The sequence below is a fragment of the Manihot esculenta genome, chromosome 5 (genome assembly GCF_001659605.2).
Source record: "Manihot esculenta cultivar AM560-2 chromosome 5, M.esculenta_v8, whole genome shotgun sequence".
NCBI lineage: Eukaryota > Viridiplantae > Streptophyta > Magnoliopsida > Malpighiales > Euphorbiaceae > Manihot > Manihot esculenta.
Window position 1 is genome coordinate 25,303,570 of NC_035165.2, and position 61,471 is coordinate 25,365,040.

The 61,471-nt window shown below is 30.3% G+C and overlaps 8 protein-coding genes and 2 pseudogenes across 12 annotated transcripts; 5 read left to right on the plus strand and 5 right to left on the minus strand.

The window, feature by feature from the left end:
• Positions 1-5,560: 5,560 nt before the first annotated feature.
• On the minus strand, positions 5,561-6,691 carry LOC110616029 (auxin-induced protein 6B). The gene has a single exon (XM_021758327.2). The coding sequence runs from the start codon at positions 6,596-6,598 to the stop codon at positions 6,146-6,148; it is 453 nt and encodes a 150-aa protein (XP_021614019.1). The 5' UTR covers positions 6,599-6,691; the 3' UTR covers positions 5,561-6,145.
• A 10,838-nt stretch (positions 6,692-17,529) lies between these two features.
• LOC110614743 (probable DNA-directed RNA polymerase I subunit RPA43) lies at positions 17,530-20,199 on the minus strand. 2 transcript variants are annotated; one of them, XM_021756387.2, is made up of 7 exons: positions 19,936-20,199; positions 19,336-19,487; positions 18,958-19,067; positions 18,760-18,845; positions 18,017-18,118; positions 17,744-17,912; positions 17,530-17,706 (listed from the first exon to the last, which is right to left on the minus strand). In XM_021756387.2, exons 1-6 carry the CDS (start codon positions 20,043-20,045, stop codon positions 17,786-17,788), a joined length of 687 nt encoding a protein of 228 aa, XP_021612079.1. In that variant the 5' UTR covers positions 20,046-20,199; the 3' UTR covers positions 17,530-17,706; positions 17,744-17,785. The 2 variants fall into 2 exon arrangements, with proteins under 2 accessions (XP_021612079.1, XP_021612077.1); XM_021756385.2 differs by having other exon boundaries at positions 17,744-17,915.
• Positions 20,200-21,841: 1,642 nt separating this feature from the next.
• On the plus strand, positions 21,842-24,156 carry LOC110615407 (auxin efflux carrier component 3-like). The gene is made up of 5 exons (XM_021757249.1): positions 21,842-21,931; positions 22,109-22,419; positions 23,668-23,747; positions 23,830-23,956; positions 24,057-24,156. The coding sequence occupies exons 1-5, from the start codon at positions 21,842-21,844 to the stop codon at positions 24,154-24,156; spliced, it is 708 nt and encodes a 235-aa protein (XP_021612941.1).
• On the minus strand, positions 23,439-27,753 carry LOC110614749 (probable methyltransferase At1g29790). 4 transcript variants are annotated; one of them, XR_006350596.1, is made up of 3 exons: positions 26,161-27,753; positions 24,842-25,196; positions 24,443-24,736 (listed from the first exon to the last, which is right to left on the minus strand). XR_006350596.1 is itself a non-coding variant. In XM_021756402.2 (2 exons), exon 1 carries the CDS (start codon positions 27,632-27,634, stop codon positions 26,192-26,194), a length of 1,443 nt encoding a protein of 480 aa, XP_021612094.1. In that variant the 5' UTR covers positions 27,635-27,753; the 3' UTR covers positions 23,439-23,577; positions 26,161-26,191. The 4 variants fall into 4 exon arrangements, 2 of the variants coding, with proteins under 2 accessions (XP_021612094.1, XP_021612093.1); XR_006350597.1 differs by having other exon boundaries at positions 24,842-25,207; XM_021756402.2 differs by lacking the exons at positions 24,443-24,736; positions 24,842-25,196 and adding an exon at positions 23,439-23,577.
• Positions 24,492-25,897, plus strand: LOC110615408 (annotated as a pseudogene).
• A 93-nt stretch (positions 27,754-27,846) lies between the features above and the next one.
• Positions 27,847-28,737, minus strand: LOC110615409 (annotated as a pseudogene).
• A 6,215-nt stretch (positions 28,738-34,952) lies between these two features.
• On the plus strand, positions 34,953-35,829 carry LOC110615410 (cytochrome P450 83B1-like). The gene is made up of 2 exons (XM_021757251.1): positions 34,953-35,285; positions 35,476-35,829. The coding sequence occupies exons 1-2, from the start codon at positions 34,953-34,955 to the stop codon at positions 35,827-35,829; spliced, it is 687 nt and encodes a 228-aa protein (XP_021612943.1).
• Positions 35,830-37,806: 1,977 nt separating this feature from the next.
• Positions 37,807-39,646, plus strand: LOC110614526 (cytochrome P450 83B1). Its single transcript, XM_021756080.2, has 2 exons — positions 37,807-38,722; positions 38,924-39,646. Exons 1-2 carry the CDS (start codon positions 37,838-37,840, stop codon positions 39,530-39,532), a joined length of 1,494 nt encoding a protein of 497 aa, XP_021611772.1. The 5' UTR covers positions 37,807-37,837; the 3' UTR covers positions 39,533-39,646.
• A 5,372-nt stretch (positions 39,647-45,018) lies between these two features.
• Positions 45,019-46,877, minus strand: LOC110614527 (cytochrome P450 83B1). The gene is made up of 2 exons (XM_021756083.2): positions 45,920-46,877; positions 45,019-45,720 (listed from the first exon to the last, which is right to left on the minus strand). The coding sequence occupies exons 1-2, from the start codon at positions 46,796-46,798 to the stop codon at positions 45,109-45,111; spliced, it is 1,491 nt and encodes a 496-aa protein (XP_021611775.1). The 5' UTR covers positions 46,799-46,877; the 3' UTR covers positions 45,019-45,108.
• A 5,665-nt stretch (positions 46,878-52,542) lies between these two features.
• On the plus strand, positions 52,543-53,634 carry LOC122721243 (cytochrome P450 71A1-like; the record flags this gene model as incomplete). The annotated part of the gene is made up of 2 exons (XM_043956809.1): positions 52,543-52,629; positions 52,833-53,634. Coding segments are annotated over 2 exons (696 nt in total), but the record flags the coding sequence as incomplete, so codon positions are not given.
• Positions 53,635-61,471: the final 7,837 nt, after the last annotated feature.

Genomic DNA, 61,471 nt, shown 5'->3' on the forward strand with positions numbered 1-61,471 from the left:
CTTTCAGTTCTCATCCAATTCACTAGTCTCGGCATCCTCATTTTTACCATACTCCTCGTTTAAAAACTCAGGATTTGACCCAAGAGCTGAATATCTATGACATTCTACTTTTGTAGACCCTTATTGCTTTTTGGTCCTTCTGCAATTACGTAAATAACCCTTACAGGTTCATTTTCATCAAAATTGGTTGTTGCTCTTACCTCAGGTCCTGACTTCTTTTCTTCTATGTCTTTGATAGCAAACTTGCAGAATGTGATGTCTCTTATCAGTCTTTCAATTTCATCTTTTAGTTGTCAGTATTCTTCTGTAGTGTGCCCATGATCCTCACGAAATCGGCAATACTTTATTCTGTCTCGCAAGCTGGATTTGTCTAGGTTAAGGTTGGTGGGCCATTTGACCTCTTTGTCGTTATAAGTATGTGTGTTTGTGAGTCATTCAGTAGAATATAGTTTCTGAACTTACCTCGGTTACTCCTATGTGACACTGGATAATTCCTTTTACTTTCATAGCTTTGCTTATTTGGCTTCTTAGTCTTACTCTAGCCCAACTTCTTGTCCTCTTTCAACGCTTAAACTTCATCATCCAACCGTAGGTATTTTTGAGCCTTATCCATCAACTGTTGGTGGGTGGTGACTGGATTCTTAATCAAAGAATCCATAAACTTGATGTTGCGAGTTTCCTTTTTCAAAGCCTCGCATGTTATCTTATGATTTAGTTCTTCTACCTGTATCGCTTCAGCATTGAAACGTGAGATAAAACTTCTTAAAGACTAGCCCTCTCCTTGGCGGATCTTTCACAAGTCAGAGGAGAGCTTTTTAGGAGATATGCATGTGATAAATCTACATTTAAACATGGAATATTGAGTAAAATTTTAAATAGAACCTAGGTTCAGATGTTGGTATCGTTTCTGAGCCAAACCTGTGAGTGTGGACGGAAACACTTGGCACAACACAAAGTCGTTGATATTTAGAAACTGCATCATTGTTCTGAAGATCGCTAAGTGACTTGTGGGATTTGTTGTTCCATTATACTTATCCAAGCTAGGCAGCTTGAACTTGGTAGGAAAAGTTTCTGCTAGGATCTCTTTTGACAGGAGTGAGGCATCATTCAGGCCACAGTCCTCCTCCTGCTCCTTCTAGTATCTTTGCATGACTCGAATTAGCTTCCAGTTAATGTCCTTTGGAGCCTCGTATAATGACCCCTTATCCTCCAGCTTGGCCTTCCCTTTGGATTGTATTTAGATTGCTTCTGTCTGAGTCCTTGGGGTATCAATGGAAACTTCCTCCCTTATCCTAGGAGCCATAAATGAGACTTCCTGCTGAGTCTTATACTGCTCAAGAGTAGCCTGCAGCCTTTTGATGTACTAGAGCATTTGCTCGTTATTCATATTGTTGAGATCTACCTCATTGATCATAGAGGTGTGTTTTGTCCAATTCCAGTGGTGGAAGAAATTATGGCCCCTTTGTTGGTAGTAGTCTTAGCAGCAGCTCATGAATTGTCAGTCATATAGAGAATGGAAGAAAAGAAAGATTTATTTCTAAGAGAAGATAAATAAGGGACTGATTTTAATCCAAATGAATAGAGAGAATTCAATAGATCTCTTGACAGTGGAACTAAATGATGTAACTGAGCTGTGATTGATCAATCTACAAGGAAGAAAATGTGAGATGGTTGGTGCCTACAGCAAGTCAGTAAACTGATAAAATAGGCAAATATAATGAATTGCTTAGAATTCAAGAGTAGTTGTATAAGAATACACACCTTGATCTCTATGTTCATTAGTTTTTATACTGTAAGAGGGTAGAGTTGGGAATCAAATCTCCTAGAAATTCGACTGGTACTGGCTAATGGATAAGGAATTCCGTGATTATAAGTGTAGTAGGGATCCATTGGATTGTATCCGCTAATGGTAACTTTTCGGGGAGTCTCTCCTGCTCAAGAGGGTGAGTCTTGGTGAATAATCAAGTGCTACGGTGTCCGGGTCTTCCTTTCTATGGGTGGGACAGCATATCAGTTTATTAAACCCTTACCACGTGACGCTGTCATATGAAGACAGCTTATGGCCTGTTTTGGACGGTTGTTATATCACATCACTACTTAAAAGTTAGTTGGTATCACTTAAAAATAAGTGAAATTGTATATATTTTTTTGAAAGTTTTAAAATTATAAATATTGAAGTATTTTAATGAGTAGAAATTGAAAAATAAAAAGCGTTAAAAATTAGTTAAATGAGATATTATAGATAAAAATTTACGCGGACTAAAGTAGATGAGAACGGATTGGTTATAGAGGAATTGAAGTATACGATTTTAAAAATATAAAAATTGATCCATTAATTATACTAAAATTACTTAAGTGTATTATATCCATTTAAAAAGAATAACAAAAATATTTCTATATTTTTAACGATAAAAATAGTTAAACTCAAATTTAAACGGACTTTATTGAAGAATTTAAATATTTAATTTTAAAAATATAAAAATTAATCAGTTAATTATATTAAAATTTAAAAATTAAAAACTAAATATCTTTTTATTTATATCACTTTTATATAAAAATTTCTTACCTACACTAATGTGCATGTACATCCATATAATAGAATTTTATTTTTTAGATTTTAATTGTACCACTTACTTTAATTTTAATTAATATATTATTCTTTTTATTTCGGGTGTGTGCAAGAATTATTTTATTTATATTAGTTTTACACAGCTTAACAAGTGTGACTTTTTTTGTATATATTGAAATAGTTTATATATACTTATACGTTGAACCCTCTAATGAAAAGTTTATGATTATTTCAAGAGTGATTCATGTTACATAGTGCAAATGATATTTCTTGAGAAAATCTATAAATATTTGCATATCAAATTTTTATTAATGCCTATTCTCTTAATTGATTTTTTTTTCAAAAATGTACTTTTTATTAAATAAAAGGCTCTGGCCCAATATAAATATTTATATATGAGAAATAAAAAATAACAAGTTTAAATACATAAGCCCAAGACCCAGAACAACCAGAAATCCTAAACTCCTAGGTTGGGATTGTTGAATCTGCTGCGGTTAGGGGTGAGCCGTATTCGGTTCAAATCGAAAAAATCGATCGAATCGAATCAATCTGAAAATTTGATTCAGTTTTTTATATATTTCAGTTCGATTCGGTTTTTAATTTCAGAAATTTCAGTTATTTCGATTCGGTTCGGTTTTGATCAGAAAAAAATCAAAAAAATCAAACCGAACCGATTAGTAATAATAATATATTTTTTCAATAATATAGAGAAATTAAATCATATTAAAATTAAAATATTTTAATTAAATTTTAAAATATTAAAAATAAAGTGTAAAAAATAAAAAATTTATTAAAAATCGAAACCGATCAAACAGAATCGAATCGAACCGAATCAGACCGGTTCGGTTCGGTTCGATTTCTGATCAAAATCGGTTCGGTTTTTATAAACACTAAAATTTCGGTTTTCGGTTTATTCGGTTCGGTTCGGTTCGACCGAATGCTGACCCCTAGCTGCGGCTACTATTGCCGTGGCGAAACTTAGAAATTGGATTTTTGTGATTCAGTTATATAAATTCACCAAAATAGGTAATTCCATGTAGTCTAAAATCAGACAATCCAATAGATTCGAATTGCCAAACCAATAAATAAATAGCCAGAAATTGAAATATGAGAAAAGTGGTCCAAATAAGAGCTTTCTCTCAGCAGCCATACATAAGCCAAACTCGTCCTCTTCAGTGTGTCCTAAAGAGGCATGCTTCATAATTGTAAGCTTGTGAATTGTGGTTTATGCCACTGCAAAACCTCCTGGATATTGAACTCCCACGTTTGTGGTTCACATCATCTGCCATCCATAGAAGATTCAACTTGAATTTTCTCTTGTGAGTGCTATAGATTTTATCTGTGTACCCAACACTTACTACTGGTCCAACCCACTAGTCCAGGCTCATGGGCTTAATAGTCAAAATCTATTTGATGTAACCCTACCAACTTAGGTCTTAAATTCTATAAGGTTGAGAAAATTGCTAACCAAATAAGCACAAGTTTTGTACTTTCTGAAAAATTGGTTTTCTCAGACAAACAATGCCTTATATACAGAAATGTAATGAAAGCAAAATCTACCAAAATCTCATACAACCTTAATCATAATATACTGCAACAGGAAACTTGATTCCAATTGGTCCACCACAAGATAATACTGCAATGAAAGTGAAAGTTGTCTTCCTCCACTACTTCTCACTATAATATTCTCAAAAAATGCTAAGAAAGATAGAGACAGCCATTTCACATTGGAGTGGGGAATTTCAAGTCAAAAACTCCCCCTTATCACTCTGCAAATTCCCCAAGTCCCTTTCAACAAATTACATTATAGATTTAGATTTTGTCCTTTGCATGTGCTGGATTCATGTATTCTTAATATTTTATATCGGCTAAAAAGTCAAATTTACTTCTAAATATATATAATAAAGATTAAAAATATTAAATCTGAAATTAAAATCACTAGTTTCGGCTCTAAGCCGGCGGCCGACGGCGTGAAGGGGAACAAGTTTTTTTCTTGGAATTGGAAAACGAGCCGACGTAGTGGTTTCTGCGTGCAACGGCCACTAGAAAAGGAGGCACTACTCCGATAAAAAGAAAAGGAGGCCGTACGTCAAAGTCAATGAGAATACACAATTATGGATTTTTTAAAAAAAATATATATATAATATATTATTGAATTTTTAATAATTATTCTTTTAATAGAGAATTAGAAGAATAAATCCTCGAATTTAGAGATTAATAAGTGTAAAATATAAGTTTAAGAATACAATTTAGTAAATTTTATTTTTGAAAACATAATAACTTATACCTGTTTTTTTTTTAAATAATGAGTTATTTAATCCATTTTATTAATTATTATATTAAACAATTGAGGTTTTAGAAACTGAGTAGTTATTATTTTAAAATTATAAAAATAAATAATTATAATTTAAAATTACATGACTAACTAAAAATAAATGAGTAAAATTTTTTTAAAAAATTATTTTTTCAACAATCAATTATATATGAGAATAGATGAAAATATTTTTTTATTAAACATATATAATTAATAGTCGAAAAAGTAAGTAATTTGTTTATAACTGTAAACAAATTAAATAATTAACTTCATTAAACTAAAAATTAAATAATAATTTTCTCCATCTTTAGCTGCTTAACATGTTAAGCTTTTAATAATTGTTTTTAGGACAATGATGAAGGAATGAAATATATTTTTAAAAAAAATTAATTATTATGTTATTTTTTTAAGGGATGATAGAAAAATCTTTAATTAATAGCTGGATGGCTAATTGTTTAAGCAATTAAACAGCTGAAAACTGTGATTTTCTGAAATGCACATTTAATGTAAAACTCAATTTTATATAAAAATAAATCTTAAACTACTAAAACATAGTAATAATAATAATAATAATAAATTATATCATAAATATTTAATTTATTAATTATTAAATTTATTTTCACGTAAAAGGAAATTTATGTAAGGCATAATTGTCATATTTAATTTGTGCTATAAAAAAAAAAAGGAAGTTATTGCAAGAAGATAGGTTCCATGCTGGAATTTCTCTACAAATTTGTTCAATTCATCAATAAATAACATAATTTACAAAAGTGGTTAGGTTAAATTTTCTCGTCAATCCTTCCTCACCTCTGCTTTCTTTTCAAATTTCAGGTACTACCTCAAACTTTCAAACATTTTCCCTTTTCCCACCACTCCGATTCGAACCCGGGACGACACGGTGGATAACTCAGCCACCTCCTCTTGCCATCTCCATGCAGTCGCCAGAGTTGTCAATATACACTGACTCGCCTCACTAACTCACAACCGAATTGAACCAATAATAACAATATTCGAAGAAAATAAGAAGAAAAAGGTAGAAGTTCGTCTTTGGATCAAAACCCATAAAAAAAATCAGGGAAATTCAGCCGAGTTAACTCTAGAAATTCAACTCGGATAATGTACTTGATATATTTTCTGGATTCGCTGTGATGTGGTTTACTAACTCGGCCTGAGTCAATCCTGGGTGAGAATCAGAGTGTTCCTGTTTCTCTCTTTTATTCTCAAGAAACAAACACCAAGCAAATCCCAGTTGGTATTTTCGCTTACCATATGGTTTTATCATCAAATCCATGAAGCAAAGGTCGAGATTCAGTCCAAAAATTAAGCGTACTCCTAACTCCGACATGGCAATGCCTCTGAAAATCTTCCAGATTCAAGAAACGGGTGGAGTTCCCCGATTCTGATCTCGAAATGTATCGAATCACTTCCTCAAATACTGTTTCATCACAAGGAATCGCTAATGGACCTTGGTTAGTGAAGCCGTATTCTTCCTCAGCTTGGACTAAGAGTTTCTTGAAGACAGGATGGTTCAAGTATGTAGCGCGCACCACAAATCTCCTGCAACTGCTACCGACGCAGATCGCCACGTGTCCAGCCGGTACATCTGAAGGAATGCGATTAGCTGAAATACGGGCCTTATTGCGCCACCGGCGTAGCAATTGTCTAAGCCTGACGATGTGGCGGATTTTGCTGCATTTTCCCATGCCAGCTGCCATAGTTCTTCTTTTTCCAGGAATAAATTGACTCCAAAGGAAACGGAGAGAAAAGGAATGAACAATGGAGAGAGGAAAGGAGGGGATTGAGACAGTCGGAGGAAGGAGGCTTTTATAAAGATGGAGATGAGCAAATGCCCCTTGGTTTTGAAGATAATTACAAGAAAGTGTCTGCTGTTGCTGAAGCCTGTGCTTTGTCGTTTTTGTAAAATTTTCACATAAATCATACAACAGAACATATGATATGTGGATAAAACTATATAAAAAAAAATCCAATATTTTTTTATTTTTTAATTTTTAATGTAAGATTTTGATTTCCATACATTGGATTAAGCAAATGATATAAAAACTGTGTCATGTGATGATGTGAAATCTCAAAGATAATATGTTTTCTGATGAAATTATTTAATTGGGATTTTGTATTTATTTTATTGTGAAATTAATTTTAAAAGTTGGTTAATTCCCATTTTAGATATAGCATAATTTTAGAAAGATAATTGCTTTTTATTTTTGTATTTTTTAAAAATTATGCTGTTTGTTTAGTTATTTTATTTTACATTTTGTGGTAATATAAAAGTAAAGTCCACAAAAGCAGGCAAAGGCTGAAAAGTGACTTCTTTTGGTTGGGCGTACGTGTGGGATTCTGGCGCACGAAGTGGAAGTGTGAGACTGGAAACCCACCATACCCACATGTTACCTAGTTCTTTTAAGTCTTTTTATTTAGTAGTGTTCGGCCTTTTGTGATAATATTTATTTTTTAAATTAAATTTATTATTATTTTAATATGAAAATAATTTTAAATTTAATTATATTTTGTCATAAAAATATGAAATTCATTGTAAGTAGTGGAATTTATTAAAACTTGACAAATTGCTCCCTACTACTAAAACTTAACAAAGGTGGTTGAGCATCTTCACTTCAACCCATTGCCATGAAGATTCTTTCTCTGATATATAAATATTAATTAATTTCTTTTCAATACCCATTTTTCTATTCTCCATATCTTACCTTTCACCATGTGCAAGGATACCCCATCTTCTCTTTTCTTTATACCTCCAAAAAATTAGCTAAAAAAAAAAAATTATTATTCTTCCATTCTAAATTCTGATCCCTATTTTGCCCTTATTTCAGCATCCAGCTGCTAGCCAGCCTCATCAAAATTCACTTCCTTTTCATTTTCTAAAATCCAATATTTAATAATCTCAAAAATCATGACCTCCCATACCTTTGAGCCACCATCATCATCAATCATTTTCATTATTGATCATTTATTCCCTCCCCTTTAATTAGCCACCTTTCTTTCTTATTTTATTTTATCAATTAATTTAATTACCCATTAATTATATTCCATAGTTTATAAAAGACAAACTATTCACAATGAAAAATTAAATTTTTTTATCAATGGAGAGTCAACATCTCATTTTAAAGGAAATCAACTCCTACTACTTTTTATTAACTCTCATTAGCTTCATTAGTCAAAATAAGAGGGAAAAAAAAAAAAGAGAAAGAAAAGTAGTCTTTGAATGGTCAAGATGGGTCCACGTGCATGTCATGAGGTGCTGGGTTCATCCCCCCACTGTCACACTAGCAGACTAAAAGCTCCACTTGCGAAGATTTAAAGATCGTACAATTTATTTCCTATGTTCAATGTTTTAATCAAAATGCATATATCTCCAAAAACCCATTATTAATATGAAATAAATTAACAATCTGCTTTAATTTTATAATATCAAAAAATCTTCTTCAGAATTTAGATTTATTATGAGATTTGATTTTTAATTTAAATTATAATTGAAAATTTAAAAAATATTAAGAAAATTAATAGCATTTGTTTTACATGCATGGATTATTTTGCTAAAGAAATATTTAATTTTTTTTCCTTTATTGTTTTCTTCATTTAAAATTTCGTTTCGTTGTTTTGCTTTCCAGACAAAAATATGGGAAAGATTTGGGGAATATTTGCAGGATTCAGGTAAGGATAATTTCGAAATTAAGTCAGAAAGACAAGGTCCTTTATCAGTTCTGCGACAAATGGCTTTTATCTACTGGAGCTCGATACGATTCTCAAGGGCGCGGGAAGGGGCCACAGGTGTCTACGTGGCGCTTATATATAAAATCATATGTTGGAGTGTGAACACTAGCTCAGGAATACCGTTAGCCCACGTCATTGTCAGTGGCTGACTTGGCACCTCCTTCTGTCCGCAAAACAGTTAATTATAGATATAATTGAATTTTGCAAGGCCAATTTTTACTATTTATTTATCATTTTTATTATTTTATATAAAAAAATTTACATAAATTCATTGAAAGCATGTCATAGGAGAGATAATTATACTGTGAAATGAAGTTGTTATTTCAAGTTATTAATTATTTCTATGAAAAAAAGTCAGATGGTTATAGTTTTATAAATGTAATATACATACGAATTTATTATTTATTTTATATTTTTTAAATAATACTTTTTTCATAATTATTGTCCATTTCATTTTTTATACATATTAAAAAAATATAATTTTTATTAATTTTTCATTATAATCATTTTAAAAATATTAAATTTCATTAAATATTAAAATATATTTTAAGAGTTTCTATTGAAATAAAATAAAATTATAATAGTTAATTTATATATTATTATAGTATAAAAATAAATAATAATTTTAAATAATAAAAATATAATAAAAATTATGAGACGAAAAAATATGAATTATAAAAAATATGTTATTTAATTTATATAATATAGAAAAAATAGCTAATTTGACTCTTCACCAATATATAATTTATAATATATATAAAAAGTGAAAAAACTAGTAATTTACAAAACTAGTAATTAAAGTATAAAAATTATAATTTAATTACTTATTTAATTAATTAATTTATAATATGATATTTTAATTTATATATAAAATTTATAACATGCTAACATCTATTTTAATGGACTAAAAATAACATTATATATTTGATAATTATTGGTTTAAAAAAATAATTAATAAATTAATTTTTAAAAAATAAATGCTAGCAACAGTTATTCAAAGCCTTGCAACTTTAGGGATAGTCCCTATTACGGGTTAATTTAATAACACAGATTATTTTTAAAAAAATATTTTTATTATATTCATTTAAATTTATTTTTATTAATGATTCAGTATTTATAACTTTAATATTTGTAACTTTTAATCACTAATTTAAATTAAATTTTTTAATTTATGATTGAAAAATTAATGAATTTAATAGAAAAATAATTTTAGTAATAATATGAAATTCAAAAATAAATTATTTATCATTACCCATCCATTAATAGAACTTAATGAAGTTTTGATATTAATATTTAATAAAATTAGTTTTTTATAAAATCAAGTTTTTATGTGATATAGCCATGTCAGTGATGCAAAAATGTCAAATATAGGTGCGGAGCTTTTGTAAAAAGAGCGTCTAGGTTCGCAGCGGCTGAGTTGTGCTGGCCTGGTCACGGACCCCACTCTCCTCGTCTCCTTCTTGTACGACCAGTTACTTTAACTCCACTAAACAGAAAAAGAACCGGAGAGAGAAAGGGTAATTAAGGGAATGATTATTATTTAATTAATTAATTAATTAATTATGAAAGGTGGAAAGCGGACGTGTGTTGGCCATACAGCATTAGAACTTTTGTTGGCAGTTTGCTTTCTCTTTTTATCCATGGAAATTGCTTTAGCATTTTGGATTTAGAACCGACCAATTAGCCTTTTATTTAATTAACAATTACTAATTAGTATCATAATTACCCAGCTGGCACATGCTCAGCCAGGTAATCTTCAATTTTATAATTTTGTTTTTTAAAATCAATCCATGCCATTGCTTTGGACTTTTATTTCACCAACTTTTGCCTACACAGAACGCTCCTCGGAAGACGACACTTAGCACTCGTACTCCTTACAGCTATAGGCTAGCTGAGTGATCACAGCTTTTTTTTTTTTTTTTTTGGTGAATTTGATGTCGTTGTTCTGGTTAAGTACAGACCAGTTGAGATAATGCAGACGTGGGACTGTCTTGAAGTTGAGAGTTTTAGGACAAATTACAGGTTAATGTGACAAAAAAATGAGATACTATAAAGAGATATATAGCGAGATTAAATTGATTTTCAAGATTGATATATTAATAATGATAAAATACACATCCTGACGTTGACGAAGTAACTTAAGCACTAATTAAATTACACTGTCAATAGAGAAAGCATGGTCGGGACTTTTCACAGGGAGCCGACAAAGCATGCATGTTTAAAATCTCTCTCCGTCTCAGACAAAACGCGCATGCAGTTTAAAATAAACACCTGCAAAAATTAATTCAAGGTAAAAAAAATATCTATATTATTGCATTAAATATTTAAACTGTAATTATAAATTAATATAATAATTTATAACACAATGATTTGCTATTATTATATACAAATAAAAAATTAATTTAAACAAAAAATTAAATTACCAAAACCGTAACAGTTGAACAAAAGAATCCAATCTTACAAAACAAAACTCACCCATTTGATTGCTTTTGTTGATTTTTCTTTTTTTAATGCGCTAACCAACGAACTAACTAAGGTATCTTCTGATTAGAGGTTTTTATAAATTGGAAACTTAGGAGGGTGAACATAGCAGAATCGTTGACGAACCTTTTCATCTAAAACAAATCCTGATTGGTCGCCAGATAATGAGGCCCACAGTTTCTTTTCAAATCTTCACATGGGGTAAGGATATAGGTTAGGGTTAAATCTCTGCAAAAGCTGCTGCTAGTGGTAGCTAGCTCCCTCTATCTTCACATAATATATAAAAAAATTTATTATTTAGTAAGAAAACTTATGAATGGGTGATTTGATTTTAAAAAATATTAAAATATTTTAAAATTTAAAAAATATCTGCTAATTAATTATTTCATTATTTTTACCCATTTAACTCTTGACTTAATCATTTTACATGAAAATAATTTAAATAAATTTTTATAATATCAACCATATTTTTTATTTATTTAATTTTTTAAATTTTAAATAAAAAATTATTAACAAATTAATTGAATTGAATTAAAAAATATTTCAACAGAATATAAATATTTTATTATTTGAAATTTCATTAATTAATTGATCTGTCTTTGTAAAAATTTTTATTAATTAGACTTTTCATATTAAAATATTTTAAATTTTTACATAATACTTTTAATAAAATAATTAATTATTAAATTTTTTAAAATATTTTTTAAAATTAAATCAACTAATTAATTTTTGTATTATAAAAATTAAATAATAATATATTTTTATATGTTTATATTTTATTATTATTATATTGTTATTATTATTACTTTTGAAAGGAGTGGCTGTGACTTTGTGGTAGTAATCAATCTTTTTCTTTTATATATTTCCTCCTTTCCAAGAAATCCGTACGGCTTTTGATTGCCACTAACAGCTAGCCAATCTCGTGCCATGCCTCATAATCACGTTTGTCTCCTGTTTTGTAATTTTTTTTTTAAATAACCAATAAACTGAGCTTTGAGGAGACAAACTCAATTCCTTAAGCGAATTATTAAGGATTTATTTGGTTGGTATAATTTAGTTAATTAATTTAAAATTTTTAAAAAAATTTAAAATTATATTTATTTAATTAATAATTTTTAAAATTAATTAAAAGTTTAAAATTTTTTATTTTTATTAACGAGAGAAAAATAATTTATTTTCTCTAATCTAATTAAATTATTTTATATAAAATTAATTTTTAAAAAATAATTTATTTAAATCAAATAAAGTCTAAGAGTTGTAATCACATTCTTGAAAAAAAATTAGTCTTTCCTAAGCTCTATTTGAAAAACTCCATTACTAAAAGGAAAATTAATATGTTATAACAATAAGCTTAGTAATTATTACATTAAACATTTAAATTTAAATTTAAATTTATATAATATTTATCATATAAGTTTTTAGATAACCTAAAAAAAAGTATTTTCATATTTTCACATTACAATTTATAATTTAATTTATATTAAAATAATTTTTCTATATTAATAAAAAATAATAATTTTTAAATATCATAAAAAAAATATTGATGTGAAATTATATTATAAGTTATTATTTTAATATAAATTAAATTATAAATTATAAAATGAAAATGAAAATGAGTGAAATCACATATTATTTTTTTTATTTTATTTTTAAACATATAAATTAATATTTTTTGTCTAAGTTAGTATCTAGTAATAACATTTAGAAATTGTTAATATTTGTTAATATTGTGATGTCATAAAATAATATTTAATGCAAATTAAATTATAAATTTTATAAAATAATAATGAAAATGAATAAAATTACAGTGTTATTTTTATTTTTTTTCTAAATTTTTATTTAATTTTTGCACAAAGCATAATATAAATATTCAAACTAATTTATTAATCCCATTTTAATATGACATGAAATTTATATTAAATATATATTTTTGAAAAAAATCATAAAGTTAAAACTTTTATAAATGAATTTGTTTGCTATACATATTTTACAGTTTTCATGATGGAGTGTTTGTTTAGTAAATTTAAAATTTTAAAACTTTTGATTTTTTAAAGGTCTAATTTATCAAAAGAACTTGAATTTTATAATTTTTTAAAAATCTGATATTATTAATTTTCAAATATTAAGATGCGCATTATGAATTGTTTCAATTTAACCCTTCTGATGAATTATTGTCAAATTAAATCAAAATTTGCAAACATGAAAATTATCCCATTAAAATAAATTAAAAAATTCTAATATTTTTCACCACATAAGTAAAATTAACTAAACTTCAAATTGCATTCAGAACACAAATATTGATAGCTGATTTTTTCGAATCTGAATCTGTAATGAGTCACATATATTTTTAATTGTTGAATCAAATTAGATTAAGGTGCTAATTGAAATTAATTAATATTTGAACTGCATTAAGAAGTCTCTCTTTCGGTGTGAATGATGGGAGTTTTGAAATGAACTAACTACCAACTACTACAACTAAAAAAGAGATTAATGATGCATTGACTTGATTAGGGAACATGATGATAAGTCTATGCAAACTACCATATATATTGTATAGTAATGGACAAGTGGTTTGGATATTGAACTCAAATTACTCTTAATTAACTCTAACCATTTCCTTAAAAAAAAAAAAACTCTAACCATTCTTTAAATAGTTGTTTTTCTCTTTTTTAATTACATTCAAATGGTTGATAATGATTGGAGATGTTGCTTTCTTTGATGATATTGTCAAGGATATATATATAAAGCATTTCAATTAGTTTTATTAATATAGATTCACATTAATCAGATCTTGAATAGTTTTGATTTAATTCACAGGCTAAATTGGTACCACTTTGATTTTTAATGATTTAAAAATAATTTATTTTTTATCTTTATAATTCGATAACTGCTGGATTTTTGATATTCAAATCGTAGTTAAGCCCACGTAAAAAATTCAGGCTGTAGTCCTCGAACACGCAGTCCAAGCCATGTTCGGATAGGCTGGACAGAGCAAAGTTAAGACTCAATGAAGAGATATCCAGGTCAAATGACTTGATGGGTCAGCGAGAGAATAGATCCTTAAATATTCGAAATCATATCAATTCAGATGGAATTAAATAGTCGTCTGACAATAGGAAAAAAGGGAGTATATCCATATGTGCAGTTATGTATAATAGCGACATGTGGTACTGAAGCGGAGTGACGATCACCTGTTATTAAAGGGTAAAAAAAAAAAAGTAGAAGGAATGAATCATTCAAGATAAACTTACATACACATATCTTATCCTTTCTCCATATAGGATTTCAGATTATCATAATCCAATTTTAAACGAATTATTTAAGTTATTAAAGGATAAAAAAAAAAAGAAGGAATGAATCATTCAAAATAAACTCACATACACATACTTTACCCTTTCCTTGTATAGAATTTCAGATTATCATAATTTAATTTTAAATAGATTATTTTAAAGCGGTTAAAGTATAGTTTTCATAATTTTAATTAATTCTAAAGTGATTACCGTATATTTTTTATGGTTTCAATTTTAATTAAATTTAAATGGTTAATCGGATTTTAATTTGAAAGACATTTAAAAGTAAAAATTTAGATAAAGTTAAATAAAAAGGTAAAGAAGTAAATATAATTATCATTAAATTGATAGTTGAATATATAAAAAAATTCTCCGTCTATTTGTATATTATAAAAATAAAATAATATTATATTTAAATAAAAATAATATTTTTTTATAAATAAAAAATTAAAATTAATTATTTAATAATTAAAATTAATTATTTAAATAATATAATTTTATAAAATGATTTATTTTAATAACTTAAAATCAAATTGAAATCAAATCAAAAATCGAATCAAAGTGTTTGAATTACGTGAGTCGGTTCTAATGTGATTTTATTTTTAATTTAAAAAATGAAATTTATAATCAACTTTTAATTTAAAATTTCAGTCTGATTCAAAAACTAAAGCATGTTGATTTTTCAGTTCATGGTGAAATTCGTATTGCTGGTAAGTCTAGTAGACCCATTAAGCATATAAGTGCTCGCTGATTTATTGGGAAAATGCGAAAGAACTCCAGTTAACAGAATACCCGATTCGACTCATAGAGAGAATCAGGAAGCTTCAAGATACATCCCTGATTTCTTCTAGCTTGAATAATTCTTACGCCATCAATATTTTATCTCAGAAAAAAGGAATGAAGCATATGCTGTGAGATTAGACAGAAAGCCAGCAGCCCAATAAATGTGAGAGATGATGGAGGTCAAAACAAGGAGATGGAAACCAAACAAAGATTCCAAGTTTACCTGATATGTCCTTTTCACACAAAGCTCTTCCATGCCTCCACAAATTCTCACATTTAATTCAGAAACTAACATAAATTCCCACCAAGAGCATACAACCCCAAACAAAATTAAAAACATTTCTCAAATAGGCTTCATAGTAGCATGTTACCATTGCGGATTATACGGCAAAATTTGTCAGAATCTTGGCTGTTTTCTTGCAATTAAAAATTTAAATATGGAAAAATTCTCACATGGGAGTTCAGATGCCAAGTAAGAATCACTTACCAACTCCAAAATCTTTCTTCGGTTATGTTCCACAATTATTCTCAAAATAGTGTTTACTATTTTGATTTAATAAAAATAAAGTATTTAATAATTAAAAAAAAATCAAGGGGGACCCATCAGGGAATATGGGGTGTTGAGTGAAAGAAGCTCCATACCTTATGATGATGATAAAAATGATAGTGGTTCCATCCACCTGTATGCATCTGTTTCTTTATAATTTGTTCTGTGTATGTATTCATATATATATTGGCAGCTGCAGCTGCAGATGCCAATCATAAGTACATGGCTTCAAATGGAATGTACTTAGCTTTGCACACACCCATTTCCCTATAAAAATCATTCATCAACAAATCAAATCAATCCTTTTTAAAAAAAATATATATATATATGTGATTGATTTCCAACATCAGATTGCGAAAATCTTAGGGGCAGAGCTCTATCTCATTGACATATGTACAATCTAGCTGTAGTTTTACACAATTCAAGATAATGGAGAATCACCCAAAGCTTCACTTTTCAGTATATCTCCATAATCTTTTTTATCATCACTATTCAGCATCTAGCTTGGCCGGTGACAGTCTTACCAGCTCCCTCTTTCAACAACTTTTTATATATAAAAAAAAAAAAATTAAGTAAACACTGCAGGGCCCATAGTTACAACTGCAAATACAAGCCCAAGGCCCAGAGAAACAGATTCTCTAATGGGCCTCTAAGGCCCAATAACAAAAAAGGCTCATTGGAACCAGAACTCCAGAGACTCGTACACCAGATGTTGTCAACAGTAGCCCCGTTCCCCGCCTCCAAAAAGTCCGGCCACTGAATATGGTGGCGCTGTCTAGAATCAAAACCTGGACTTTTTATTTAGGAGGTGAATTTTTGTTATAAAGTTTTTTAAGGTATAAATATACTGAACATGTGATTTTTCTAAAATAAAAATTGTGAAAATTTTTTCATTTTTCAATTTATCAAATTAGTAATTATTAAATATTTCTTAAAAATGTTTTATTTTTTTTAAATAATAAAAAGAGAAGTCTATATAAATTTGATTTAAACTACTATCCCTGCTAATGACCACCAGATTTCCTACATTTGAGGGTATGGTCAGACCCTGAAAAAAAATGTAAATCCAAAACCCATTAAGCCTTTCTCAAGCAAACCAGTTTCACGCTGCATATCTCAGACCAGTGACATGAAGCAGACCGAACAGGTCATGCAAGCGAACCCATCCAAGGAAAATCTAGTCTAGTGAGGTGAAAGGAGGTAGGTGTTCAAGCCTAGTCATCTTGCAAACCAGTCTCACGCTGCGTATCTCAGCCCGGTAACATGAAACAGGCCGAACAGGTCACATGCGCGAGCCCATCCGAGGAAAACCTAGCCTGATGACGTGACAAGAGATAGGTGAGCAGACCCAGTCACCTTGCAGCCTTATCAGCATGCGCGCCAAGGGAATTAAATGGCCGCCTGACATGGAAGAGTTCTGATGCATCTGTACGTATGGATATAAGTAACAGAGATAGTACTATAGTAGAGAAGCGATTAGACGTCACTAGATAAAGGAAAAAAAATAAAAAGGGAAGAACGTCTTCTTCTCTCTCCAACCAAATTTATATACCTATTATAAACCCTATTTTCTGAATCTCACAACATCACCAAATAATTATCCTTTTAATGTATGCCATTATGCTTTCTAGTAAAATACTGAAATCTCCCTCTAATTAGGCATGAAACTGAATGTGGAGCTGATGAATAATACAGAATGAGCTTTGAATAATATGTAAGATCTCAAGTTTGAGTTCAAATCACGGCCAAGCGAATCAAAAGAAAAACTCTTCTACTGACAGTAGAATTTGCAGAAACAAAACATGCAAGGAACACAGCTGATTTGATATGCAGTTCAATTTTAATATCAAGAATAAGAGACTACCAACCTATCATATTAAATACTACCCAGATTAATGATCATGGATTGATCACGCTTGACACAGAATTTGATATTCAAAGTAGAGCAACTAAAAATATATTAGGAGAATTTCTTGAATTAGTTATAAAAAATTGTTGAAATTAACAGGAACAAACACTGTAGAAAAGAATCAGGAAACCCACAACTGGTTTCAATGCTATTCTGCATTTCTACGTTTCTTTGACTTCTTAATCTTCTGGTCATTGTTCACGGAACACGTGTCTCCACCGGCAATACCAAGCTCTTGCACTTCAGTTTCTCCATCAGGCTGCTTCCTCTTCTTGCTACTATCACAAGATCAATTCACAATTTAACATCTCACAAACTCAAAACTTACATATGCAATGGCTTTCTTCAAGTTTCTGGGCAACAAGTTTAGTTACAGTACCTCTCAGTTGTAGGATTTCCCCCATCTCCATCCAGCCAACTAACGCTTCCAGTGTGAGCTGGAATCAGTGATCCAGAAATGTGTAGTATTTCCTCATCCAAACTGAAAAGATTAACAATGTCAGTATTATGATCCAAATATTCAAGATTCTTTGCCAATCAGTATGCCAATTGGTTTTACATTACGCGATTTCAATGATGAATTCGATCAATTACCTCTAGAAATTCTAGCAAAGAAAAAAAAAAGCCAGAAACCAATTGTACATGATACACAACTGCATCTGTTACAGCATAAACACTGAATCTTGAACATAATCTATCAAAACAAAGCCCCTGAGCAGTTGTAGAGCTTAAGCTGGAACATTTGCATATCCACCAACAATTTTACTTCAAATTTAATTGATCCAACTCACATCCCTTAATCACATATTTGAAACTTAACAGAAGTTGATATTTTAACCATTCAGGTTTTCCTTTGTTTTTTAACAAGGTATAAACACGACAATGACATCATGAGTTCTCAAGGCCTGCGGTCGATTCAGACTGCTTTCCATAGTATGATCTATGATTTCAACGCAATGCTTGTACTCCTTAATGACACCAAAACCTTGTTTGTGTGAATAGCATGTTTGAAGAGAGAGCATATCTTTTTCAATTCAAAAGTCATGAATGAAACGACATCTATAGAAATCATGATATCAAATAGATAAGTGCAAAGTTACAACAAATATAATAATTCATCACCTCTTGACTGAAAAGCGTATCGTTGTTCCAACCTTTATTGCATGTCGCTTGTGAGATCTGCTAACATATTTAGCTTCACCACGTTTCTATAACAAATAAAAAATATAAAGTGACAAAATAATCCAACAATATCAACTCTGAAACTAAATTCTAAAAAGAAAGAACAACTTCAAAGCATAAATACATGAAGGTACCTACACTTTTATATTTGAATTCATCACGAATGTCTTCATCTACTATAACAGCAGATGAAAAACCAAGAACAATGACATGAATCGATTCTCGCATAAGTTTCACCACCTTCCCTTCTGGGAATGACAGAAAACAAATGTTAGAGATAATGTATGGAAGCCATAATGCAACATATATCTGCAGCTACACCAAACAAAGTGCCACCCTACATCTATGATTCATGGATTCTATAAATTAATACAAAACAAAAAAGCATAAACCATAAGGTCACTTCAAATTCTAAAAGAAAACTTGTTTTTTCTTAAAAAAAAAACTGATTTGATTATCTAATTTGATACACTAAATTGAAAATTTGATAACTATGAAGAATACTAGGCAAAGTACCTAAAAGCATATTTGGCTTTGGGGAGAAAAGTAACAGATTTGCTTTTAGTCTCACACCAAAGTATGGGTGAACTCCAGAGAGAATTCTTGCTTGTTTATCTAGAGAATTGACAGCATAGGCCAAAACAACACCATCAAAAGTTTCATTGTACCTGAAAGAAAATCCACAGTAAGCAAAATAAAACAACATCTACATGAATTGATTCATTATAAAATCTCAAGAACCAATTGATATTACAGAAGGGATTACAAAATAGAACTCTAACTGAAGCTCACATAAAGGTTATTGGTGTTCCATAGACCATTCATCGAATGACAAGACTACATAAGTAATCAAAACAGATGAAACTTAACAACAGAACGCATAGTAATAGCTCATGCTACTCCTGCATAAAAGTATGCATTTTGTTTTAATCTTTTGAAAAGATTCACCTGCTCCGCTTCTTTAGGTCTGAGAACAAGAACATCCAATTCTCTTACATTAATCCCCAGCCAGCAAAATCCAAAAGAAAACCCAAAAAAAGAAACAAAAGAGAGGAACAACACCCTCTAAAAAGCTCTATAAACAACATACATGAGTTAAAAAGTCAGAGAACGAACTTGAAGAGCAAGGAGCTGAGCTCACGAAGTATTGCTTGAGAAACATTCTTGCTCTGCGACGGATGGATATAGACTACCAAATTAGCATCTGAAACACTCAATCCCTCCATGTGAATGACAAAGTTCCCAACTTTCCGGATTTAGAACAAGGTTTCTCGCAGGAGCGGCAGCCGGCGAGAGAAACCTTATTCGTCGGAGCAGCGTTATAGAATTGCTTTAGCAACCATCAAATTTTAGCTCTCCTCTTACCGTGGGCCTGTTGACAACAGATGGGCTAACGAGGCTCAAATTGTAATACGGTGGTCCATCTCAACCTTTGTCCGCGATGGACTCCAAAACCAATAAACCTATAACTTTCTTTCTTTCTTTCTTTCTTTCTTTTTTAATTTTTACTAGTATTAGTTAGTTTTTAATATTTATTATATATATTCGTAATTTTTTATATATTTATATTTATTATATTTTTTATATAAAATAATTTTTAAATAAGTATTAGTATTATAAATAATAAAAAATATAATTAATGTAATATAAATATTAATATAAAATAATGTAAAATCTTAATTAATTTAAATTCACAAATTAAAATAAATAGTAAAATTATTATTCTTAAATAAATATTTAAATATATCAACTTTAAATATAATAGTTTTAATTTTTATTTTCTATAAAAAATAAATTGTTATAAAATTTATAATAATAAAATAAATATAAAATATATAAAAATATAATTTATAATAAAATATAATATATATTTTTATTAGAAAAATTTAATATTTAATATGTAAAAACTTATTAGTTGATTTTTTTTATTTTTTAAAATATATTAATTTATTTTTCACATTTTAAAAAATTCCTCCATTAACGGTTAATTATTATAAAAATAAACGTATCAAATACTTTTATATTAAAATGATTAATTAGTAAATTTTTTTATAAATTTAAAAAATTAATTAATAAATTTTTTTTAAATGGATTAAATATAAAAAATTAACTATCAAAATTAACAAGTGATTAATTAATAAATTTTTAAAATTTTAAAATACTTTAACAAATTTTTTAAAATTAAATAACTAACTAAATAATAATTTTTTGTATAATGATATCAAAAATAAACTATTATGTCTCTATTTATTTTATGAAAAATACTTTTAGAAAAAGATTTTTTATATTTTCTGACGTTGAGACATTTAAAAAATTTAGTTAACAAAAAAAAATCATTTTGTGGATCTTCACATTTTTATTAAGGTGTTTAAATATAAATTTTTTAATAAATTTTATTTATAAAATTAAAATTAAATAATAAAAAATAAATTATTTCATAAAAAGAAAAAAAATAAATCAACATGACTCAATGGATGGTCTTCATTAAGATTCAAACTTTTAAAGTTTATATAATAGTAGAGGAGATTAATATTATACCATAGTTGAATGCTATGTGTTGTTCAGGTTCTCTTCTTATATTGTGAAGCTTCTCTATTGATGTCTGCTATTCATTTCACGCTAATTCATTAACCTGCATGTGTAGGAGCTTTTTTTCAAATCATACTTAAATAAAATTTATTTTTTCAAATCATGTAGGATCCAAAAATATTTTCGGATCCTGTGTGTCAAACCTGAGTGTTCGACAGTCATAGTGCCGAACACTCTTGTTCGACACCAAAGGTGTCGAACAGAGTGGAATGGTGTCGAATAGCCACGCGGAGCCGTTGTTCGACACCATTGGTGTCGAACTGCCACGCAGGCACTGGTGTTCGACATCAATGGTGTCGAACACCAACTGCTCCCGTGGCACAGGAGGCGTGTTCTGCACTCCACGCCTGACGGGTCTGCAGTCACGCAAAAAAAAGAGTTCGGCACTTATAGTGCCGAACCCTTCTCTGCCACGCCCCGCGTGGAGCTGTGCATGCACAGCGCGGTACGGGAGCCTTTAGACGGTAGAGATTTCTTGGAAACAGATGCTGAGATTGGTGATGATGGGAAGCTGCATGTGACGGTGAGGAAATCCAATGCTTCGCGGTGATCTTTGGGGCCTGGTTCTTTCTCTGGATTGACTCCTCGTCCCTCGAATCTTACTGGAGCTGAGATTTATAGCTTGAGTTCATCAAGAAATCCAACCCCAAGAGGATCTAATTTTAACACTTCCGACTTCTATAATATGATGGGTGTGCAGGGATTCCCCGGTGGAAGACTCTCAAATTTTGGTCCGGCGGACTTGTACTCTGTACAATCTTCAAGAGGTCCAACACCTCGGCCCTCAAACTTTGAAGAAAACTGTGCTCCAATGGCTACAAATTCTTCTCCAAGATTCGGGTTTTATCCGGCGCAAACGGTGCCAACATCTTATCCAGCACCAAATCCGGAATTTTCTTCAACGGTTTCCACAAAAAACACCAAGAATCTTCAGCAGCAGCAACAGGAGCAACAGCAGCAGCCTCAGCAACAGAATTCCAAAGCAAACCATGACGCTAAGGAGCTCCACATGTTTGTTTGGAGCTCAAGTGCCTCGCCAGTCTCCGACGTATTTGGAGGGAACGATTTTGAGAGAGTAATGAGAGATGAAATAAAAAAAAAAAAAAATGAATATGCAAGTAAGTAGCCCTACAGAAGGGGGCATGAATGCGAGGAACATGTCAGGCGTGTTCGACACCAATGGTGCCGAACACGCCTAGTGCGCCACGGGAGCATAAAAACTGCTCCCGTGGCAGGAGAAGTCGTTGTTCGACACCATTAGTGTCGAACAATGGCTCCGCGACACCACTGCTGTCGAACTCCACTCTGTTCGACATCAAAGGTGTCGAACAAGAGTGTTCGGCAGTATGACTGCCGAACACTCAGGTTTGACACACAGGATCCGAAAATATTTTCGGATTTTGCATGATTTGAAAAAATAAATTTTATTTAGGTATGATTTGAAAAAAAGCTCCATGTGTAGATAGCATTTTCTATGAAAAAAACAACATCAAGAATTTTTTACCCTCATCTGTACTCTGTTTAAATAAAAATAATTAATTAAATTAAATTAATTTAAAATTTTAGTTTGATTTTATATTAATTTCAATTCAGATCATTTTAATTTTTAAAAATATAATTATTTTTATTTGATCGATTTTGATAAAAACACTTGACAAAATTAAATCAATTAGCCAACAATATTATATTTTTTTATTATATAGAGAAATCATACTCTAATTAAAATTAAAATATTTCAATTGAACTTTAAAATATAAAAATAAAAAAAATACAACCAATTCAAATCAAACTGAATCAGACTAATTTAATTCAAATTAATTTTTCTTCTAATTCAGTTTGATTTGATTCAATTTTTACAAATACTTAAATTTTAATATCGAATTTATGTTGAGAATCAAACCATCACACAATCTACAAAATAAACATGAAAAAAATTTAACACATATTTAATGTGATTCACACATTTAACTACGTTAGAGTTTTTTTATTTTTCTGTTAGATGATTAAAATAGAATATACTATAAAAATATTATATATTTATATGCTTAGAAAAAATATAAAAATATAAAATAATTCTACACAAAATTTGCCTCGAGAGCTCTGCCCTGCACCCACCTTCTAAAATGGCTCCCATCCCATATATTTCCGTCAACTCAACGCGAATTAAATCTGCAACAGTAAAACATGGTATACAGCACTATTAGACTCCATATCTTACCAATTTATTCAGTTTAATTTAATTTTGTATTGAACTAATAGACAAAATGCTAAACCCCTACCAACTCCCCGTTGCTATGCCAAGTTCACAATGTTGCCCTACATGTATGAAGATTCTTTGAGTAATTGGCTTCTCCATATGTGCATTCTAAATTTATGCTTTGTTATAAATTTGTTGTTTTATCTACTTCAACCTTAATTTAGGAGACAAAGATAGAGACAAGATCTATGCTCAATTGAGTCTTCAACCAGTGAACTCTGTAAGCTTGACTGTATATCGCTATCCAACTTCTCATCTGCATGCCATTGTGAACAAAGTTTGGCAATTCTCGTAAGGTTTCTAATCTTTTTGCAGATGTATGGGCACGGTAGTTGGTTTTAGTGACTTGGATCCACTCAGATGGCCTGGTTCCAAATGGTGAAATCTTCAGGTACAGAGGCCTGCTTGTGGATCTGACTGAATTTTGTGCTCTTACGATTCTTAAATTGCCAGGAACTGCCATGTGCCTTGCTAATTTGAAATTTGGATAGTCTTATTTATGTTCATGAACAAGTAGAGTGGGATAAGCCGGGTTGTTCTGATAAGCAGAACAGGGTTAGTTCATGGGAGATCCAGACTCCTGAAAGTCTCTTCTTCTTTCCTTCTCTTACTTCTGGTCTCAAACGATCCTTGCATCCAGGATTTTAAAGTAAGTTCATGCTACTTTTGTTTTTTAGTCCTGTGTTTTTCTCTAGATATTCATTAAAGCTGTGTCAGGAGGGGAAATTGAATGGGGAACTTGATAAAAAGACGAGAAAAAGGAAATGGGAACTTTACATATTCTTGAATGCCGAACCTATCTTCTCAGCGATTATTTAAGATGTTAATGAAACCTCAAGAAGTTAACCATCCTGGAATACGTGATTCTGCTCTACCACAAGTCTCTCTTGCCAAGGTGACTTCTTTACATGATGTTAAGTGCATGCAGGCAATAGTCAGTCAAATGCCTCAACTTAACCAGTCAGTAGATTATATCAGAAGACCAAAATTGTTCCCAGTTTTGCCCCAACCAATAGGATGTGATCAACTCATCTTCATCAAAAGTAAATTTACCTGGGAAGTTGCATCCCCCTGCAATGTTTAAAATCAAATGTGAGATGTAGTTAGTATAGAAAAGCAAAAAATTCGAACTTAAGTCATCAGCCATTCTCCCAGATGCAATCAACTTCTCTATACCTTTAATGAGCCAGGATTTGTGGGATCAGCAACTGAACAATTTAAGATTTTCATCCCCAGCAAGGCAACTCATTCCTTTAGCTCAGCAAGAAGCCTTAACTCAAGTGAAGGAAAAGATTTATCAGATGAGAGCAATGATCAAAATGGGATTTATGGCTCTCTTAATATTGATGTTCGCAATGAGGGGAGTGCTGCAATTGATCCTTCTGTGTCAAGTGAAATATTGGATGAGTTTTGTACATCAAAGGTGCATGATTTCCAAAATCCTTCAGATTGTTTGGTTGGCAACTTCAGCACAAGCCAGGATATTCAGTCTCAGATTACTTCAGCAAGCCTGGCAGACTCAAAAGCTTTCCTGCAGCAGGACTTTTCAGACAGCTCAGGTGGTACATCTTCATGCAATACGGATTTTCAGAAGGGCAAGTATAAGCAGAATAACTCATGGCAGCAAGTTTCTCTACGAGTGCGAACATATACATGCGATAAGTGGCTGTTCTTGGGTTTTGTAGGGAGTGAGAGGACTGGGATTTACAGGGAATCATAATTAATATGAACTGAGTTGCATCGTCACGTGAACCAACAGTGTAGTACATGCATATTATTGCTCTTGCATTCAGTTATGAGTTCATCGATACTGTTACAAGACAATGAATTGGTTTGTGGTTGACAGATTGAAAAGGCTGGTTCAGCCGGGAGGTCAATTGATGTCTCAAGTTTTAAAAACTATGAAGAACTATGTCTTGCAATTGAATGCATGTTTGGACTTGAGGGGCTGCTTAAAATCCAAGGGAGTCGCGGTGGAAGCTGGTGTATGTGGACTATGAGAATGATGTTCTACTTATTGGAGATGAACCTTGGGAGTAAGTTTGTCACCTGTTTGCGAGGATATTTAGTTAGTTGAAGCCGATTTCGTAAGCCTATTTCATGTTTTCTTACAGGGAATTTGTTGGCTGTGTTCGTTGTATAAGGATTTTGTCACCTTCAGAAGTCCAGCAGATGAGCGAGGAAGGAATAAGGCTTCTTAACAATGCCAAGTATACACTAAAAAATTTTTAGCAGGGACTCACGCTTCAAAGTTTCAAGTATACACTAAAAATTTCCATTTCCTAACATTTACTTCAGCTGGGATAGCTAAAATCAACTGGAATGCATAACAAAAGACAAAATGTTCTCCTAAATTAGTAAATTATACAGAAAAGATATATCACTTGTGTAATTGTTGCACCTTGAAACAAATTTCATGCTAATATTTGGGGCGATGAACTCACACAAATCGTGTTTAAGAAAAAAAAAGAAAAAGAAATATGAGTAATCCTTACCTCTTGCAGTTTCCTTTGAAAGCTCTAACCTTCAAACTCTTGCCGGCTTTTGCAGCACTGCAGACAAATAAATCTCAGATTTTCCTGAAAAAGCTGTATCTATCTTCCCTCCCACAATCCATTTCAGCTTTTTATAACCAAATCTCTCTATCAATCGAGTCAATGTCCTCTTCTTCTCCTCATCAATGCAATAGAAGTTATCCAACCAAAGCAATCCACCAGCTCTCAAAATTCGATCGATGTCAAACATTAAGAACTCCAGTTTTTCAGATTTGCTCCCTACATCCAATCCACTAGATGCATGAACCAAATCAAACACATTATCATAGAAAGGGAACCTATGATCTAGGCTCAAATACAGAGGAAAAAGCCCTCTTGATGCAATGAATTCGCTAAACGGAGCATCAATATTCAAAGTGTTGGTGATCACAGTCACATTTCTCTCTGCCATTGTAGCAGCAAAGGTTCCAGACCCACCACCAATATCAAATCCTATTCTAATTCCTCCACTTGCTAAAGCTAACACATCATCAATAAGAAAATCATTCTTGCTTTTAGCCTTAACAAATTTTTGATTCTCATACCCATTTGCCAAATCAAAGCAACCAACACATTCCCTACTCAGTTTCTTTTTATTTAAGCACTCAAAATTTTTGCAACCAAGACCACTCCAAGTTAGAATCTTTTCACTGATAGGCTTCCATAGAGAAATAGGAAAAGGAGAAAGACCCACCTTGGGAATTGGCTTAGCAAGGCATCTTCTCCTCGGCAAAGGCTCGCATCCACGCAAAATCAGCTTCTGGCCAAGATTCCAGTCATCAGGACAAGGCCCAGATACTTTGTAATTCATGTATTGAGACAATAAATCTGCAGATTTCTCACAAGAATGCCCAACAGATGCCACCATTTCAGTAATCCCAGTTCTTGAATCTTTACCAAGAGGCAGTTGGTGATGTTGTAAAAATAATTTGAGCTCATTTGCAATATTGGGTCTTGAAATATCTATGGTTTCATAGCCCAAGAGCTCCTTTTCCATCTTTGCAAGTTGTTTTTGGGAAGAATCAATCTCACTTAGGATTGCAGAGACTTGTTCAGAGAGTAGAGAGATGTTCTTGTGGGTGTTGTGAAAAATATGATTTTGATAGTGTTTGGGCAAGGATGTGAAGGCATAGAGAGCAAAGAGATTAGTGGCGACAACAGAGAAGATCATAAGAATGTTGACTGTGGAGGAACACACAGTGGCTCTCTTGAATCTGGCAGTCCCATCTCCTATTTTCAGCGAGACTGATCCCGTCTTGGCCTTCTTCTGCTTCATAGAGAGAGAGGTTAGGTTGAGTTCCGAGAAAGAGTGAGATTTGTGAAGTAGAAATAATAAGAGATTATAAGAGCATAAATAGAAGAAGATCAGGCCAATGTAGCTTTGAGGAGTAACAGAGAGAGGAGAGTGAAAGTGGTAGTTGTCGGTTCCAGACATGCAGTTGGGTTTTCACTTAGAGTGTTCCTTATACGCGGTGGTCACGGGCGGATTCCCTTGCATGGCTTAAGAGATTTGAACCGGACTCGATTTTTCATCATTTTCTTTTAACTTTGATTTAATTTCAATTTAGCGTTTTGATTGACATATTTAACCTTGATCCCTTCTTCAGGACTATATAGATGAGATCCAATGGAATATGAGTGAGGAGGACGCAAAAGTAAATTTATATTTTTTTAAAGAAAAAATTGTAATAATATTTAAAATTCACACATTACTCGATTTTTTTATAATCTTGGGTTTCGAGTTTCTTGATTTCGGATGAACTAGTTCTTGGTTTGTTCCTAGTTGGTTACTGTAACGGCTACCATATTGATGAGGGGACTCTCGTCTTTCACCTCCATGTTGCTGGATCAAGTTCTTGTAATAGTTCACATCCTTCACTTGAACTCCAACAGATGAAGCTGGAACTGCTGTTGGAGGTACCTGTGCATTTGGGAGATGCCCTGGTCCAACCCCATTTGGTTGAGCATAAAAGAGTCCACTTGAAGAAGCAGTAAATGATGAAGGTGTGTTGGCCTCTATTCTATTCATCTGCAAAGAAGCTGATTTTGATGAAGTTGCAGGAGGAGGTGAATCGTCTGTTGAAGGAACAAAAGGTGCAGTTGACTTCTGCACATTGGATGCAGCTCCATAATCTTGAACCAACTTTTCAATTAATTTTGGGTTGTTGAGAATCTTAATGAGCAGCTCATAGTCTATCAAACTTCCTTGTTCAGCAGATGCAGAAGCTGCTACATCAGGTTCAATACCAAGGTGCGCTCCAGAAGCAGGTTTCTCATTATTAGAGGCATTAGAATGGAAAGAATCTGGGGAGGTGGAATTCCAGAAACTAATAGTTGGGACTGCGAGCTCACAGGAACATTAAATGGTCCCATTAGATCTGAAGGTGCATCAGTTGCATCTTCATCTTCAACAGGGGTAATTGGAATATGAGGAACTTGATGGTCATTGTGTCGAGAATCTTCTATGTATGCAGAAAAAGTGGGGCTGCATAGAGGGAATACATGTTTAGGTCCAATAGAAAACAAAAGAAGGTGAAGGAAAATTATTTTAATAAATTAATACAATAATATTGTTGTTAAATAATATGGTTAATTTTTTTTTTCATATAATAAAATTATTTTATAATTTTACACATTACTAAAATTTTATAAAAAAAATAAATAAAAAATAAAAAAAAATAAATAATGGCTTGGCACTCTTTAGAGTGGTGCTTTTTTTTCAACTCCAAATTCACAAATAATTCTTATCCTACCCCTAATTTGACAAAAAGCTCACAATGGCTGCCATTGTTTTTTCTATTTGCTTTTCCATATAGATAAATAGCACAGAGAGAGAAGATCCCAAAGCAAATGAGGCTTTTTGTGGAATACATGTTCATTTGTATAATGCTTTTCTTTTGTTTGATTAAATGACCGAGAGAAACAACATAACTAGTTTTTTGAATGATGTAACATGTCAAGAGATGATGGAAGCATTTTTTTACTAGGGTTTTTTCTATTTAATCAAAGGTAATATTCCCTTCCTGGCAATTGTAGATGGTCATTATCTTTTAAAAACAGAGAAATATATTAGTTAAAATTAATATAACCAAGGAATTAGAGAGTAATTTTTTTCTAATTAATAAAAGTTTTAGTTGGTGAATATTTTCGCCACTAAAAGGCAAGTATTAGTGGTGAAATATTCCCCACCAAATCATATTATTAGTAAATTGTTGTTATTGATGCTCACATATACAGTAATATTAGTGATACTTAAATATCCATGCTTTAATAATTTTCTATTTATTATGACTCATTTTAACAAATCACTAAAGATTAAAATAAAAAATAATATAAAACTTCAAAATATATGCTTTTTCATTATAGTAAAAGTATATAATACATACATTGATTAAAAAAATATGGACTGTGTATAATATTACAAACGTTAGAGTACATTCACCTAACACCATAATTGAAGTAAAAAAAACAAATATCTCTTACACCTTAAAATAGAAGTTCATAAGAAAAGTGAAACGAGTCAATACAATCCATATTACACATTTCAAGAAATCAATTACAAAAATTCATTTACGCGAATTACTTGAAAATGCATGAGTGTTAAACCTGTCAAAACAAAATAATAATGATCATAAGTTTAGTTTGAGTCTTGCATGCCTCGATGGTTAGTTAAGAATAGAATTGAAAAAGAAATGAAATCCTTACATGATTACCAAGGTGCCAAACCAGCTCCACCCTTTCCCATGAACAGATACAACTGCAGCATAACCCAAAGGATGTTGTAGTACTGCAGCCTGTTAAAAATAAAAGGCTACAAAATTGAAACGTTCATATGCAAGTCAAATCCTAGAAATAGCTTTATATTAGGTCATACAAGGTTTTTCCTTTCTTTTTTTGGTTCATCAAATGAGACCTAAGGTTTTTTTCAAGTTTTATTTCATCAGAAAGACAAAAAAGAGGCATCATGGGATTCACAAAAATAAAGCTCATATCGTTGGGGAAAAAAGTAAGTAGAAGTTCATCATGGAATTCACAAAAATAAATCTTAGGTTGTAGGGGGGAAAAAGAATAAGTAGAAGTTCATCACATAATTCACAAAAATAAAGCTCAGATTATGCCATGTGAACCAACCACGAGTTGCCAAAAGTGGTCAATCCTTTACCCAAAAGAAATGTTACTTCTTCCCTCGGCTTCTGCAGCATAAATTGCTCCAATGCCAACTAATGACAACACTAAAAACAAAGCAAATAAAACAGTATATTCTGCTGAATTTACTCCATTTACATAGTGATGACTGTCGGGTTTCTCCACTCCACGGCGAAATCGGATCGGAAAGAAAAACACAGGCCCAAGATCCATCAGGTCCTTCTCAAAGTGAACCAACCCCACGTTGCACGTCTCAGCCTGGTTAGGAGAGTCAAGTCGGGGATACCTCACACGCAGGCCCATCTGAAGGAAATCTAGCCCAGTGATGTGATGAGAGGAAAGAGAGGAAGGAGAGTAGGCCAAGTCACTCACAGCCCTGCTCGCATGCACGCTTGGAGAATGCACGCTTGGAGAATTAAATGGCCGCCTGACATGGAGAGGGTTTTGACACATCCGTATGTACGGATCTGAGTGACAGAGACAGGTGACACTGTAGCAGAGAAGTGGTTAGGCATCGCTAGTTGATAAAAGAAAAAGGGATAAAAGGGAGACTGTAGCAGAGAAGTGGTTAGGCATCACTAGTTGATAAAAGAAAAAGGGATAAAAGGGAGGAACATTTTCTTCTCCCTTCACGTTTACACTACTACTGTAAACCCTATTTTTTGATTTCAAAGCAGCACAGAGTTTCAATAGGCTCCAAGAAAAGGGAAAATAATGCATAAAGCTAAGGATAAATCAAAACAATGGCAAATTAAAGCCAATTTAGATAGAGACTAGTTCATAATAAAATGGAACAAATTCAGTGTAGTAGGATCAGAGTTGTTTCGACTCATTACCCATTATGAAGCTATACCAAGACTGCATTTTGGTCATGAATTACTCATTTTATGGCAGAAATAGAATTTCTCTGTGCATTTTGCATCTACACCTTTCAGCAGTAGCAAAATGCAGGCAGCAAATGCAAGTGCATAATGTTATTTCTGCATGTTGCAGCAGAGCCATTCTGCTGCAGAATGGCTCTTTCTGCAGATGGCTTTGCTGCATAATAAGGATTTAACTCTACAATAGTTGCCGATTGATTACCATGTTTTCTGAATCACTTAGAGTTTAAGACCATTTTAGATATGGATTTAACAATTATTCCTCTTATAGTAAAGGACCATATATATTATATGTCGTCTATTACAGAGAATTTTAAAAATTGGAATTCATAATCATATATGGAATCACAAGTTTTTCCATAACAGAGCTCCAAATTGCAAAGCATCTTCATGTGCAATATGATAAATCTACAAAGAATTACAAGGTATATAGAACTCCAAAGTTGCTACTTGTAAACTCCGCATCATATCTTGAAAGAAGCAACACAACTCAAAAACAAAAAGACTAGGACTAACAAAACATATCTCTTTTAAAAAATCCATTATTTGAGCTTGTTAAATTTGAATTAGATCTAATTCAGCCTAAAAGTTAATCCAAGGAGAGGAGTGACTGAGACCTTTATAAAGGCGTATTAGGACATATTACGCCTATCCAAAAAACCGACGTAGAATTCAACTCACTTCTTAAGCTCGGTCCTACATTGGTGAGTGGGAAGATTATGATACCATATTAAATTTGAATAAGTTTTAACTCATTTAAAAATTAATTCAAGGGGAGGAGGTGTCTGAGACTCTTATAAGGTATATTACCTATTCCAAACCAATGTGAGATTCAACGAAGGTAATTGGAAAGAAAGAATAATCATTTACAACAATTAAAGATCCATACAAAACAATGTTCGGGAAGAGAATAGCCTACTTGTTTTGACAGTTAATCCTGTGTCATTTATCTTCCTCTCTGCTGGAATTATTGTTGCCAAGGTTTTATCAGAAACATGATGGTCCACAGACTTGGCATTATTGACTGAATCTTGGCAAAAAGCTGAACCTATTGAACATACTTGAAACCACTTCATGTGCTCCATTCACATACATTCTCTCATTGCTAGGGGGACTATTTTTAGCCTCCTAATTGAGATGGTATGACCATAAGAACATATAGCTGGATAAGAAAACATCTGTGATGCAAATGACTAAGCATTAACTAACAGCATCCATGGATAAATGGGTGCCATCATAATTTATCATATGCATCCAATTATCATATTCAAAGTGGGGACTAATACAGTAGATTTAAAAACATGGTATTACCTTGTAATTAATTTAAAAACATATTCAAAGTGGGGACTAACATCCAATTATCATATTCAAAAGACTGCCACATCCTCGCTTCCAGCAATTCATCATCGTCGTCACGATAAATTACAGTTCCTTTATACCTTGTAATTAATTTTAAATAAACGCAGTTAAAAATTAATTTTAAAATTTTGCTTTTACTTTTTATAATTAAAATACATTAAATTTAAATATAAATTCATATTAAGATATACATACTAATACATTAGCTATTTTAACTCATTAATTATTACATATGTGTGAATATATTATATATACACTAATAGAGTTTATCACAAAAATTATATAATAATATGATTTAAAATTGTGATATATTTTTTTAGTAATTAAATTATAAATTAAATTGTGTGGGGATCATTCAAAAAGTAGCTCATTTTTGTTTTTATCATATTCCTGCCCACTTTTCATTTTTTTTTTTTACCAAAAATTTACATTACTTGACGGTAAAATACAATAAAATATTATAATAAAAGTACAAAAAAAATAAAAATATTGTGATATTATAATCTATTTAAATAAAATCCAATCACAGTATATATGCAAATATTATGATGTCCTGAGATATATCTATAATAATTTTGCTGTAAACATAAGCTAATATGCAATCCAGATGTCACTATTCTTCTAATTTCTTATGATGAGGAATTTAAAAGATACTGAACAATATTATACAAAATTTCTGAATATGTTTCATAGATAATAGCCGATAAATTAAAAGTAGAAGTCAATTTGATACCTTTCAATATCGCTACTATCACAGCTATTATTACAGAGAAAAACTGATAATTTCAAGATATATCACAAGTAAGTTTAAAACCTCTTGAGGAAGGAAGAATCGTACATCACAAGTAACTAAGTGATCATGCACACAAGGAGAAGAAATAATAAAAATACCACTCTTGCTGCAAAAAATCAAGAGATATACAAAATAAAGCAAGTATGGGATCAGGAGCCACTCTATTAAAAACACACTGATTCCGCTCTATTCATATATACTAAAATATAAGTCTTGCATAAGATAATAACAAGAAACCCTTAGACTCTAATGCCTCCCACCACAAGATAAAGTTAGAAAAATTAGTAGATGCATGTTATATGCACAGAAACTAATAAACCATATTAATCAGGCGTAAAAACAATAAAAATATATAGGCTCTAAGATCTCAAGCTCAGACTGATAGATTCTACTGAGAGTCCTTTGGACAACTTCTCTTAACTAAATTTGTCTATACTGACAAAGCACTACGAAGAGAGCGACTTCAAGGGATCAAGTACTCTTTCAAGTCTTTGATTGAGGAGTCATATAAGAAGACAATAATAGGTCAAACCTAAAATATAAATACTATGCATCAAAAGTTTATATTCAGAACAAATACTATATTGACTATCCTTCATGTAATGCTAAATTAATAAATTCGAAGTGTTAAGAAGTGCAACTATAACTGATAAAACTGATGTAGCTTATTGTCATGGAGAGAGGCAAAATTTCAATGAAAGACATTATGATCAATTAAATATAACAGTAGATAAACATCATCTGGACATTGAGGAGATCGCTGCAACAAAGAACCATCCTTCCTACTTCTCAATTGCTTAACAAGATTTTTGTTATTGCCTAATAAGTTGACTCGGAATAATGGTTTTCTTTATTTATGCATTATATTAAAAGAAATACTAGCCATGCTCAGACCAATTATTATGGATATTTCAGGAGTATTATTTTATCATACTGAGATGGTACTCTAATTTATTGAAATTGTAATATATTGATAAAAAATAAAAATTTAATAAATTTTATTTTTTTAACTAATAGTGTGCAAATTATTAAATACACCCAAAGTACCATCTCATCATATTGAGATGGTACTCCAATTGAATGAGATTGTAACACATTTGATAAAAAAAAAAAAATTTAATAATTTTGTTTTTTTAACTAGTGGATCTAGTAATTAGTTTTTTTTTAATTTTTTTTTTATCAATGTGGTGTAATGTGATTTGGCTTGATGATGAGGTGGTATTCTCATGGTAATGTTAGCTAACCTCAATATTTTATTTTTAAAAAAATTAAAAAATTATTTAGTGTCTATATATTGTGAAAAATTAGTAGTTAATTTTTAAATTTTAAAAAAAATTAATTATTACACTTTTTAGAATATTAAAAAAGTTTTAACTGAGAAATTAATTAGTGAATTTTATTGTAATAAATTTTTATTTATTTATTATTGATGATCTGAGATCCAGAAAATAGGGTAAACTGGAAAAAGTCTATTTCTAGAGGAGAATATTTCTCCTTTTATATGTTTCCTTTTATCCGTTAGTGACATGTAACAGAATGCATGTCATTGGGCCATCCGTCCCTGTCACGTTGATATGGATGTACGAGGAAATCAGATCGCTACCCTATGCGTAACGACCCCTAATTCTCCCCGGGCACGCATGCAGATGGTCTCACAAGGCGAATGGGTTGAATTCCTTCTTGGTTCTGAGCTGGGCCGGAAAATAAGGTTAAGACTAGGCCCAGAGGGAATCTGTTCATTGGGACGGAAGAGCTGGGCCAGTCTATTTGAAGAAACTGACTGGAACCCGGTCTTTGAGCTGAGTGGACTGGACCGGGTTCTTGGAGGAGGCTTAAAAGCCTTCAGATTATGGGCTGCCCTAATGGGTCTGGCCTTAGACCGAGGCAAAAAAACCCAGCGTTCATCGGTTATTATTTTTATTATTGCTAACCTCACCCTTCATGGATATACAATAATATAATTGCAGAATAATCTTTTTTTTTATTAGTTTTTATGAATTAGCATGTATATGTTAATAGATTATGGGCACAAATTGTATTTCTCTAATTTTTGAGCTTCGTTCCAAAACTTATATTTTCATTTTTATGTCTACGTAGAACGTATTTGTTACAGGAACAGACACAAGTGATGCTGCTGTGATTTGGGCTATGAGTTTTCTAATGAAAAATCCTAAAACAATGAAAAAAGTTCAAGATGAAATAAGAAGCTTAATTGGGAAGAAGGGTTTTGTAGATGAAGACGATATTCAACAATTGCCTTGTCTTAAAGCTGTGGTGAAAGAGATGATGAGACTGCAACCGACAGTTGCATTACTGGTCCCAAGAGAAACAGTTCACAAGTGCACTTTGGGTGAGTATGAAATAGCTGAAAAAACACTAGTTTACGTGAATGCATGGCCAATTGGGAGGGATCCTGAAGCTTGGGAGAAGCCATTGGAGTTCTGTCCATAGAGATTTTTGGATACTTGTATTGACCAAATTTTCATTTTTCTGGTGCTGCGAAGGGAGATACCAAGGTTTTTGTTTTTTGGTCTGGAAGGGAGGTACTAAGTTCAATGCACCTTCAAGGTTGCGAAGATCGTCCCACTCACTAGTTAGCAATTGTTTCAAGGAAAATTTTTTTTTTTCATTTTTATATTATAAAAAAATTTATTAATAAATGATTAATTTTAAAAATATATTAAAATATTTTTAATATTTATAAAAGTCTATTAATGATTTTTTTTTATTAATTTTAATGGTTGAATATTTATTATTGAATATTTTTTAATTTAAAAAAATTTATTAATCGATTCTTTAAATTTATAAATAATATATTAATTAATTTTTTAATATCAATGATATTTTAAATTTTTTCATATAATCAACGGTTAAATTAATAAAAATTAATGAGAAAATTTTTTAAAATATTTAAAATATTTTAATATATTTTTTAAAAATTAAATAATATTTTTTATTTTAATATATTTTTAAAATAAAAAAAATTAAATATATAATTTATTACTTAAATCATATTGGGTTTGGTGTAGTTTCTAATTAAATCGATCCAATTTTAATAATTATGATATATATTATTTGTTTAATGAAATTTATTTTATTAAAAAAGAATTTAAATGTTTATAAATCATTCATGATTTTAATTTTTTAAATTAAAAATAAGAAAAATTTTCATTTGAAATAAAAAATTATTTAAAAATCAATTGAATTAAATTTTTATGAAATTTTAATTTTTTTATCTGAAAATTTTAAATATTAAACAGAGGAATAGTGATAGGATGGAAAGATAGTGTGCATATGAGACAAAAGCTTGAGCAAATATCTCCATCATCCATCAGTTTCTTATTTTGTCATTTTTAGTAAGCACGTGTACTACAATTATATAAAAAGGACAAAAAAATTAAGATTATAATATTTTTTAAATAAATTGAAATTGAACATATATTTTATATTAGTTAAAAATTCAATAAAATTAATATAATTATTTCAAAATTTAAGTGATAATTTTTTTTATAAATATTAAAAATAAAAAAGCATCTAACTTATGGTTAAAATAATATTACTATATTAGACAAAAAAAATTATAAATTTAAGTAAATAATTATTTTAATAAAATACATATTTTTTGAATTTAGAAAAATCAATTATTTTTTTTTAATTTTAAATTTAAAAAACTATATTATTATTATAAAAAGGTTATCTCCCACTCGGTCCTCCGTCATTTTTTGTCATTATGTATGTTATTATATTCAAAGCTTTAGCAAATTCTCGGCAAGATTCTGGAAAAAGTAATAATAATAACAATAATAAAACAAATTCTAGACAAGATATTAGTTTCCAATACGTCACTCAGTCTTCAAGGAATCAATAATTTCATTTTAAAATTTAACAAAATAAAGATGGGTATTTCGATTTTTTTTTTTCAGACGGCAGCTATATGACGGTAATTTCATAATAAGAATTAAAGAAATAGTTACAGTAATAATAATTTTATAATAAAAAATAATTATAATTATAGTTTAAGATGCAACAATTTATATATTATTAACAAAAATTTATATTTTTGCTGTTAATTTAAGTTGAAAAATTTATAGATTATCGAACCATATCAGAATTCACGTGATTAATCTAATATTCGATCTTGTAAGGATTTTAAAGATGGAAGTGAAGTAACTTATTTGTTTAATTCATTAAAATTATGTTAAAATTTTGATTTTGATCACCTGCACCAATATCTATAATATAAATAGCACATGCTGCCTGACCAGCAAATCCAAGATTCTATTGAGTTTAATATTAAGTTTTATTTTATGATCAATCTCAAAACTTACGTAATGTGATTTGAATTAGATAATATTTAGAAATTTGTGTAAATTATTCTTTTTTTCCTTTCGAATTAAGTGATTATATATGACTAAAGTTCTCTTTTGTTAATCTCATATTCAGAGTTGAAACACACACAATGGTTTTTCTTATACTTCTCCTGTTAGCTCTTCCATTTCTTCTTTCATTTGTTCTCCGAAAACACAAAACTAAGAGAAATCTTCATTTGCCACCTGGTCCCAAGGGTCTTCCATTCATAGGTAACTTGCATCAATTTGATAGCTTAAACCCTCATACTTACTTATGGCAGCTTTCACAAAAACATGGTCCTTTAATGTCCTTGCGTCTAGGTTTTGTACCAATCCTCGTAGTTTCCTCTGCCAAAATGGCTAAAGCAGTCATGAAAACACATGATCTTATATTCTGTAGCAGGCCTGCTTTAGTTGGCCAGCAAAAGTTGTCGTATAATGGTTTAGACTTGGCCTTTTCACCTTACAATGCTTATTGGAGAGAGATAAGAAAAATTTGTATGGTTTATCTCTTCAACTCTAATAGAGTGCAAACTTTCCGTCCCATTAGAGAATTTGAAGTTTCCCATATGCTTGAAAAGATCTCTAAATCAGCCGTTGCCTTGAAACCTGTAAACTTGTCTGAAGCCATGATGTCGCTTACAAGTACTATAATTTGTAGGGTTGCTTTTGGGAAGAGGTACGAGGAAGATGGAGTTGAAAGGAGTAGATTTCAGGAGTTACTGAAAGAAACTCAGGCCTTGTTTACATGTTTTTTTGTTTCAGATTACTATCCTTTCTTGGGTTTTATTGATAAGTTCACAGGATTAGTCCATCGCCTAGAAAAAAACTTCAAGGAATTCGATATTTTCTATGAACAGATAATCCAAGAACACCTTCAACCAAGTAGATCAAAGCCTGGGGAAGAGGATATTCTTGATATCTTACTTCAATTATGGAAGAATCGTTCTTTTAAAGTTGATCTCACCTTTGATCACATCAAAGCTGTGCTTATGGTAATTTCCACATTTATATATTCAAAATTTCTTTATTTTTTTTTCATAATTACACATATTATTTTATTCTTGTTCGCACAAAAGTGCTTCTAAGAGATTTGCTCAATTCATAAGGACCCAAAGGAGAAATTATTGCTTTGGTTTCTTTATATGATGGCATGCATTAATAGTGATTTTTTTTGGTCCTTTTTCTCTATACAGAACGTATTTGTGGGTGGAACAGACACCGGTGCAGCAACTGTGGTTTGGGCCATGACCTTACTGATGAAGAATCCCATAACAATGAAGAAAGCTCAAGAAGAAATTAGAAAACTTGTTGGGAAGAAAGGTTTTGTAGAAGAAGATGATGTTCAACAACTACCTTATCTCAAAGCTGTGATCAAAGAAACAATGAGATTGCAACCCACAGTTCCCTTATTAGTCCCAAGGGAATCAACTGAAGACTGTGTGTTAGATGGATATGACATACCAGCAAAAACTGTAGTTTATGTGAATGCATGGGCAATTGGAAGAGACCCTGAAATCTGGGAAAATCCAGAAGAGTTTAATCCTGAGAGATTCATCAACAGCTCTATTGACTTGAAAGGCCAAGATTTTGAGCTGACACCATTTGGAGCTGGTAGAAGAATTTGTCCTGGGATTTTTATGGGTCTGGCAACAGTGGAGGTATCTCTAGCTAATCTGCTTTACAAATTTGATTGGGAGATGCCTGTTGGAATGAAGAAGGAAGACTTGGACATGGTTGTGCAACCTGGTATTACTATGCACAAGAAAAATGCTCTTTGTCTTATGGCCAGGAAGTATCTCTGATGAAAGGGCACAATATATTTATATGAGAATCCTTGTATGTATATAAGAAGAGGTTGTACTTCTCTTCTATTAAATAATGTCTTGTGCTTGATTTTAGTTCTTGCTGATTTTTTTTTTGTCAGAAACTGAGGTTTTAATTTAATGTTATGATACCATAGTAGACATAATATTCAAATAAGGTTCAGTTTTCCTCATCAACCTGGTGGGCAACTTTATTATTATTATTTTTAATAAGCAGGTAAAATTTTATTATTTTCAATAAGAAAAAATTAGAATAACCACACAGGCTACCCAAATAAAGGAACCCATCACCCATCCTACAACATGATGGCATCCTAAACAAGACATAGAGAGTACAAATCAAAGAAGAAAAACTAGACTCCAATAAGCAAATAAAACCACACGCAGTTTGTCATACCGGCCCATAAAAAAAAAAGTTAAAAAAATAATAAAATTAAAAAAAATATACATGGAGCTCTGGTTTCCGCAAGTCCCGAAACCAAAGCCCTTCCTCTTCCCTTAAAACAGAGCTTTGCTAAGCTCTTTAAAAGAAAAAAAAAATTTTTTTAATCCCAAATATTTTCATCTTCAACCCATCATTCTATAAACTTTCAAAATTATCAACTATATTATTATTTAAATTAATTTTTTGACAAAAAATTCAATAATTTCTTTTAGAAACTCCAATATTTAAATAGGTTAATTTATTTCTTTTATTTAGATTATTACAATTTAATTTATTTTTTCTACTCTTAAATAGTACTTTTTATGATTTAAAATTTAAAAAAAATAAATTTTAATTAGATTAATTGATGAGATTTTATTTTTAAAATTAATAATTTTTATAAATTGATCTAAATAATATTCATAATTTATTGGGTGTTTTGAAATTATGTAATTTTATGAGTTGTAATTATATAAGAATACTACTGAATTTTTTTTATAAAAAGAAAAAAAAAATATATATATATAATATTTGAAATTTATATTTCACATTTTATATTTTTATTTTAGAATATTTATTTATCATTTGATACATTACTTTTAATTCTAAATTTTAGAAGGGAATCCAACTTTTTATTTTGGCATCTAAGCTTATTTTATAAATATAAAAATTTTCTTAAATATATTGTATATATATATTATTTTATTTATTTAAAATAGAAATAGATAAAATGAATACATATTTCTTAAATTAATGAAAATTAAATTTAAAATACAGTTAAATAAATAGTCGATCACATTATCATTATAAAGTCTAAAATACTAGCATTGCTCTCAGATTATTATTATTTTATTTTATCACATATGAAATGTTAGCATTATTCACAAGAAGCATGCTAAGGGTATATTCGGATTTAATTTATCACATTTATAATTTTAGATTCATTATTCTAGTATTGATATTTTAGTAATTTTTATTCAACTTAATATATATTAATCAAATTAAATTGTATTTATTGAGCTGATATATTTTAGTTTAATATTTGATTAAGTACCAAAACTTTATCTTTTCTCCTTTATTATTTATTTATCCAAGTTTATTGAGTAAGTTGTAATCACCCCTTATATTTTTAATATTACAGATTTTTTTATGATTTAACTTTATCTTTTTTCTTTTATTATTTATTTATTTGATCACTGAATAAATTATACTCACCACTTATACTTTTAATATTATATATTTTTTTGGTGATTCACTCCTAACAGTTTACACCTTATAATATTGTTTTTTTTTCCACTTCATTAATTTCAGAATTTAGTAGAGACCGGATCAATTCTAAATCTTTTGTAACTTTTTATAATTTTAGAGAATAATATATAAATTGTATGCTCAAACAGCTGAATATATTTTGTTTGGTATATATATATATATAATTTTTTTTATTCTCATAGAGAGAATAATGATATAAAGATATTATGAATTAACTAGATCAGTCACAAGTTCTTCTTTTTCATGTTTTTATATTTTAAAATTATAGCAGGTTATACATATTTATTACATGTATATTTAGAGAAGTTAGTTTTTTATCATATCCGTCTTTATATATTAAAGAGTGGGTGTAACACATATAAAATCGGTTGACGGGAAAAAACTAAGCTAACCAATCTAATCAATTAGAACAAAAAAATACATCCGATTTATCAAAAGCACAAGAGACCAATGAACCGGTCAACCAAATTCTTAACAAAAAATGCAGTATATAAATACCAAGTGAGACCTAAAATAAGAAGACAAAAACAAACATAAATATCCAAATCACAGCTGCAGACTAATAAAAGGAGCATCAAGAAACTAAAACCAAGCTGCGAAATCTGCATTTCTATATAGACCTTATTTTGCAAGAGAATCTGCTAACCAAATTGCCTCTCTGAGAGTGTGCTTGGACTGAACTTTTGGATCATTTTAAGGCAATCAGCAAAAGAAAAAGAGAAAGAAGTGAGTCTCCAAGCAGCAGAGAAAAGGGATGCAATCCAAGAAAAGGCAATTAGCAAAAGTCATTTGTCTTAATAAACAGTTAATTTCCTTTTTGGCTGAAAAGCTTGTACCTTATTAATGATTTTCCTGAATATTCTGAATACCAAAAAATATAATTTTTTAAAAAAAATATATATATATTTTAAAAAAATTATAGCCTTTATTTCTTTACCAACGCTTATACCCTATTTGGAAAGAGGTTTTTTAAGTTAATGAAAGATTTTTTAAATTTTAAAAATTTTAAACTTGTTTTAGGAGGGAGGGAGTGATGATTTTTTAAATAGGTTTTTAAAAGTTTTTAAAAAATTTTCTAAAAACCTTTAATTTTAACCCATTAAATGGGTGGGTTAAGAAAATTTTATCTTCAAAACTTTTAAATATTTTTAAAAAATTTATTTTTTTAAACAATAAAAAATTATTAATATTTAAAAACTATGAAAAAACCTTATCTTAAAATATTTTACCTCCTTCCAAACAAAGTATTAATAAATTGCAAGACCTGTATATAGAGCTAAGCATGAACTACGTAAAAGTCATTCCAAACCCTAAATCCAAAACACACAATAAACCCAATTAAAATCAAAACACTAATTTGAATTGAAAAAAATCAAGCTAAAGAAGTAAAAATAAATCGAACTAAACTCAAAAAATGAATGGATAACATACACCGACTCTACGGCAATAATACAATCACACCACACGCCATCATAAATGCAGGGAGCATGGCAGCAAAGCACCATCAACCACAAAACAGAGCCAACATAAAGGCAACCACAATAAATACAAACAAAAACAAAATGAAAAATAAAAGGCTAACTTGCAAGACCAAAACAGCCCTTAGAACAACCCAAAACTCCAATTAAACAAACCAGAGAGTTGCTATAGAGCTTATCTAAAGAATAGCCTACCAGAGTAGTATCATCAGATATATCAATGTGGTTTCAAATTTTCACATCAAATACTAAAGAACTTCTTCGGAATTAGCAATAGAGACCTAAACATCAAGACCACATAGTGCAAACTGAATAACAAAAAGAAATATTTAATCCATGATGAGAGAGTAAAGAGGACTACAGACTCAAAAAAGAAAAGGAAAACACAACAAAACAAAAGACAAAATGAAATCAACCTTCCCTTCCCTAAGCAAGTATGGCATCTTTAAGGAACAAAGCAAGTAAATTTCTTTATAAAAAAATAAATAAATAGGACCCACTTTGATATATTTTGGCTCCATAATAAATTGAGTCCACCTAAAAATTTCTCTTTTTTTAAGTTTTTGTTTCTTCCATCGAGTTATAAAAATTATTTTCTAGCCATTAAAAGTTTCATTCAATTGATTTTTTTTATAAATGTAATTTTGAAAGAGTAAGAGAATAATATGCATAATAGACACACAAATTTATTTGAATTTAATACGAAAATGAAAGACACATAATAGACGAGTATTTGAATTTGTTTCTCTAGATCTCTCTACTATTTCATATGAAATTTTTTTTAATTGTATTGAAATTTTAGCAGTATATTATTTTTACTGCTCCTTAATTGTGTCACTCTCATCATCAACATGGGCAAAAAGTCGGATTACTTTCTCTTTTTAAAATTTTAAAATTTAATATTAATGTAACAGGGAAGGATTAATTCTCCTTTCTTAATATTGTTGTAGTAGTTAGGAATGATAATAGTGCTTTTTAGATAAGATGGCTAAACGTGTTAGATATTACTCTTCTACGATGATAGAAACTCATACTATATTTAGCTTTAGTAAGAAGTTCACAATCGTTTATTTATTATATAAATATAAAAATTCTCTTCATATCACTACCTGAACTTGATTTTTTATCTTATTCGAAGTAATTATTATTGTTGCTATTAAAATTTTGTGATTTTAATTGTCTAACCTTTCTTTTAAACTTATATATGGGCAAGGTAATAAAATTATTGATCTAGTGGCTAAATTTTATTTGAAAAATGCTTTCCCTCGTAATTGCATTACAACTAATCCTTCGACCTTAGACTCAGTTTTGTAATCTTTGTTGTGTTTTTAGCAGTGATGCACTAAATTATTATAAAGATTAAAAAAAAATTCAATTCTGACAGGTCCCGCGACCAGATTTGATTTATTATTTATAGTGATGTCGGATGACATACTTCAAGGGAACAGATTACATTGAATTTATCACTTCCTATCTCTATCCCTTGTTTCACTCAAGTGAAAGCATTTTGGAAAACCATGGCGATTTTTCGTTCATTGGCGATTTTTGATGACATATTCCAAGGAACAGACAATTACGTTGAGCTTATCACTTCTAGTCGGTTCCTTTGTCTCATTCTTCTTTGAATAATATACGGCATAATCCCCGTAATCTAACGCATATAATTTAATCAAGTAATTTGATCTTTGAATTTTCATTTGTGAATAAATTAGTTTTTTTTGTTAAATTTACAGTTAATATCAGCTATAAATTTGATAACTTAACTCAAATCGAAGAAAGTATATGTTTTTTTTTTAAATAGAGATCGAGAGAGTATAATTGATATCTCTTAAATTTATTCGGATGCATTTACTATCAGATTAAATTTGTGAGTACTAAAAAATATATGTTATAAATATTAAAGTTATAGAAATTAAATTATTATAAAAAATAAATTTAAATAATTAAATTATGATAGTTTAATTAATGACTATTTTATTAATTAAATAATATTTAATAGATAAATAGATTTTTATTAAAAAAATAAAAATCGTAAAGGATTTCTAGCGTGATATGAATTATATAAATTATCAAATTTAACTCATTATGAAGTAAACTATTTATCAAATAATATTTTAATTATGTTTATTTATAATATAAAAATATATACATTAATTATAAAATAAAATTAAAATTTGAAGTAACGAATAAAAAAGAAATTAAAATTGATTTATTATATATTCAAGCAGTAAAATTTAGATTTTATCATACAATTAATTAAGTGTAGCAGATTAATAGTATAAATCAAATTAATATGATTTTTAAAATAATTTTTATTTAAACCGTATTCATGAAAATACATAATATAAATATATAAAATTTTACATGTGCACCGATAAATCTTATTAGATATATTTCTTAGCCATCAATCGGAGATGCTCCCTCTTGTGCACAGTAATTCCTGGCAGAACATTATCGGTGTCTATGTCCTCCCTTTTCATCCCATCAGGCATTTCCCACTCAAATTTGTAAAGAAGATTAGCGAGTGAAAGCTCCACATTGGCAATTCCCATAAATATTCCAGGACAAATTCTCCTGCCAGCTCCAAATGGTATTAACTCATAATCCTGTCCTTTCATGTCAATACAAGTATCCAAAAATCTCTCTGGACGGAACTCCAATGGCTTCTCCCAAGCTTCAGGATCCCTCCCAATTGCCCATGCATTCACGTGAACTAGTGTTTTTTCAGCTATTTCATACTCACCTAAAGTGCACTTGTGAACTGTTTCTCTTGGGACTAGAAATGGAACTGTTGGTTGCAGTCTCATCATCTCTTTCACCACAGCTTTAAGATAAAGCAATTGTTGAATATCGTCTTCATCTACAAAACCCTTTTTCCCAATTAAGCTTCTTATTTCATCTTGAACTTTTTTCATTGTTTTAGGATTTTTCATTAGAAAACTCATAGCCCATATCACAGCAGCAGCACTTGTGTCTGTTCCTGCAACAAATAAGTTCTACGTAGACATGAAAATGAAAATATAAGTTTTGGAACGAAGCTCAAAACTTAGAGAAATACAATTTGTGCCCATGCTAATTACTAAAAAATAATAAAAAAATATTATCCAGCAATTGTATTATTGCATATCTATAAAGGGTGAGGTCAGCAATAATAAAAACAATAACAAATGAAATATTGAGATTAGCTAGCATTACCATGAGAATTGCTTTGATGTGCTCAAAAGTTAGTTGAACTTTAAATGAACGATCCCTCCAAAGTTGAAGTAAAACATCAAGAATGTCCTCATGCTGTGGCTTTTGCCTCTTTGGATCGAGGTGTTCATCGATGAGTTCTTGGTAGAAAGCATCAAAGTCATGGAAATTCTTTTCGAGTCTGGAGAGAAGTCCAGAGAATTTATCAACAATCCGACCGATGTAAGGAAAATAATCTGAAAAGAAGAATCCCACAAACATGGCCTGAGTTTCATTAAGCAACTCATGAAGCCTCTTGGCTTCATTTCCCCCTTCCTCAAATCTCTTTCCAAAAGCAACTCTGCATATTGCAGCACTCGCAAGAGCCATCATTGCTTCAGTCAAGTTGACAGGTTTAGAAGCATCAGCTACTTTCGATATATTTTCAAGCATACGAGAAACTTCATCTTCTCTAATGGGACGAAACTCCTGGACTCGATTTGAGTTGAAAAGATAGACGACACAGATTTTTCTCATCTCTCTCCAATAAGCATCATAGGGTGCAAAAGCCAAATCTAAACCATTGTAGGATAATCTCTGTAGACCAAGCAAGGGAGGCCTGCTACAGAATTCAAGATCTTGGGTTTTCAAAACCTCTTTAGCCATTTTGGCTGAAGAGACTATTAGAGTTTGCTTGAAACCTAGTCTTAAGGACATGAGAGGTCCATACTGTTTGGAAAGCTGCCATAAATGTTTTTGAATGTTGGAGTTGTCAAGCTGGAAAAGGTTTCCTACCAAGGGAAGACCCTTGGGACCAGGAGGGAGACGAGGTTTTCTTATGTGTATCTTGAGAAGAAACAAGAGGAAGATAGGGAGGAGGAGAAGGAAAATAAGCAACTCCATTTTGATCTGTAGAGATAAGTTGACAGAGACGAGGGTCTCTATATATAGAAAAATTACAGTCGAAAGTAAAGACTACACGCTCAACTAGTTGAGATGTCTCTATAAATAGAAAAATTGCATTTGAATGTAAAATTAAAGACTGAATAAGTGGAGAAATTTCGATACTAAGACTGTTTATTTATGAAAAATAATTTATGCTTGAAAACTTTTTCATGATAAAATTATAAATTTTTTTTTTAATTGTTTAATTTTACTTTGAGAAAATATATTAACAAATTTATATTTAAAAAATCTAATAAAATTAATATTAACAAGTTTATCATTAGTTTAAAATTAATTGTTTCATATTAAATAGTACCCAATATTTCTTTTTATCAATATTAATTTGTGCAATATTTGTCTCCTAAAATTTGGAATTCATGGATATTATTTATTTTCCTAATTGAAATCTAAATTTAAAATTGATTTATAAAAATTTAATTTTAGAATCTCAATTTCATAAATTATCCTAATTAATGTCTATTAATATCCAGATTTATTGTTTAATCAATTATATGTGCAAATATAAATAATTACGACTAATGATATATACTAATCATTTGGACGAAATTTTATAATTATTTTTTAGTTTTTTATAGTTTTTTTAGTTTCTTGTAATTTTTTAATTACTAAAATAAAAAAGAAAACAATTATTTTAGTCTATTTTTCTCTTACAATTGTCTCCCTTTCTTATCATTCATGGTCAAATTAATTATGATTATTCACTAATACAATTATTTTATTTTAATTAATTTTTTTATTTCGTAAATTTGTAATAATTTATTTATAAATTTTATGTTTCTTTTTTATCCATTATCATTAATATAAAAACTTTTTGATTTAATCATTGGAAATTGGTATCAACAAAAGTAACTTAAGTTCATTCAACTTAAGGCCTCAATTATTTTTTATTAATAAAATATTTAAATATTTTAATAAATAAAAAATTTAAAATATTTTTCATAAAATTAAAATTGGATTCAATGGACTAAATTTCGCCAATAATGCAATTGACATGACGCGGACATAACTCCACATGAATTCAAGCTTTCAAACCTTATTTATTTTCGAAAATAATTTATATTTTTTTATTAAAAAGAAAAATTATTTTTTAAAATTAAATTAATTTTATTAATTAAGAAAATATTTTCTATTAATTAAAATTTTTAAATACTTTAAATATTAAAAATAATAATAAAATTAATATGATGTGCTCACTAAACTGTAGCTCCTTTTTTTCTTTGACAATGGCATTCATAGCATTTAAATGCTGTAAAGCCTACGTCATATTGAAGAGGTTCGAATTTCAATTATCAAAATTAAATATGATGTGCTCACTAAACTGCGAAGTTGTTGACATCTCTAATACTTACATAAATGGAGTAGTTTAATAATTTTTGAGTTATTAATGTCAATTTTATTCTTTGTAAAAATTTAATATTTAAATTTTAATCTCTTTCTACCCATCCAAGCAAATATCCTCAATAATTTAATTTAAAATAGAATATAATTCAAACTTTCAGATATTAATAAGTAATTATTATTTAAAAAATTATAATAAAAAAACTGAAATTTCTTTAGTCATTTTCCCAGGCGAAACTACCAGTAATTATTATTTTTTGACTTCATGAAAAATCAATAGTTATTCTTATCTTAATAGAGGGAAGTTATTTACCTCAATTTAATTAAATTATTTTTTGAGAAGTGATTTTTTATAAAGTAAAATATTTGAATTAAACAAGACCTTAATAAAATATATAAATATTAATATTGCTTACAGTTTGGTAATTAATATAAATCATAAAATAAACATAAAAAATACTATATATATAATATTAGAATTATAGATCTTTATATTCAAACATTAAGAATATGATTTGATAATTTAAAATTCTTTATAATTTTTTCTATATTTGTTTAAAATAAAATATACCATCATTAAATGGAGAAAAAAAAATATTAATATGAAGTATAAATACCATCATTTTTCTCATAATTTTGTCTTTTTTCATAATTTTTAGATTTTCTTAATAGTAAACTAAAGATACATTATCAGAAAATCTCTTTATATATATACACCATTATGATTTATTATTTTCGCACTAATGAAGAAAAATACTTCGTCATATATATATATATATATATATATGATTTATTATTTTGGTATCAATCAGTAAATCAAAGATTTTGTGTTTCTAAAAAAAATCTGCAAAATTTACTTGATTTAAAGCACAATTTACTTGATTTAAAGTGACTTTCTGGTCAATCGTAACAATCCAACTTAATCCAAAATATTACCTCACGTTATTTAATAATTTTTACTAATTATTTATATAATTTTTTTAAAATTTTTTAATTTAGACTATAACACTTATTCTGTATTTGAAAATTTTTAAGTTTTTCATTTAATATAATAATATTTAGACTTAATTTCTTTTTTATTGTGCAAGGTAATAATTTCTTTGTCATGCTAAATTTTTTTATGAATTAAATATTAATAAAATTTCCTTTATTAAAAAATACTAATTTATGAACTCAGTTTTTGACGAAAATAATAGCAAAAGCTCATCTTTTACTAAAATCAAGCACAAGGACAATAAACATACATTATTTAAAAGAAGATAACTACAAATTCTTCTTACATAGTGGTTGCATATCAAGGAAATTATTGCTTAAATCAAATATATATTAAAATTTAAAAAAATTAAAAAAAATTAAAAAAAATAAAGAGAGAAAGAGAATATTACTTGATTATTAATTTATTTATATAATAAAAAAATAATTATTTTATAAAGTAAAAATTATAGCAAAATATAAAATAAATAATATTTCTCTTAAATAGATTGAGATGTAAAGCGAGTATATGGAATCAAATATAAATGTCATGGTAGAATTTGTATTATTAATTTAACTTTAAAATTTTATTATAGACAAATGATTTGAAAAAAGATATTTGAAATTTCCTTAAAATAATACAGTATGCTATATGCTATAGTTTTAATGTTATATTTTTTATTATTAATTAAACTACCGATATAAAGAATATAGTAAAGTATTTAAATTTAATTATATATAAAAAAAATCTATATTATATGATGCTAATTGATTAAGATAATTTAGCAATTGCTCGAAATAATTTACTCAGATGCTAAAAAAAATATGTATATTTTATTTAAGTTTTCTTAATGGATTAAATATATTTTATTTCTTTTTACATAATTTAGAGATAATTTAGCAACTTTTCAAATTTTTTACCTTTTCAAATTGAAAAAAAGAAAAAATTCCCAAATTCCGTCGGGAAAATTTTTAAGGTAAAAGCTGACTCTGCAATATTTTAAAAGTGTAGTAAAGCCTGCGCTCATAGAGCGCCGGTAATAAAGAATAATTTTTAAAAAATTTATATTACCACACTTTATGTATCTGGCCAATTTGAAAAGCGGAATTTCGCATTTTAAAATTTAATTTTTTGAATTAATTATTATATTATATTTTATTAATTTAATTTATTAATATTAATTATTTTAAATTATTTATAATATAATATTATATTCATTTTATTAATTATATAATTTAATTAATTATATATTAAATTTATACAAATATAAAAATAATGTTATTAAATTTATACAAATAATTAATATTAATAAATTAAATAAATAAAATAAAATTTAATAATTAATTAAATAAAAATAAACTTTTAAAATGCAGAATTCCACATTTTAAATTAGGAAAGTATATTACGGCACTTTTTAAAGTGCAGTAGTGTAATCTTTTTTAAAATTATTTTTTATTACCGCACTCTAAGACTCTATCACACTTTTAAAGTGTGGTAGAGTCGGCTTTTATCTTAATTTGAGACTAAATTGAATTGTTCGTAATCTATTTGAGACTAAATTTGATAAAAATTCGATTCGTTTAAACTCGTTTACTAAACGAGTTAAGTTTGAACTTATTAAAACTCGGTTTAAGTTTAAAATGAGTAAAATTTAAATTCTGTTCGAATTTGAGGAAATTTTAATGAATCAAGTTTAAACTCTTTAAAACTCGATTCGGTTAGCTCATTTATATCCTTAAAAATTATGGCTATTTATTAAAAATGTGATATTAGAAGTACTATTTTGATGTAAATCAAATTAAGGAAAAAAAATAATAAATTCATAAAATATTTTTATTTTTTCTCCTGAAAATTAAATGAGACTCGAATATTTTGTATTTTAAATTTTTGGTAAACTAAATTTACGTCAAAATTGTTCATTTGTGAATAGTGATGATATATTTTTACGTAGTAACGAATCTTTGAGGATAATGTTGATTTTCCTTTTAGGAAAAAAAAGACAAAGTCAGCATCGTGCATGGAGATCTCAATGAATTGTTTACATATGAATATTTAATTAAACAAAGTTATACATATTGCTTGAAATTGTATAAAAATGAATTTTTTTTTAAATTGAGAATTAAAAATTAGGAAAGTAAAATCTGAAATCTCTCGGATTTACTCAGATATACTCATCATCGGACTAAATCTATGAGTGCGTATAAAAATGAACTTAAAATTATCATATTAAAAATTGCATTTTATATTTTAGTAACAAAAAATTTTTACTACTAATTCTATTATTTTTATTATACTACTATTATTTCCCCAATAATGGAGAAACAAGCTCCATGATAGTTACACCCATGACCTACCATATCAAACATGTATCTTGCTATTTCTAGCTTAAATCATAAGCTTAAGGATTCTTTTGGATACTTAATTAAATGATTATTTTTTAATTAAAATGAGAAAAAAGAAAAAAAAGAAAAACTAAGCATTTTCTAAATTTTTTTTTATTTTTTATTTGTTAATCTTAATAAAGTTTGTTAAATTAGTTATACAATTTAATTAATTTAAAATTTAAATTTAATAATTTTCTAAACATTTTTATTAAAAATTTATATAATATATTTATAAATATATAAATCATACCTATAAATATTAGTTTACTCGTACATCATTGTATCATATCGAATAGGGACAGAACTTAGAGGCGTAAACAAATCAAGTCGAGTCAAGGCTTGAGAAGTTCAAGTTTCGCTTATTAAAATTTTTCTAAACTCAAACTGAATTCAAGTATTACTCATTTTGAATTCGAAGCGAATATTAATTAATAAGCTTAAACTTGGTTCATTTAGTAAATGAATTTAGACGAACCGAATTTTTATTGAGTTTAAATTTGAATAGATCATGAACAGTTTAATTTATTTATAAATATAATAAATTTTAATTTAAAATTAATAAATGCAAAATTAAATAATTTTTATTAACTCGTAAATTTATAAAAAAAATAAGCTATTAAATTTTAACAATCCGAATATCTATAAATTCTAACCGTGTAATCAAATTATAATCAAATTATGTAAAGCTAAATTTTAGAAAACTTAACAGAATTTGATATTTTAACCATTCAGGTTTTCCTTTTGTTTTTTTAATAAGGTATAAACAGGACAATGACATCGTGATTCAGACTGCTTTCCATAGTATGATCTATGGTTTCAATGCAATGCTTGTACTCCTTAATGACACCAAAACCTTGTTTGTGTGAATAGCATGTTTGAAGAGAGAGCATATCTTTTTCAATTCAAAAGTCATAAATGAAACGACATCTATAGAAATCATGATATCAAATAGCTAAGTGCAAAGTTACAACAAACATAATAATTAAACTGTTCTGGATATCTTACTTCAATTATGGAAGAATCGTTCTTTTAAAGTTGATCTCACCTTTGATCACATCAAAGCTGTGCTTATGGTAATTTCCACATTTATATATTCAAGATTTCTTTATTTTTTTTTATAATTACACATATTATTTTATTTTTGTTCGCATCAAAAGTGCTTCTAAGAGATTTGCTCAATTCATAAGTACCCAAAGGAGAAATTATTGCTTTGGTTTCTTTATATGATGTCATGCATTAATAGTGATTTTTTTTTTTGGTCCTTTGCTCTATACAGAACGTATTTGTGGGTGGAACAGACACCGGTGCAGCAACTGTGGTTTGGGCCATGACCTTACTGATGAAGAATCCCATAACAATGAAGAAAGCTCAAGAAGAAATTAGAAAACTTGTTGGGAAGAAAGGTTTTGTAGAAGAAGATGATGTTCAACAACTACCTTATCTCAAAGCTGTGATCAAAGAAACAATGAGATTGCAACCCACAGTTCCCTTATTAGTCCCAAGGGAATCAACTGAAGACTGTGTGTTAGATGGATATGACATACCAGCAAAAACTGTAGTTTATGTGAATGCATGGGCAATTGGAAGAGATCCTGAAATCTGGAAAAACCCAGAAGAGCTTAATCCTGAGAGACTCATCAATAGCTCTATTGACTTGAAAGGCCAAGATTTTGAGCTGACACCATTTGGAGCTGGTAGAAGAATTTGTCCTGGGATTTTTATGGGTCTGGCAACTGTGGAGGTATCTCTAGCTAATCTGCTTTACAAATTTGATTGGGAGATGCCTGTTGGAATGAAGAAGGAAGACTTGGACATGGTTGTGCAACCTGGTATTACTATGCACAAGAAAAATGCTCTTTGTCTTATGGCCAGGAAGTATCTCTGATGAAAGGGCACAATACATTTATATGAGAATCCTTTTATGTATATAAGAAGAGGTTGTACTTCTCTTCTATTAAATAACGTCTTGTGCTTGTTTTTAGTTCTTCCTGATTTTTTTTTTGTCAGAAACTGAGGTTTTAATTTAATGTTATGATACCATAGTAGACATAATATTCAAATAAGGTTCAGTTTTCCTCATCTGGAACCTGGTGGGCAACTTTACTATTATTTTTTTTAATAAGCAGGTAGAATTTTATTATTTTCAAAAATAAGAAAAAATTAGCATGACCACACAGGCTACCCAAATAAAGTAACCCATCACCCATCCCACAACATGATGGCATCCTAAACAAGACCTAGAGAGTACAAATCAAAGAAGAAAAACTAGACTCCAATAAGCAAATAAAACCACACGCAGTTTGTCATACCGGCCCATAAAAAAAAAACGTTAAAAAAATAATAAAATTAAAAAAAATATAAATAGAGCTCTGGTTTCGGCAAGTCCCGAAGCCAAAGCCCTTCCTCTTCCCTTAAAACAGAGCTTTGCTAAGCTCTTTAAAAGAAAAAAATTTTTTTTTTTAATCCCAAATATTTTCATCTTCAACCCATCATTCTATAAACTTTCAAAATTCTCAACAATTCATAATCTTTCAAAATTTTTAAATATATTCTTATTTAAATCAATATTCTAACCATAAATTCAATAATTTTTTTCATAAACTCCTAAATTTTTTCTTAAACTCCAATATTTGGATAAATGAATTTTATCTCTTTTATTCGAATTATTATGATTTAATTTATTTTTTCTATTATTAAACGGTGATTTTTGTGATGTGAGAATTAAAATAAAATAAATTTTAGTTAGATCAATTAATGAGATTCTATTTGTAGGATTAATAATTTTTATAAGTTGATCTAAATAATATTCATAGTTTATTGAGTATTTTTGAGTTTGTATAATTTTAAGAGTTAATTATGTCAGAATACTACCGAATTTTTCTTATAAAAAAATATATATACTTAATATTTAAAATTCGCATTTCATATTTTATAGTTTCATTCTAAAATATTTATTTGTCACTTGATACATTTTTTTTTTAATTCTAAAAGAGATCCGGCTTTCAGTATAGGTAATAGGGATATTTCACGATCTAAATTTATTTTATTTTCAATACTGGTAAATAGATAAATGTAAAATATCAATATTTTTCTTATATATTGACAGGAGCGGTTGTCGAAGCCGGTCAAAAATAACCTTCTTGGTTACCTACAATTTACAATTGCAGATAGTGGTGAAGGATCAAATCCACAGAGAATTGATTACCTATTTATTTTTCTCAATCAAGACCAAGAGAACTAATTGAAAACACAATGGAAAGTAAGTAACTAAAAGCTGAATTAAAGTAAAGTGCAATAAAAGTAAAAAGGGGGGGGGGTTTTGAGACGATTTGACTAACAACTATTAAAAGTAATTGAAACAGCAAGTAATCTAAAATAAGAGAGAAATCAATAAGAGAAAGGTCTAGTTGAAGATATGGATTGATAAGCGGTTGTCGAAGCCGTCAAAAAATAAACCTATTAAACAATCAACAATAAACTTGTACATAGTGGCAATAGGGTCGAACCACAGGGAATTGACACCAATGATTTTCCTAATAATGACTAGGTCAAGTAAATAACAAGTAATTAAAAGAGGGGGGGTTTTGAGTTGATGGATTAACACTAAATAACAAAAGAAAGCAATAATTTAAAGATGAGTAAATCAATAAGAGAAAAACTTCTAGTTGAAGTATGGATCTATTTCAGATTGTTTAGAATTGATCATTGATTCTTTAATACTCCTATTTATCTCAATAAATTAGTTTAGGATGTGGAAGACGCTTCTCACAATCCAAATTCCTCCTTAGTTCTAGTTTGATTAGGAAACGTTCGCTAATCAAACACTAGTTAACAAGTTGCCAAGGAACGTCCTTGGGGCCTTTGGCATCGAACAACTGTTAACTGCATTAAGACTTAGAGAAACCTAATTCTAACCTTGCCAACCGCGTGGTCAAGTTTAGATCATGCAACTTGATTAAATTTGTGTTCAAATAATATAAGCAATTACGGACTTAAATTATTCAAACAATTGTTACTCAAGCAATTAAAAGCAATATGCCTAAATTGATTCTAAAAGCAAAGCAACAATTATAGAAAGATCAAATTGCATAAATATTGAAAATAAATAAAAGTTTAACAATGGAGATTTAAATCTCTCAATTCATCACAAATATGAATTTTCCAACTTCAACTAGAAAGGAAAGTGTTTAGCCACTCATGGTGGACAAAATCACAAAAGAAAAAAAAGAAAGAAGAGATTGCTGCGTTTCTGGAGAGTTTCTGAAGCTGAGAGATGATCAGAAGATGCTCTGCTGGTTTGGAGGCTCTCCTTTTATAGCTGAAGAATTCCATCCATCTAGGGTTTCAAAATCCCTTTTTGATTTGGTGTTTGACTCCTCTTTTGATGTTGAATTTAATTGCAATTGGAATTTCTTGGATGAGAAGCTCTTTCGTGGCTCTTGGTTTTATGTTGGTAGTGATTGGGTTGGAATTGGACTTCTGAAAATTCGGATTTCTGTTTTCTGCCCAATTTCCCGCTCTTCTGTCAGTTTCTGCTGTCAAAGTGATTTGCCCGGTGATCTGAGTGTTTTAGGCAAATCACTGACCCAATCACTTTTCTGTGAGTCAGTCCAGTTTTTTGCTCTCTGTCTTCTGCGAGTGATTTGGCCAGTGTCTTCGAGTGTCTTGGGCAAATCACTTGTCCATATCACTTCTGCCTGTTGCCTCCAGGTTTCTGCTGTCAAAGTGATTTGCCTGGTGATTTGAGTGTTTTGGGCAAATCACTGACCCAATCACTTTTCTGTCAATTTTCTGCACTTTTTCTCCAATTTTCCAATTTCTTCCTTTTCTGTAAAAACAAGATAAAAACCATAAATTAAACTAAAAAATGTGTAAATAAACAATAATAATTATGATAAAAATGTGGCTAAATTATGCTTGATCAAATACCCCCACACCTAGCTTTTTGCTTGTCCTCAAGCAACAAATAACTTAGTCAATCAAGCTCCTTTTTCTTTTGAGCCTAAGTACCACTTAATCAGCCCCCCCTAGACTCCTAAATTGAAGTATCACAGTATAGAATACATACACCAAGGTTGTTCTTCTCTTTTCCTTGTTTCCCCTTACCTATCATGGTCAAAGGAAAGGTTTTTGATTCATTCATGCTTATTCTCTTTGTATAAGCTCAATGCAACCTCTAAGAGAGACTTGCCCTTCTTTGAGCATTTTATTTTATTTTATTCAGCAGTACTTTTTTTTTATTCTTGCCTGAAAAAGTCACTAACCTTTTTACGTGAAGGTGCATATTGGTGATACCCACCCCCGGTTACTCAGTTAGTCACTTCTTCAAGTGGCTACTAGCTCTGTTCATAGGTTATTTGGCCATAGGAACAGGTTTTATGATTTGTGCTTTGTGCTGGTTTTTCTTTTTCTTTTCTTTTCATGACAGTTTGGGCAAATCACCTCATAGGGAGTTACACTAACTTTTTATTTGCATGTATTTATATTTTTATTTTCCTTGACCAATGCAAATTTAGAGATTCAATTTAAGAAAAAAACTTCCAAAGTGAAGGTAGCACACTATAATTGATTCAATTTAGGCTTAAAGGGGTGGAAAATCAATGGGGTCATGAGATAGGAAGCTCTTTTAACCTTGTTATCTATGCTGAGTAGAGCAAAAGCTAAGTCAAAATTATGTGTGTGTGTGCAAAAAGTGAAAAAAATGTGTGAAAAAATTTTAGTGTGTGTTTATGGGGCAAAAAGATGCAAAAAGAAATAAAAAGAAAGCAAAAAGATAATGTAAACGGAAAAAATATAACCTAAATCTAACAGCAAATACCCCCACACCTATCCCAAACATTGTCCTCAATGTTTAAACATAAATATGAAAAAATTAATAAGGAGAAGGAAAGGGACTGCCTGGGATGTGGGTGATTTGAGCAGGTGATTTGGGCAAATCACTGGTCAAATCACTGTCGTGGCTGGTCTGTGGGCAGAAAATGTTGAACCAGCAGCTGCAACATGCTTTCCATGTGCTGCATCCTGTCTTGAGCCTCCACCGAATGGTCTTGAGGTGCCTTTTATATCCTCCAAGGTCCACCCAATTGCTTTCTTGTGCTTCCTCAACAGATCAAGGAGCTTTTCCTCTTCTTCTTGGCTGAGCTGGTTAGAAATAATTGCTGGAAGTGAATTTCCAGCTCCCAAGTAGGCATATTTGAGGTGGCTGGGCAATGGTTTCAGTTTTGGTGCAGTTGCTGTTTGTGCTGATTTCTGCTGTTTGCTGTCTGATTTGGGCTGTGATTTGGGCAGATTATCTGGTAATCTGGGCAAATCACTGTCTGTCAAGTCTGTCTGCTCCAGTGATTTGGTCTGTGATTTGAGCAGATTATCTGGTGATCTGGGCAAATCACTGGGCAAATCACCCACATCCAGCAAGTTACAGCAGTCTGCTGTTTTTTCTGCTTCAGTGATGTTGCTGTCCACTTCTCCTTTCCTGCAAAGACCATCATAAAGTAAATTTTCTTGATCAAAATCAAAAATTTCTTGACTTAAATCATCAATAACATCAAGGCCATAAACAGGAGAAACATCATTGGGGAATTTCATGGCATCATAAACATTAAATTTGATAACTTCCCCTTCAAACTCCATAGTCAATGTGCCATCATGCACATCAATTTTAGTTCTTGCTGTACTTAAGAATGGTCTTCCAAGTAGGATATCAGAGGTGATTTTGCCCTTGTCTTCCTCCATGTCAATAACATAAAAATCTACTGGAAAGACTAATTGGTCCACTTGCACCAACACATCTTCTAGCACTCCCTTGGGGTAGACAACAGATCGATCAGCCAATTGGATCATAATGCTGGTGCCCTTGAGTGTACCTGCATTCAACAAGTTAAAAATAGAAAGAGGCATGACATTTATTGAAGCTCCAAGGTCACACATGGCCTTCTTTATTCCTATGTTGCCTATTTTGCATGAAATGGCAAACATTCCTCTATCCTTGCATTTGGTGGGAAGTTTCCTTTGAATGACAGCTGAGACACACTCCCCCACACTTACCTTTTTATGTTCAGCAAGTTTCCTCCTATTGGTGCATAGCTCTTTGAGAAATTTAGCATACCTTGGTATTTGTTTGATAGCATCAAGTAGGGGTATGTTGATTTCCACTTTGCGAAGTGTCTCCAATATCTCTTTTTCCTCTTTCTCCTTTTGGGATCTTGCAAATCTCTTTGGGAAGGGAGGAGGTACCTTGAATTTCTCCATAAGTTGCTGTTTCTGCCTTTGACTGGATTCTGCCTGGTCTGTTGATTTGGGCAAATCACTCTCTGCCTTCTCTGGTGATTTGGGCAAATCACTGCTGGACAGCTCAGTTTGCCCAGCGATCGGGTCAGTTTCTACTAGTGAATTGGGCAAATCACTGCCCTGATCACTTTCTGGCAGAATTTCTTCCATGGCCTGTTTTTGCAATTTTTTAGCCTTGCTGTCTTGTAGCTCTTTTCCACTCCTCAATGTGATGGCACTAGCATTTTGTCTTGGATTTATCTCAGTTTGGGAGGGTAGCTTCCCTTGAGACTCAAATTTGCTCATTGAAGTGGCCATTTGGCTCACTTGTTGCTCAAGATTTTGGACAACAGCAGGGGATGCAATAGTGGCTGATTTAGTGGTGTATGTTGCTGGTTCAGTAAGTGCAACATCTTCTGGTTCAGTTGTGTCAATTTTTGAGGTTGTTGGTGTTTGGACAGCAACAAGGGATGCAATGGTGGCAGATTCAGCACTTGCTGATTTTTGGACAGCAGGTTCAGCAATTGCCGGTGCAATTTCAGCAGTGGCAGGTGTGGCATTGGGTGAATTTGCTGGTGCAGAAAATTTTGCAGTAACCTGGAATTGGGTATCTGGTTCAGCTTCAAGTGTAGTGGTGATTTGTGCAGCAGACTCAGCAGCTTGGTCTGTTTCTTCGTCATCGTCCCATAGATCTTGAAGCTCTTCCTCTCTTCTTAATATGTGCGCGTTCATTGAATTGACCGCTTGATCCACTTGCTGTTGGAGAATTTTTCCAGAAATTTCCAATTTCCTTACCATCTCTTCAAGTTCCATATTGGAGTTTTGAGGTGTTGCTTGGGCTTGATAGTTTTGGTAGTAGTCAGCCCTTGCATAGCCATAATTCGGATTGTCCCCCCAACATGGATTGTATTGCAGATCTCTTTGGTAGTCATGGTAGTGGTCTGTCCTTGTATAGCCATAGCTCATATTGTCTCCCCAACCTGAATTGTATGTGTCAAGGTAGGGATTATGTCTTGGCTGTCCATAGAATCCTGCATGTGCTTGTTGAAGTTGTTGGGCTTGACCTATACCATAATTTCTCACCATAGAGGTTAGTTCAGAAATTTGAGAAGAGAGAAAAGACATACTTACCGTAGCCATGCTTGTAAGGTCTTGGCAGTGCGTTCAATTTCAGGATCGTAAAGAAGAGCTTTTTTACGATCAGCCCTGGTTACAAAAGGAAAATACGTTAGTTAGATCAATTCCCTGGCAACGGCGCCAATTTTTGATAAGCGGTTGTCGAAGCCGTCAAAAATAAACCTATTAAACAATCAACAATAAACTTGTAGATAGTGGCAATAGGGTCGAACCACAGGGAATTGACACCAATGATTTTCCTAATAATGACTAGGTCAAGTAAATAACAAGTAATTAAAAGAGGGGGGGGGGGTTTGAGTTGATGGATTAACACTAAATAACAAAAGAAAGCAATAATTTAAAGATGAGTAAATCAATAAGAGAAAAGCTTCTAGTTGAAGTATGGATCTATTTCAGATTGTTTAGAATTGATCATTGATTCTTTAATACTCCTATTTATCTCAATAAATTAGTTTAGGATGTGGAAGACGCTTCTCACAATCCAAATTCCTCCTTAGTTCTAGTTTGATTAGGAAACGTTCGCTAATCAAACACTAGTTAACAAGTTGCCAAGGAACGTCCTTGGGGCCTTTGGCATCGAACAACTGTTAACTGCATTAAGACTTAGAGAAACCTAATTCTAATCTTGCCAACCGCGTGGTCAAGTTTAGATCATGCAACTTGATTAAATTTGTGTTCAAATAATATAAGCAATTACGGACTTAAATTATTCAAACAATTGTTACTCAAGCAATTAAAAGCAATAGGCCTAAATTGATTCTAAAAGTAAAGCAACAATTATAGAAAGATCAAATTGCATAAATATTGAAAATAAATAAAAGTTTAACAATGGATATTTAAATCTCTCAATTCATCACAAATCTGAATTTTCCAACTTCAACTAGAAAGAAAAGTGTTTAGCCACTCATGGTGGACAAAATCACAAAAGAAAAAAAAGAAAGAAGAGATTGCTGCGTTTCTGGAGAGTTTCTGAAGCTGAGAGATGATCAGAAGATGCTCTGCTGGTTTGGAGGCTCTCCTTTTATAGCTGAAGAATTCCATCCATCTAGGGTTTCAAAATCCCTTTCTGATTTGGTGTTTGACTCCTCTTTTGATGTTGAATTTAATTGCAATTGGAATTTCTTGGATGAGAAGCTCTTTCGTGGCTCTTGGTTTTATGTTGGTAGTGATTGGGTTGGAATTGGACTTCTGAAAATTCGGATTTCTGTTTTCTGCCCAATTTCCCGCTCTTCTGTCAGTTTCTGCTGTCAAAGTGATTTGCCCGGTGATCTGAGTGTTTTGGGCAAATCACTGACCCAATCACTTTTCTGTGAGTCAGTCCAGTTTTTTGCTCTCTGTCTTCTGCGAGTGATTTGGCCAGTGTCTTCGACTGTCTTGGGCAAATCACTTGCCCATATCACTTCTACCTGTTGCCTCCAGGTTTCTGCTGTCAAAGTGATTTGCCTGGTGATTTGAGTGTTTTGGGCAAATCACTGACCCAATCACTTTTCTGTCAATTTTTTGCACTTTTCT

Bases quoted from the DNA above. Each gene is read 5' to 3' on its own strand.
- LOC110614749 (XM_021756402.2), bottom strand. From the start codon at position 27,634: ATGTCTGGAACCGACAACTACCACTTTCACTCTCCTCTCTCTGTTACT.
- LOC110614743 (XM_021756385.2), bottom strand. From the start codon at position 20,045: ATGGAGGGATTGAGTGTTTCAGATGCTAATTTGGTAGTCTATATCCAT. The intron at 18,119-18,759 runs GTGATGAATTAT...TAATCTTTTCAG, and splicing joins ATACGCTTTTCAGTCAAGAG to TTTGGATGAGGAAATACTAC. The intron at 17,916-18,016 runs GTACTGTAACTA...ATCTTGTGATAG, and splicing joins GGAAATCCTACAACTGAGAG to TAGCAAGAAGAGGAAGCAGC.
- LOC110614527 (XM_021756083.2), bottom strand. From the start codon at position 46,798: ATGGAGTTGCTTATTTTCCTTCTCCTCCTCCCTATCTTCCTCTTGTTT. The intron at 45,721-45,919 runs GTAATGCTAGCT...ATGTCTACGTAG, and splicing joins ACATCAAAGCAATTCTCATG to AACTTATTTGTTGCAGGAAC.
- LOC110615407 (XM_021757249.1), top strand. From the start codon at position 21,842: ATGCACAGCGCGGTACGGGAGCCTTTAGACGGTAGAGATTTCTTGGAA. The intron at 22,420-23,667 runs GTTTGTTTGGAG...TTGAACTAATAG, and splicing joins GACGCTAAGGAGCTCCACAT to ACAAAATGCTAAACCCCTAC. The intron at 23,957-24,056 runs GTAAGGTTTCTA...TGAAATCTTCAG, and splicing joins AACAAAGTTTGGCAATTCTC to GTACAGAGGCCTGCTTGTGG.
- LOC110615410 (XM_021757251.1), top strand. From the start codon at position 34,953: ATGGATGTACGAGGAAATCAGATCGCTACCCTATGCGTAACGACCCCT. The intron at 35,286-35,475 runs GTTATTATTTTT...ATGTCTACGTAG, and splicing joins AAAAAACCCAGCGTTCATCG to AACGTATTTGTTACAGGAAC.
- LOC110614526 (XM_021756080.2), top strand. From the start codon at position 37,838: ATGGTTTTTCTTATACTTCTCCTGTTAGCTCTTCCATTTCTTCTTTCA. The intron at 38,723-38,923 runs GTAATTTCCACA...TTCTCTATACAG, and splicing joins ACATCAAAGCTGTGCTTATG to AACGTATTTGTGGGTGGAAC.
- LOC110616029 (XM_021758327.2), bottom strand. From the start codon at position 6,598: ATGGCAGCTGGCATGGGAAAATGCAGCAAAATCCGCCACATCGTCAGG.